Raw genomic sequence first — 71,235 nt, 5'->3', positions numbered from 1 at the left:
AGCCGCAGACAACTGCTAATCGGTCTCTACAGCTGGGATTTTTTGGACATCTCATATAAGCAGAATCATAGAGCAGGCATCTTTTGCACCTGGCTTCTTTCACTTAATGCTTTTCAGGGTCATCCGTCTTGCACCATGTATCACTACTTTGTTCCTTTTGTGTTAAAAATAGCATTCCATTGCATTGTGTGGATACATCAGATCGTGTTTATCCACTCTTCAGTTGAGGGACATTTGAATTGTTTCCACTTTTTGGCTATTGTACATAGTGCTGCTATTTGGCTATTGTACACTGTGTACACAGTGACACATATGCATGTGTCTTATGTGGACGTATGTTTTTATGTCTCTTCAATTCCTAGGGGTAGAATTACTGAGTCTCATAGTACATATATGTTTCACTTAAAAACAAACAAACAAACAAAAAAACCCAAAAAAACTGCCAACCTGTTTTCCAAAGTGGTTGCACCATTTAACATTCCTATCAGCCACGTCTGAGGATTCCAGTTTCTCCATATCCTCACCAACACTCGTTATATTCCTTATAGCCATCCTAGAGGGGGCAAGGTGGTATTTCCGTCTGCATTTACATTGCATTTCCCTATGAAGAGTCATAGCTTTTATTTTCAATAGCTAGAAGGCACCCTGCAATTTAAGTAATCATTCTTTCATTGTCCTGCAGCTGGGTCCTTTTAGAATAGAACCACATTTTAGGAATTTTAGTCCACTTTCTCTCCACTTTGTGGCACCGCCTGGGTTGATATAGTGGCAAGAGCCTGCACAAGAGGTGAGGCAAAACTGTTTGTCATGGAGTTATCAGGGGAGCTGCAGCCCGAGAACGTGGGGCACCCCATCTTCATTGTGGGTGCCATGGGGATTCCGGCTCCTGGGGTACACATGAATATAGTGTTATCCTTTGATCTTAGAACAACTACCACGTTGATGAAGGCCCGGGAAGTGGAAAACTGAAGATGCTGAACATTATTTGCTAGGCTGTTTTGAATATCATGCCTCTAGAACTACTCACTGGAGTCTTTGCTGTTCTGTTTTGTGATGCTTTTGTTATTTGTTGAGCTTGGCCAGAAACCTTTGCACAAAATGAAGCACTTTGTTCCTTATAGGACTCAGCTTGGTTTGTAACCCTCTGGGATTTCCTAACCACCCACAGTTGCACTGCATTCACTGGGACGAAGCTTTAGGAAATTCCTCACCATTTTTTGGCCGCCCTTCTTGTATTTTCATTCCAATGGAGACACAGCTGCTTGTTGAGATTTCCCTCCAGTGCAAAGGGAGAGACAGGAGGAGTCCTACTGATGCTTGATGCTACTCCTTCTCGCCTTCACCCCCCCACACACGGCACTGTCTTCATGCAAGCGCATGAAGATTCCTGTCAAGCCCATTCTATTCATGCAAAAGCACAACACAGGGGAAAACATATCGTGCTGTTTGACTTTGGAACTCTCACACCAGGGTCCTTAGGAAAAAGTGACATCCTAGGATTTGTCATTTCCCTTTCAACAAATAACATGCAACTCTTGCAGAGAGCAGTGCTCCAATGTTAAGCACATCTGAAGGAGCCTGTAGCCTAACCTGCTCACCTGACACGAAATCAGGACCGATTGGGTGGGTTCTTCTCAGCAACAGATGGAAGGAGAAGGCTTTTTACTCTTTGGTGGGTCCAGGATGTTCACATCAGAAAAGCCATGGCTGCTTTGCCGAATAAATCTCCTAAAGATTCGGATGGCTCTGAAATTAGATTCCCCTTACCAAAGGATCAGGTGGCTGCTAAAGGTCAGCATATGAGAAGCAACAGTGTCACATCAGCACCATCTCCCTTGCCCCCTTTAATCTCAGCTCTCCAGATGCTGGTGTACGACGGCACTGGCTTCATCAGTGGAGACTCCATTATTACATAGGAGAGTTAGTGGCAGCTGACCCCACTCTCCAAAAAGGGCCTCATAGCCTTTCTACTCTGAGACAGCTTTTGCTCAAACCCAGTACTCCTGGGAGCCCTTACATCCACCAATGGCATCACAATCTACCTAGCAACCTCCTCATACAGAAAGCCAGGAAAATCCTTGGTTCCACTCCTCTCACACCCAACACCAGATTTTTTAAAATAGAGTATTTTAAAAGCAGTTTTAGACTCACAACAAAATTAAGAAGAAGGTACAGAGATTTTCTATATACTCCTGCCCCCCGACATGCACAGCCTCCCCATCATCAACATCTCCCACCAGAGTGGTACATTTGCTACCATCAATAAACTTACACTGTCACGTCATTATCACCTGAAGTTCATAGTTTACATTAGGGTTCACTCTTGGTGCTCTGCATGCTATGGGTTTGGATAAACATATGACATGGACCCACCATTGTAAATACCAGGCAAACATAAACATATAGAAACAGTTACAGAGGGAGTTACAGATACAGATACAATGACAGTTACAGATACAGATTAGTTATAGATACAGATACATTCAGAGATACAGTCACAGTTGATACAGACACAGATATAATTAGAGTTACAGATACACATACACATATAGTTACAGATACAGATACAGTTATAATTATACAAACAGTTACAGATAGAGTTACAGTTGATACAGATACAGTTACCAGTACAGACACAAATCGACACAGTTACAGTTATAGACACAGATGCAGATACAAACATAGATCCAGTTACAGTTACAGATACAGTTTTTCTTGTGTGTGGGGGGGGGTTTGTTTGTTTGTTTGTTTTCTGTTTTTTGTTTTTTTACTCTTGTTGCCCAGGCTGGAGTGCAATGGCACGATCTCTCCTCACTGCAACTTCCGCCTGCCAGGTTCAAGCGATTCTCCTGCCTCAGCCTCCTGAGTAGCTGGGATTACAGGTGTGCACCACCACGCCCAGCAAATTTTTGTATTTTTAGTAGACACTGGGTTTCTGTGTTGGTCAGGCTGGTCTAGAACTCCTGACCTCAGGTGATCCACCTGCCTCGGACTCCCAAAGTGCTGGGATTATACCTGTGAGCCACTGCACCTGACCTAGATACAGTTTTAAATACAGATACAGTTTCAGATACAGACACAAATACAGGTACACATACAGTTATAGATACAGTTACTGATACAGATACAGTAATAGTCACAGATACAGTTTCAGATACAGATACAGTTTTAAATACAGATACAGTTACCATTACAGTTGCAGATACACATACAGATACAGTGACAGTTACAGTTGATACAGATACAGATATAGATACAAAGCAGTTTCATGGTCCTACAATTCCTCTACATGTCACCTTACTCATCTTACCCTCCTCACTAACTCCTGGCAACCACTGATCTTTTTCATAGAGAATCATATAGCATGTATCCTCTTCAGATTGGCTTCTTTCATTTAACAATAATCATTTAAGCTTCATTTATGTCTTTCATGGCTTGATAACTCATTTATTTCATCACCGAATAATATTTGGTTTTCTGCTTGTACTACAGCTTATTTATCCATTCACCTACTAAAGGACTTCTTGGTTGCTTTTAGATTTTGGCAGTTATTAATGCTATAAATATATGTATGCAGGTTTTTTGTGTGGATTTAAGTTTGCAGCTCATTTAGGTAAATACCCAGGAGCGTGATTGCTAGATCAGGTGGTAAGAGTATGTTTAGTTTTCTAAGAAACTGACAAACTGTCTGTCAAAGTAGTTGGACCATTTTGCATTCCCACCAGCAATGAATGAAAGTTCCTGTTGCTCCATATCCTCACCGGCATCTGGTGGTGTCAGTGTTCTGGATTTTGGTCATTCTGATAGATGTGTAGTAGTATCTCATTGTTTCAATTTACAGTTTCCTGATGACACATGATGTTAAATGAATTTTAAATGGGCATTGTAAGACACACTTACAATGTTGAAGGCACAAGGATGGCACAAAAAACTCAAAATAATTTTTAAAAATAGAATAATTATATTAAATATTAATTATTAAATTACATATGTTAAATAATTAAAAAATAATTTGATTTTGGATAATTCATGAAAGCCAATGAAATAATCATCATGGGAAGCTAAATTTGATATACTCCCTTGCAGCTGACTTGTGGTGGAGAATTATTTTTATGTTGATTTAGTTTTGCGGGATCACTGCCATCATTCAGCACTTTAGGACACAAAAGAAAGATCTTCACTGGCCTCTCAGGCCTGGTACCCAGTGTGCAAGTCCTGTCTAGACCACCATGACAACATTTCTTCCTCTCCGCAAAGGCTGCCATTTGCTCAACTCCCGTGTCATCTCTATAGACCTGGACTGCAGACTCTAGGCTGACCTCTTCTAATCCTGCCTCTGTCAAGCTATGAGCTATTTTCTTGGAAAAGGAAGCCGACCAACCAGGGTCCTTTGATTGCTCTGTGAACTGCTCCCAGCCGGTGCCATTCCCGCCCTTTCCTGCACAAGCCCTCCAGTCCCCATGGTCTCAGTCTGCTCCTCGATATTTGTCACCGGAAGTCTTGATCCTCCCTCGTTCCTGGGCCCCCGCTCATCCTTCAAGACCACCTCCAAGACCACCTCCTGTGGGCTCACCTGACTCCTCCCTCCCCCAGCACCTTCTAATACTTCCTCATGTGTCTGACTGTGTCTGTGTTTGTATGCACGTCCGTGTGTGTGCACATCTGTGTGTGTGTTACAGACCTGGTCCTCCCACTAATGGGGGACTTCGCATTCCTCCTGGACTCAGCATCCCGCCCGCTGCACAGGGTTGGTCCTCAGATGACAGTGAAGAGGGTCCCACCTGCTCTTCTCATTCATCAACTTTGAGTTTCAGAATCAACAGGGAGGCCTTCCACCGGGCGCGGTGGCTCACGCCTGTAATCCCAGCACTTTGGGAGGCCGAGGCGGGCGGATCACAAGGTCAGGAGATCGAGACCATGGTGAAACCCCGTCTCTACTAAAAAATAGAAAAAAATTAGCCGGGCGCAGTGGCGGGCGCCTGTAGTCCCGGCTACTCGGGAGGCTGAGGCAGGAGAATGGCGTGAACCCGGGAGGCGGAGCTTGCAGTGAGCCGAGATTGCGCCACTGCACTCCAGCCTGGGTGACAGAGCGAGACTCCGTCTCAAAAAAAAACAAAAAACAAAAAACAAAAAAAGAAACAGGAAGGCCTTCCAAAGAATGCTTTCCCTGCAGATAGCAAATCTGTGAAAGACAACGACCCAAAAGATGATAATGGGAAATAAAAGTCGCTTCAGGAGAAGTTGGTAAATGAATTTACAATTCCATTGGTTCCATAGTGTTTCCATGGACACCTCTGCTACAGACATAACCCAGACCCAAGACACTTTTTCATTTCCCTTAAGCCTACTGCTCATATCCTACCACTAATTGCAACTTTTACCTCACTAAATAGTACTTCATAAAAGGAGGAAACACGGTCATGATTTCCTGAGTCAGTATGCACTTTGTTAATTTTCTAGATAATTTTGGCACTAAAGGAGTAAAGGAGAGAAAAGTCAGTAAAGGATAAACCATGAAAGCAGCTCATAAATAGATTAATGATATTATATATTTTTCTTTGTTGATATTAATTTTTAATGATAAAACAAGTGACTGCAAGATACATAATTCCCCATTATAAAATATGATTATTTATTATGGTAAAATATATATAGCATAAAATTTGCCATTTTATTGTTTTTGAGTGTACAGACATTAATTAAGTGCATTCACATTATCGTATGAGCATCACCACCATCCATCTCCAGAATATTCTATTTTCTCAGACTGAAAATCTGTACCCGTTAAACACTAACTCCCCTTTCTCTCCTCCCCACAGCTTCTGGCACCCACCATTCCACTTTCTGTCTCTATGAATTTGGCAATTCTAGGGACCTCGTATAAGTGGAATTATGTAGTATTTGTCCTTTAGGTGATGCTTATGTTATTTATAATTGTCTTCCTAAGGCTGAATCATCTTCCATTGTCTGTATATATGTTTTGCTTAGTCATTCCTTGGTCAGTGGAGATTTTAGTTGCACCCACCTTTTGGCTACTGTGAATGGTGCTGCTATAAACATTGGTATACAAACGTTTGTTTGATTCCCTGCTATTAAAAAAACTTGTTTTTTAATAAATGAAAATATCAAGCAGTAAAGAAAGTCTTCTGATAAAGCATGATTGCCTCTGTGAAATTAAAACAAACTGATTCTCCATAAAGCACGGATTATGGCTTTTCTGCTTGCAACTAAGATATGATAACCATGTTTTTTTTCAGTTTAAAAACTATATTTTACAGGCTTGCCAAGGTACAGTATTACTCAGGAAGAAAATCTCATACAACAAATGCCACTCAATGCAAGTAATCAGATAACTCTAGCCAAAAAAAAAAAAAAAAAAGTTGACTTTCATCTGCACAGATCAATTATCTCAATACCTTGATCATCTAATTCCCTACAGGCCTTCCTCCAGCATGCCCTGTGTCTCCCTTTCCAGCCTTACTGCCAAGTTTCGTTCCTTCTACCATGTCATTTTCCCCTTGTTCACTCGTGCCTTCTGCCAAACGCACTTACCCTTTTGCTTTAATGGGTTCCAGTTTTAATAGGAAGGTCTCGTTTAGTTGTCCACAAGGCTTAATAGGAAGGTCTCGTTTAGCTGTCCACAGGGCTTAATAGGAAGGTCTCGTTTAGCTGTCCACAAGGCTTAATAGGAAGGTCTCGTTTAGCTGTCCACAGGGCTTACATGCCCCTTCACATCAATGCTGTCTTAGATTGTAAATTCCAAGAAGGCAGGGTAGGTATTGGTTTTGTTTACTTTGAGTTGGGCAGTTGCCTGTGTTTCCTGCTCTTCCTTTTGGAGGAGATGGAGGCAACCTGGGCAGGGAAGTCGCAGAGCAGGTCCAGGCCTCCCTTCCGTGGTTCTTTCTTGCTTTTATTGTATCAGGGGGTGAACATCTCATCAGCATACTTAATTAGCTTGTCTTATTATGGTGCAATCAGAAAGCAGACCTTTTTGTTCACAGCATCTAGTGTTTTTAATGCTCTTGGCTCCTGACGTTTTTGGCAGCTCTCATAGATTAGTCACTTTCACTGCTAAACAATAGCCTCTCTTTTAGGTAGTAAAGCGTCTAGTCCTGTTTAACATTAGAACTCCAGAATTCATTACAAATTCTCTCCTCTCTTGGCTCAGGTCAGCCTCAGACCAGAACATCTGCACTGAAGAAGGAGGGGTATGATCGGTGTCCTCTCTATTTCTTGGTCTCCCTCCTCCCCTACTTATAAATAATGATGTTTTTATTTCCTTCTTCCAATCCTTATGTCTTCAATTATTTTTGGACCTCCAGTGCAATGTTGTTTAGAAGTAGTAGTCGTAGCAGGCCGGGCGCGGTGGCTCATGCCTGTAATCCCAGCACTTTGGGAGGTCGAGGCGGGAGGTTCACGAGGTCATGAGATCGATACCATCCTGGCTAACACAGTGAAACCCCGTCTCTACTAAAAATACAAAAAAATTAGCCGGGCGTGATGGCGGGCGCCTGTGGTCCCAGTTACTTGGGAGACTGAGGCAGGAGAATGGCATGAATCCGCGAGGTGGAGCTTGCAGTGAGCCGAGATCGCGCCACTGCACTCCAGCCTGGGCGACAGAGCGAGACTCCATATCAAAACAAAAAAAAAAAAGAAGAAGAAGAAGAAGAAGTAATCGTAGCAGTAGTAGTAGTGGTAGGTATCCCTATCTTGTTCCTACTTTTTTTCCTGTAATTAAATCAAATATTTTATTTGCATAACTGAAGAAAGCGTACAGCTGGTAGTAGGAGCTTTAAGGAGATCTTCTTTAAAGAAGGTCTTGCAGATAGCTATCACTTAAGATACATAATCATCTGTACAAATTCTGATATTGGCTTCTACAGTTCTATTTTTAATTAGCATAACAGAATCAGCCTTTGTGTGAAAATGTGTACTGTTCTATGAATTATAACACATGTATAGATTTGTGTAACCGCCACCACAATCAGGATATAAAATAGTTCTGACACCCGAAAAAACTCCCTCATGCTACTGTTTTATAGTCACCCTTCCCCTCACCCCTAACTCTTGCTTAAGCTGCATCCCATAATTTTTGGCATGTTGTACATTTGATTTAATTTGTTTCAAAGTATTTTCTAAATATCCTTGTGATTCTTTATATTTGTTTATTGATCATCAAGAAGTATGTTATTTAATTGCCAAATACTTGTAAATGTTCCAAATTTCCTTCATTCATTGATTTCGAATTTTATGCCACTGTGGTCAGAGAACATACTTTGTATAATTTCAGTCATTTTAAACTTGCTAAAGTTTGTTTTGTGACATGACATACCATGTGATGTAGCTTGGAGAATATACTTGAGAAAAAATGTGTACTCTGTTGTTGTTGGAGAAAGTGTTCATTCATGTCTTTAGGTCTCATTGGTTTTTATGATGTTCAGGTCTTCTATTTTCTCGCTGATCTTCTGTCTAGTTGGTCTATCCATTATTGAAAGTGTGTTAGAAGTCTTACTCTTGAACTCTCTGTATCTCACTTCAGTTCTGTCCATTTTTGCTTCATGCATTTTGGGGCTCTGTTGGTAGGCAGGTGTATGTTTACAGTTGTTACGTCTTTCTGATGATTTACTCTCTTAGCCTGATAACATGTCATTCTTTGTATCTAGTAAAAAGTCATAAAACTTATTTTGTCTCATATCAGTATAGCAAGTCCATCTTTCTTTTGGGTACTGTTTGCGTGGTATAATTTTTTCTGCCCTTTTACTTTTTACCTCTTTGTGTCTTTGAATCTAAAGTTTATCTCTCACAGACCATATAGAGTTGGATCATATTTATTTACCTATTCTGCCAACCTCTGCCTTTTAATGGAGTGGTTAGTTTATTTACATTTAATATAATTACTGATAAGGTAGGCTTTACATCTGCCATTTCACCACTTGTTTTCCGTATGTATTAGTTTTTTGTTCCCCTATTTATTCCTGCCGTCTTTTGTGTTAGATATTTTTGTAGGATAATATTTGCATTTCCCTGCTCTTTCTTTCTCTCTCCTCTTCCCCTCAACATGTATGTGTGCGTGCATTTTTTGAAGTTATTGTCCTAGTGGATTCCATAGAGATTACAATAACATCTTAAGACAATAAAGTTTGAATTAATACCAACTTAATTTCAGTCACATATAAAATCTTTAATATAGCTCCATTCTCTCTTCTTCTTTGTGCTATTATCACATAAATTACATGTTTATACATTATAAACTTATCAACATGGTTTTATAATTATTGATTTATACACTTGTTTTTTAAATCATATACGAAAAAGGAAGAGTCACAAATCAAAAATACAGTGCTACTGGCTTTTATATTTATATATAAGTATATATTAATAAACATATAAATGGTACTTACTTTTACCATTCTTCTTTCTTTCTTCATATGCTTTTGAGTTACTGTCTCATGTCCTTTCATTTCAGCCTGGAGGACTTCCTTTAGCATTTCTTGTAGAGCAAGTCTACTTGTTATAAACTTCCTTATTGTTTATCTGGGTATGTCTTGTTTTCCCCCTTCACTTTTGAAGGGTAGTTTTGCCAGATGTAGAACTATTGATTTATAGTGTTTTCCTTTCAGAATTGTAAATCTGTCATTCCACTGCCTTCTGGCATTCCTGGTTTCTGAAAAGAAACTATTAATCTTTTTGAGGATGACTTACATATGACACATTGCTTCTGTCTTGCTGCTTTCAAGATCCTGTCTTTGTCTTTCAACAATTTGACTAGGATGTGTCTAGTTGTCTCTTCGAGTTTATCCAATTTGGGATTTGCTCAGCTTCTTGGATGTGTAGATTAGTATCTTCAACAAATTTGAGAAGTGTTCAGCCATTATTTCTTCAAATATTCTCCCTGTCTCTTGCTCTTTCTCCTCTCCTTTTGGCACTCTCATCATGCATATATTGGTGTGCTCAAGTGTGTTCTACATGTCCCAGAAGAGCTTTTCATTTTCCTTAATGCATATTTTCTTCTGTTCCTCAGACTGGATGATCCCAGTGTCCTATATTCAAGTTCAGTGATTCCTTCTTCTGCCATTTCAAATCTATTGCTGAGCCTCTGTAGTAAAATTTTAATTTCCGTTATTGAACTTTTCAGCTCCGGAATTTTCCTTTTGTTCGTTGTTACAATTTTGATCACTTTGTTTGTATTATCTGCTTGCAGAGCTATCATTCTCATACTCTCCTTTAATCCTTTAGACATGGTTTCCTTAAGTTCTTGGAGTATATTTATAGTAGTTGGTTTAAAGTCTTTGTCTAGTAAATTCAACATTTGGGTATCCTCAGATATTTCTATTGATTGCTTTCCCCACCCCCCACCCCCCACCCCCCACTCTGTGTATGGGCTATACTTTCATGCCTCTTTACATGTTTTGCATTTTTTGTTGAAAGCTCTACCTTTAAAATAATATAGTGTGTCATATCTGGAATTAAGATTCTTCTTTTATTCCCAAGTGTTGTTGTTCTGTCTGTTTGTTGTTGTTGTTGTTGTTGCTATTTGTGAGAGACAGGACTAGCTGGATTTCCTAGGCCGACTAAGAATCCCTGAGCCTAGCTGGGAAGGTGACCGTTTCCACCTTTAAACCCGGGGCTTGCAACTTAGCTCACACCCGACCAATCAGGTAGTAAAGAGAGTTCACTAAAATGCTAATTAGGCAAAAACAGGAGGTAAAGAAATAACCAATCATCTATGGCCTAAGAGCACAGTAGGAGGGACAATGATTGGGATATAAACCCAGGCATTGGAGCCGGCAACAGCTACCCTCTTTGGGTCCCCTCCCTTTGTATGGGAGCTCTGTTTTCACTCTATTAAATCTTGCAACTGCACTACCTTTTGGTCTGTGTTTGTTTCCGCTGGAGCTGAGCTTTCGCTCGCCATCCATCATTGCTGTTCGTTCCCATCACAGACCCACCGCTGACTTCCATCCCTCTAGATCCAGCAGGGTGTCCACTGTGCTCCTGATCCAGGGAGGTGCCCGTTGCCACTGCCGATGGGGCTCAATGTTCCTGCATGGCTGAGTGCTGGGGTTCATCCTAATAAAGCTGAACACTAGTCACTGGGTTCCATGGTTCTCTTCTGTGACCCACAGCTTCTAATAGAGCTATAACACTCACAGCATGGCCCAAGAATCCATTCCTTGGAATACATGAGGCCAAGAACCGCAGGTCAGAGAACACGAGGCTTGCCACCATTTTGGAAGTGGCCACCACCATTTTGGGAGCTCTGGGAGCAAGGACCCCTGGTAACATTTGTTTGTTCAATGAGTTTCTTGGACTAATTATATGAAGTCTGTACGCTTCACTGTGTGCAACCACTGTTGGAGCACATCTCTTCTCGGGCAACTCCCGACTCTGTCTTAGTCTTTACTTGCTGCTTGTTCAGAACCTCAAGATCAGCCAGAGATGAGACATTCGAGCTTTCTGAGGGCTTCTCTGGGCATGCACACAGCCTTGCATTTGTGTGTGGCTTTCTCAATTCCCAGAAATACGTTGGAGTTTTTCGAAGTCCCCTGTAGTCATCTGACTCATTAGTTTCTTCTTTAAGGTTTTTGTTGTCAGCCTCTTGTAGGTCCTGTTATCACCACCTCAGGAGGATACAATGTGAAACAATTGCTACTGACTGTTTTCGAGGAATTCTCTGGAGATACGGCTGTTTACAGCGTGAACTCTGAGTCAGGTCAAACTAAGACAAATAGCGTGAAATAGAGACAAAATGAAGCTTTTCCAGAAAGCTTCCAGACAGGTCAAATAGTGACAGTTCTCTGGGGGTGGGACTTTTTGCATAGCTTCAAACCTGTTTTGCTCTCTCCAGTGGCTGCCAGACTGAGCTGCTTTTTAGGCTACTGAAGAGCTGGGGAAAGGGAATATGAGAATGGGTCAAGTTCAAATGGCACAAAGCTCATCATTCATGCAAGCATGCTGTTCACACTGTTAAAAAAAAAAGAAAGAAAGAAAGAAAAAAAAGCAACAAAAACTCTTTGCCTCCATCTTCTGCCTAATCTCTCTCCTTCTATGTACAACAAAAACCCTTGAGAAAATCATCTATTCTCTGTCAACATTATCTTTCGAACCCATTCCAGTCATGATTTTGCCCTTACTACTCTGATGATCCACCAATGCTCCTCCTCTCCAAGTCACCGATTACCTCTACCTTGCTATATTCAACGGCGATTTCTTCGCTGACATTTAATTTGAGTGAGCACCAACATTTGACCACATTCATCAGTCTCTCTTCCTAAATGTTCTTATTCCTTTGCCTTCCAGGACACAATCTAACCCGGTTTTCCTCCTTTTTTCTGCTTCATTCTACTTACTGGTTTGTTCTCAACTCCTCAGCCTCTAAATGTTGCAGTGCCCAGGGCCTCAAACCTTGGACTTTTCCTTTCTACTTACACACACTCCCTGCTGATTTCATCCATTCTCAAGGCTTTAAGTACCTTCTGTGTGCTCATGACTTACCACAATTGTATCTCCAGCTCTGTCCTGTGACCTGGACTCCTGACCTGTTTAATGGGTCTCCAACAGGATAATGAATATGCATCTTAAACCTAACCTTTCTGAAATGGAGGTCCTGCTCCTCCTTCCTTAACTAACTCCCTCTGCATTCTTCCCCAACTCAGTAAACAGCAACTTCCTTCTTGCCATTGCTCAGGCAAAAGCCCTTGGCATCTCCTTGCCTTCTGTCTTTCTCTTACCCCCAAACCCCATCCATCATCAAATCCTGTTGGCTCTGCTCAGCATCTATTCAGATTCAGTCACTCGTCACCACACACTGCCACTCATTCACATCTCTACTCACAGTAAGCTAACCGTTCAGCCAACCTCTACCCTTGTCCTCCTGCAGCTCATACTCAAGAACAGATATTCCTCTGCTCAGACCCTCTCAAGACTTTCCATCTCCCATAAGCAAAGCCAAGGCCTCATCACTTTCTACAGGTTCTGCCCTTGGTGACTTCTCAGACCCCACCTCCTGGCTTTCTTTTTCCCACTGTGTCCATGAAAGCTTCACAGGCTCCTTTGTTGTTCTTTAGCAACACTGGGCACGTGGCTGCCTAATGGCCTTTGAACTTACTGCGCCCACCAGGAATGCTCTTCCCACAGAAGTCCTGATGGCTCACTCCCTCACTTCCTTCTGGCCTGGACCCAAAAATCACCTTCACTACCTCTCCCTGTTTAATATTTTTCTCTCTAGAACTCATTATTATGTTACATACTACATATTTTACTTCTGTTATTTAATGTTGTGTCCTCTCAAGAATATAGATCCATGAGTGCAACTATATTTCCAGGGCCCAGATTAGAGAGAATTTGGTAAATAGCTATTGAGTAAATGAATGCCTGAATCAGCTCATCCCTCAGCAAGGCTTTGGTGCTGCCCTGGTTCCACTCCCACAGACACCTCCATTGTTGGTCTTGGGCAATGATTATCCCTATGCACTGATGGGGGACGCAAAAGGAGAACTTAAATTGCTTTGCTCTCAATTAACTTACCCCCTCACAGCCATCCCAGCTATCTCTTCCCCCCCCACCTCTCCCACACCAACAAAAGCAGCCTTCAACCTCCCCCTCTCCCCAGGGGCTTCTTTAGTTGCCTGTTTGTGGTTTTCTTGATTCCAGGTTTTTCTCTTTTATCCAAGGCTGATTTGTGGAAAGACAGCCAGAGCCTATGCTAAGTCCGCATTTTAGCAGAAACTGGATGCCCCTCCCCTCTCTTGGCTGATGTTTCAGGCCCCTACAATTGTGGAGTAGGGGACAGAAGAGAGGTGAGAAACCATGCTGTCCTGCGTGATGGTGCAGGTTGCACACTGCAAAACTCCAGGGACTGATTTCACATGCATATGGCAGCCTTGGGCAGGAAAGGTCTCACTTGAGGAGGACAGTTGTAATTTGACATGAAGCCCTCAAGGTATAGTGTAGTTCAAATGCTGGGGGATTTTCCCTTAAGGGAAGCTTTACAGGCTCTTCAGAGACGACACTCCAAAAGCTGAGTGTCTCTCTACCATTTCCTTGACAGCTCCTCTGGCTGCTTGTACCTGTGTCCTCTACCGCTGCCCCTTCCAGGTGGTTCCTGTGAGTGGTGCATAGTCTGAATGTTTGTGTACCCCTCCCTGCATTCACACATTGAAGCCCTAACTCCCAATGTGATGGTATTGGGAGGTGAGGCCTTTGGGAGGTTATTAGGATCATTAGAAAAGAAAAAAGGAAGCAAAAACTGCAATTACTTTTGCAACAACCTAATACAAGGTCATGAAGGTGGAGACCCTGTGGTAGAGGTAATTAGTGTCCTTATAAAAGGAAGAGAACAGAGCGTGTGCTCTCTCTCTCTCTGTCTCTCCCCCAACCCCCAAATCCCTTCATGAAAGGACACAGCAAGAAGGCAGCCAGCCACAAGCCAGGAAAAGGGTCCCCACCAAGAACCAAATCTCCTAGCATGTTGATCTTGAACTCTACCCTCCAGAACTATGAGAAATAAACTCCCATTCTTTAAGCCACCCAGCCTATGGTGCTTTGTCATGGCCACCCAAACTGGCTGATTCAGTCGAGGCCCTGGCCCATGGGAAACTCTGCAAACAGACCAGTCCCATCCCAGCCACTTCCTCTCTGCTTTCCTAGGGCAGCCAGCAGCCATAGACATTCATCTGCAGGCTTTTCCAGCATCAATCAAACTCACGTCAGTAGACGCAGGCCAAGCACCTCCTCTCCTTCCCAGTGGGGAGAGGAAAGCAAATGCTAGCACCCCAACAGCTCACCCCAAAGAGATTCGCTTCACCTGCCTCCAACCTCTGCCATGGGCTGAAGGTTTGTGTCTCTCAAATATGTGTATGTTGAAACCTAATCCTCAATGAGGTGGGAACAGGAGGTAGGGCCTTTGGGAGGTGATTAGGGAATGAGGGCAGAGCCTTCATGAATGGGATTAGTGCCCTGATAACTGTCCCCAAGGGAGCTTGTTGTCCCGTTCAGCCGTGTGAGGATGCAGTGAGAAGGCACCACCCATGAACCACATCTGCCAACACCTTCATCGTGGACTTCTCAGCCTCCAGAACTGTCAGCACTACATTTATATTGTTTATAAGGCACCCAGTTTGTGGTATTTTTGTTACAGCAACCCAAATGGACTAAGACAACCTCTCTAAATAGTCTTAGCTTTGCTGGTAACCAGGGGCCTGGGGACAGGTGAAGGGCTAACCCTGGTAGGACCCAACTTAGGCAACTCCTTTGCAAGTCTTGCTGACTGGTCTAGCCCCTCATGCTGAGATAGCAGAGTACTTGGACCTATTCTATTCTGGTCTTAGAACTTTCTGTCGAAACTCCAAGGCTACAGGAAGTCTCACATAACATCTTGTCACACACATAAAACAAGGTGGTTACTAACAAGAGAGAGGAAGGAGGGAGGAATGGGAAAGAGAGAAGGAAGGTTTTCTGTTCATGTGAGCCAAGTCAAAACGAATCGCCCGTCCAAGCAAAAACCCGCTGTGTGGGAGCAAGAGACCCCCAGTGGTCCTTTGGGATACTGCAGGATGGGTCTGAAGACTGTGCATTTTCCAGACTTCTCCACTAATATCTCACAGTGTGGGGGTCTGAATAGTGGCCCTCTCCTCCTCGAAGATGCTTATGTCCTAATCTCTGGAACCTGTGAATATGTGACCTCGTGTCGCAAAGAAATCTTAGCAGAAGTGATTCAGTGAAGGATCTTGAGATGGGAGACTATCCTGGATCATCTGGGTGGACCCAATACTGAAATCACAAGACCCCTTAGAATAGAGGGAGGCCAAAGGGTCAAAGTCAGAAAAACTGGGTGTGAGGTTGGAGCCAGAGGTTGGGTGATGCACTTTGAAGATGGAAGGAGGGGCCGCAGGTCCAGGAATTTCAGTGGCCTTCAGAAGCCGGAAGAAGCAAGGAAGTGGATCCTCCCCATGAAGCCTCAGGAAAAGAACCAGCCCTGCCAACACCTTGATTTTAGACTTCTGACCTCAAGATCTGTAAGCGAATGAATTCCTCCTGTTTTCAGTCACTAGGTTTATGTTAGTTTGTTACAGTAGCTACAGGAAGCTAATACTGTACACACAGCTTTTATTTGCCTTTTATTTGCCCAAAGGAAGGAAAGTTCTCCAGGTACTTTCAACATCTAGAGAGCATAATAATATACAGTTATGAGACAAACGCAGGTGCTAAATGCAAATGGGTTTTCCACTGTCTCCTACGGATTTTCAGCACCCTTAAAGGGGAAACTGGAACACATCCAACATTCAGCTGAATCCCATGGTGGGCTAATTTAAGGATGAGTTCCTCATGTCCATAAAGCCAAGCTCTGATTCATTTGTTTTGCTTTTGAGAAGCACAATGAAGAGTGACACCTGACTTGCGTGTGACAACAACTGTTCACAGTTTGAAACTTTGAATAATAATCCATGACCAGGTTACCTGCCTGAATTCATGACTTAATTTATCTGGCCTATGTTCATCCAATAGGAAACATGTGTTTTAAAGAGAAATAAACTTTATTCAGGGTTCCCAGCAGCATTTAACAACTGAGTCCATCTGTTCAATAAAATCTTTAACTAGGAACTTGTCTTCAGTTGTATTGAGGGAATTTTTAAGCCACCCAACTGAAAGGTAAGTTTATGTTAATATTTCTGTCTTAGTTCAGGCTGCTCTAAAAGAATGCCACCAACTGGGTGGCTTAAACAACAAACATTAATTTCTCAAAGTTCTGGGGACTGAAAGTCTGAGATCAGGGTGCCAGCGTGGCCTGGCTCTGGTGCGGACTCTTTTCGTGTTTTATGGATGGCCACCTTCTTGTTATATCTTCACCTGGTGAAGAGAGAGCGCTCTGATCTCTCCATCCCCTTATAGGGACACTAATTCCCTTCATAAGAGCTCCACCTTCACAGCCTAAGTAGCTCCCATAGATTCCACCTCCAAATACCATCACATTGGGGATTTAGGCTTCACCATATGAATTTTGGGAGGATACATACGTTCAGACTCTAGCAGTCACCCATATGTTTCCAGTCTTAGCCAACCGTGACTAAGAAGTAAGGACACAGCTCCTCTCTATGCCCATGTTCTAGTCACACAGCACTCCTGTCAGCTTGACGTTGTACATTTGCTCATCTCATATGTCGCCCATAGTTCTCAGTGTCTGCAATGAGGTGGCTCAGGGCCTCACACTGACCCCAGGTCTCCTGGCCCTCCTGTCAGCTCCAGCACCTGAGGGCACCACCATCCCCTCTAGGCTGAGCTGGGTGCTCCCTACGCTCACAGCCCTGCAGCATCAGCTGGCCTGGGATGACATCAGCAAGCAGGAGACTGGCTGCCTCCCCAGCCTGGGGTCACGCTGCATCCCAGAGCAGTGCCCTTGTGGTCAAGCGAATTCGGCCTGGGCCTGGTCCTCACGCCCCTAGCCACAGGCCCCAGGCCCTGCCAGCAGCCTCAGCCCTTCCTGCTCCTGCTCCCACCTGCTCCTGCCCCCACCCACTTCTGCCTGCACCCACTTCTGCCCCTGCCTGCTCCTCCCCCACTACCCAACTCCCAACTCCAAGGCCTCACTGGACCCGCAGTTCCAAAAAAAGGAAAACCTTCCCTACACATCTCATAAACACACCCCGAAGGAGGACTGATGGGAAGAAGAAACCCCACCGCCCATGCCCCAGCTGCCTCCCTGACTCCTTCGTGGGCCCAGAACCCCGTGACCCATCACCTTGAGTGTGCAGAAAGTTCCGTAGCTTACAGCCTCCTGAGTAGCTGGGACTACAGGTGTGTGCCACCACCCTGGCTAATTTTTATATTTTTAGTAGAGGCGGGGTTTCACCATATTGGTCAGTTTGGCCTCAAACTCGTGACCTCAGGTGATCCACCCACCTAGGCCTGCCAAAGTGCTGGGATTACAGGCACGAGCCACCGCGCCTGGACTGAACGGTACTTTTTAAAGGGCATTTCTGCATTTTTCTTAGATTTAATGACTGCAAGAGACCTCAAGGGAAGTTACCACAATTTAGTTTCAGATACAATCTAAAGATTCAAGTATACCTGAAAACGTAGAACCATGTGAAGGCTATTTAAACAGCGATCACACCCAGCTGGTAATTGGTCCAGCATCTCAAAACCTGTACATGAATCAAGGAAGGGGTTTTCTTTCCTTATGTCCAAGGACTATACATATGGCAGAAATTTTGGACTGTGTTGCAATTTTGTTGGGGTCAGGGATTATACTTATTTTTTGCCTTGGATAGAATTAGATTGCCTATAGGCACTTATAACCTGCAAAAGTAGTTTTATGCATTTATTCAGATGTGCAGTCTCAGATTATAAGTAACTATAATCTTGAGTCTCAAGCCTTTTCAGCCTATATAAATATATATAAATATACATATATGTACATACACACATATACAATACCTATATACGTTTTTTTGAAATGGAGTTTCACTCTTGTCGCTCAGGCTTGAGTGCAACGCCATGATCTCAGCTCACTGCAACCTCCACCTTCCGGATTCAAGTGATTCTCCTGCCTCAGCCTCCTGAGTAGCTGGGATTACAGGCATGTACCACCACACTCAGCTAGTTTTGTATTTTTACCACAGACGGGTTTCTCCCTGTTGGTCAGGCTGGTCTTGAACTCCCGACCTCAGGTGATCTGCCCGCCTCGACCTCCCAAAGTGCTGGGATTACAGGTGTGAGCCACCGCACCCGGCCAATACATATTTTATATATGTAATCTCACTGTATATATATATAATTCTGCTTGCCAGTGCGGGAAGAGTTGGGGGGAGAGAAAGCATTGTAACTTTCCTGCAGCTATAAACCTACTTGAGAGGAAGAGCTGAAGCAGAGAAGGAAAGAAGCAAAGAAAGAATAGCTTCATCCACCCATTCATTTGTTCACTTACTCTTCAAATTCATATGGAGCCGGGCACATGGCTAGTTCAGTATTTGAGGTCAAAGTTCAGTGTCAGTTGGCGCTTTGTGCTGGCATGACACACAGTGATGTTTCAGAACAGTCTTTCCAAAAATGTCATATTGTGAACATCTATGTGCCACTCTAACACATCAACAGTAATGCATCTCTAAAAGACAAACGTTAAAAAAGAAAAATGCAGCGTTAAGCTGATCACAAGACTCCTATTCAGACACATGGCAGCCAAACCCTATCTCTAGTAAAAAAATAAATGTATGGCTAAAAATAACTGCAGTAAAACAGAGAACATACTGTCCGGAAGGCACAGACATGACAACACAAGACAAAAAGCCGGAATGACAGATCTAACCGCTAACCACAGCCGCAATGAGATTTACTCTCATTCCGTGATGTTTTTGTTGACCTTTGCAAAAAGCCTGTAAATATTAGTGGAAAAAAGCGACGCCTTATGTTTTGAAGCTCTTTTGAGCTTTTTGAATGTGAAAATCTGTGGCGTAGTCCAGGAAGGTTTCACTGAATTGGAGGAGATTGCAGCCAATTTTTTGAATTCATTAAATTAACTTTCTTTAACATACTTAGAGTTAAGGTATTATATAATTGTTCTGAACCAGAGAGCAAGAAGTTCCCATAAAAAATGTTTAGACTGGATTCTGCTGCTGCTGCTGCTGCTGTTTTGGGTGGAGGGTAGTCATGGGAATAATTGGAGTTCCTTCAAAGTAGTGATTTACAGACTTTAAGGGCTTAATTCTGTATGCTTGTTTGCATCTTCTTAACTGCCTACTTGAACTTCTCTGCCCAGGTTGGCCCCTCTAGAGTCTTGGATAAAAATGCTGCCTGGGGACCATGAAATCGAGAAGCATGCACTGAGTCCAGTGGCAGCTTTTAACTTGAGGATAAAAATAGTTCTGTTTTTACAATGCAGGGAGAGAGTCCCAACCTGATCCCAAAACTGTGGAGAAAGAGGGCACAGGAACCTTCTGCCTCCTGCTGCTTGCTTCTTTCCAGCACTTTCCCTAGTGAGCCAGTGAAAATGGTCAAAAGGCCTTTCCTGCTAAATGTCCAGTGAGCTGGGCTGTCCCACAGGCCCTGTGGGGGTGTGCCAGCTGTGCAGCCCCTGTCCTGGGAGAAGTCCCAGAGGGTCCTCCATGCCCACACTGCTCTAGGGGGTCCCCAAGCACAGATGGCCGCACTGTGTGCTGTGTGGTTCTGCTAGGTGCGCACCAGACCCAAAGGCAGCCATCAGTATGTGGGATTGGGCCAGTGGTCCTGGTGTCCTGGAGAAAGCCTGGAGCAAACATCCTGCCCAGCTGGGGAAGTTTAGTTCTAATGATAACTTGCTAAATGAATCACACACTCTCTTTTGAGAAATTTCAACCTGAGATGTAGAAAACGAAGGATCCAAGTAGAAACTGGAAGCAGAATGACAGACACCTGGGAACAAAGGCCTGGGTGGTGTGGGCGCCTCGGCAGCTGCAGGTCATCAGAGGGCGGCTGACCATCCCGTGCAGCGTGCTCTCCCAGCTCACCATAAGAAGCTCTTCCCTGGTAAGCCCCAGTAGGCTTAGCAACCTGTGTGTTACTGTGTTCCTGGTTGCTTGAAAGTCTAACCCAGGGAGGTTCAGGAAATATGTTAGGCCTGGTCCCAACCCTAAAGGAGACTCTCCTGCAGTAAAGGCTGGGTGGGTGGGTGGCGTGGGGGACAAAACTAAGGATCAACAGAGAGCAAGAAGAAGCTGCCTTACCCTCCCCAACCTGCCTTCAATCTCATTCTCAGAGCATCTTCCTGGGCTAGGAATTGGAAAACACACGGTTATTTGTTAGGTACAAAAGTTACTACCTGCGGGGTGTTACACTGTCCCACATGTACAAGCCATTATTCTACAGAAACAGATTCTGGGCAGAGAGCACATTCCCACTTTCTGTGCTCATAAATGCTGTCTGCAGGGACACACGACTTACCAGGCAGGGACTGTGGCAGGATGAAGTGAAGCAGGAATCCAGGGGTCACTTGGTCCCCGCAGTCCTTCGTCTATCCTGTTGCTGTCACTTAGGCCAGAACTCGTACCCCCTGTGGCTGGGGACACGCAAACTGAAAAGACACCAACTGTCCATAGACAGCAGCGCTGCCATCAGCCATGAGCTTCACATCAACCTGGAGGAGAGGGGAAAGCAGGAGGCGAGGGGAGGGACATGAATTCTAACTACGACTAAGGTCCCACAGGAACTAAGAAAATTCACTGGAGTGAGTGCCTCTATCTGGAAAGGATTCTATTAGTCTCTACCTCAGATAGACCTGGGTCTTTGAGATCACAATCAAGTATAGTTACAAAAAAAATTAAATCGTGCTTTTGCAGATAAAGTGTTGGGGCTTTAATTCTCTAATACACATGAGGCGCTTCGCAGCACCCCGCATACAGCGGGTGCACAGCCAGGCAAGCGGGGATTCTGTCTCCCATCCATACAGTAGGATGGACCGGTGGTGAGTGACGAGAGGGACACACTGGACTAGCACATTGGATGCTGCAGCTGAGACACGAGGAGAGAAAGGCCCAGAGGATGGCAGCTGTGCAAATGAGAGAAGTGTTTGCATGTGGAAGCCATTTCAGATGAAAATCATATAAGTTGTATTTAAATAAGTATAGATCTGTCCTGGGTCGAATAGTGTCTCCACAAAAGTCATGCCCACCTGGAATATATGAATGTGGCTTACTTGGAAATAGGGTCTTCGCAGATGCCATCCAGTTAAGAGGAGGTCAGGCCAGGCGTGGTGGCTCATGCCTGCAGTCCTGGCACTTTAGGAAGCTGAGGTGGGAGGATCACTTGAGCCCAGGAGTTTTTGACCAGCCTGGGCGACATAGGCAGACCCTGTCTCTACAAAAAAAAAAAAAAAAAAATTAAGTTATTAAAAAAAGTTAAAAGGGGCTAGGCGTGGTGACTCATGCCTATAATCCCAGCACTTTGGGAGGCTGAGGTGGGCAGATCACTTGAGGTCAGGAGTTCCAGACCAGCCTGGGCAACATGCTGAAACCCCGTCTCTACTAAAAAAATCAGCCAGGCATGGTGGTGGTTGCCTGTAGTCCCAGCTACTCAGAAGGCCAAGGCAGGGGAATCACTTGAACCCGCGAGACAGAGGTTGCAGTGAGCTGAGATCATACCATTGCACTCCAGCCTGGGTGATGGAGCAAGACTCCATCTCAAAAAAGAAAAAAAAAGTAAAAGGAGGTCCCCTGGATTAAGATGGGCCCTATCCAATGACTGGTGTCCTTCTTACTAGGCCATAGACACAGACATACACAGAGGGAAGATAGCTGATATGGTTTGAGTCTGTGTCCCCACCCAAATCTCATCGGGAACTGCAATCCGAATGTATCAGGGGAGGGGCCTGGTGTGAGGTGATTGGATCCTGGGGGTGGGCATCCCTGTTGCTGTTCTGGTGAGTGGAGTGTGTTCTCACGAGATGTGGTGGTGTGAGGTGATTGGATCCTGGGGGCGGACATCCCTGTTGCTGTCCTGGTGAGTGGAGTGTGTTCTCACGAGATGTGGTGGTGTGAAAGTGTGTGGCACTCCCCTTTTCTGTCTCTCTCCTGCTCCACCATGGTAAGACGTGCTTGCTTCCCCTGCGCCTTCCACCATGGTTGTAAGTTTCCTGAGGCCTCCAGTGTGAGAGCAGATTCACACAATGGCCATGTCCAGATGGAGGCAGAGACTGGACTGGAGTGAGGCCGCTACAAGCCAGCAGACACCAGGGATTGCTAGCACAGCCCCGAAAGGAGAGACAACAATGAAACGGCCCTCCCTCAGAGCCCTCCAGCCCCAGAAGGAGCCAACTCTGAGGACAGACACCTTGATTCTCGACTTCCAGCCTCCTGAACTGAGAAGATAAGTGTCTGTCGTTTGGAGCCACCTGATTTATAGCACCTTGTACAGCAGCCCTAAGGAAACGAGCAGAATCCACAATGAGAAAGCCGACCGTTCCTCAGGTGACATGAGTTCTGGGTCAGACCTGTTAACTTCGAAAAGAAGTGATGTCCTGAAAGCCCATGGGCCTGGGTAACTGAAGGACCTCAAAGGTGGAGGGGAGGAAGTAAATGCTGTCCTCTCAGAGGAGGGCCAGGGACCCTTCGGAGAAATTAGATGGACCAGAATTAGATCCACTGGGTGAAAGTGGCAAAGCACAGGAAGACGTTGTGGAGGTTTGGGAGTTTGCTCTTTAACAGCTGGGCACATTCAGAATTGACAAATCCATTGGAGAACTGGAGACAGGAGAGGGTCTGGAGGAAATGCAAAGACAATCAGTTCGTCTGCGATATCTGCCCTCCCAGGAATGTTGGCTCTTCCTAGAATAATCTATATGTTCTTGAAGAATATATGAGAATCCAAACATATAGCCTTCAAATTCTTATTTGGAACTTTGCCAAATCAAAAACCCATCTGATCTATGAGGTGTTCAGAGGACGTTCCTGACTGCTTTATCTTAGACTAGACAACTGCAACTTCCGGTCATCCTTTGATATTTAAGGGTTAATATGAGAACTAAGTGTTTAGCCAAGAAGCTGAAATTATAAATTGAGGTGTTTTTGTCAGCCTAGGCTGCTATAACCGAACACCACAGCCATGGAGGGCTTAAACCCCAGGCACTTTTTTCTCACAGTTCTGGAATCTGGGAAGTCCAATATCAAGGTGCCAACAAATTTGATGTCTGATGAGGGTCCGCCTCTGGTTAACATATGGCTGTCTTCTTACTGTGTCGTTAGAGGGGAGAGAGAGATAGGGAGGGAGGGAGGGAACAAGGGAGGAGGGTGGAGAGAGAGAAAGAGGGAGGAAGGGATGTAGGGAGGCAGGGAGGGAGGGAGAGAAAGGTCTCTTCCTCTTCTTATAAGAACACTAATCCCGTCCTGGGGACTCCACTCTGGTGAACTCATCTAAACCTAACTACTTCCCAAAGTCCCCACCTCCAAATACCATCAGATAGGATATTAGGGGTTCAACATACGACTTTTAGGGAGACACAAACATTTAGTCCACGGCATGAAGCAATAAAATTTACTAAGAAAGTTAGTTCCGGAGGCATAGTGGGGACTAAGATTTATTGGCCTGGTAGCTTTTTTAAAAATCAGCTTGTTAATTAAAAAAAAAAAAAAAAGAACTCAGAAAATACACACACATAACCTTCTAGACCAGAGACCAAACCATTACATGTCCTGTACTTTTATAAATGCATACAATGACATAATATCTTTCCCTGAAAATATCACTACTAAAAAGAAACATATTAAATAATCCATGCTACTTTTAAAAGAGGAAATGTTCTTCTTCTTTACTAATAAAACCAAAGCTTTCTTTTTTTTCTTTTTTTTTCTTTTTTTTTTCGAGATGGAGTCTCGCTCTGTCACCCAGGCTGGAGTGCAATGGTGCGATCTCAGCTCACTGCAACCTCCGCCCCCCCGGGTTCAAGCGATTCTCCTGCCTCAGCCTCCTGAGTAGCTGGGATTGCATGCCAAATCTAATTTTCACATCGTGATTTGTGAGCTGATTAACCTGTATAGTTGGAACTCTTATGTTTTGTGTATGAATTGTAATATGCAGACAGCAAACTCTTAAAGAAACAATAACCACCATATAGCTAGTCTTACAATTTAGAAACGTTTTCCCACATGTGAGTCTGTCATCAGAAAGAACACCAGGGACTATCACTGCACATACTCTGTGCCACTGTAACAGAAAATGCAAAAAATGCATAAAAGATGGCCAGGCATGGAGGCTTATGCCTGTAATCCCAGCACTTTGGGAGGCCGAGGTGGGTGGATCACCTGAGCTCAGGAGTTTGAGATCAGCCTGACCAACATGGTGAAACCCTGTCTCTATTGAAAACACAAAACTTAGCTGGGTGTGGTGACATGTGTCTATAATCCCAGCTACTCAGGAGGCCGAGGCAGGAGAATCGCTTGAACTTGGGAGGCAGAGGCTGCAGTGAGCTGAGATCATACTGCACTCTACCCTGGGTGAGACAGAGTGAGACTCCGTCTCAAAATAATAATAATAATAATAAATATGCACTGATATAAGACTTACAGTGGGTAACAGTCTACTTTCTTGATCTTCTGAATGAGATAACCTTAAAAATTACAAGTTTTACTAGCCTCAGAACCATGTTAAAGGTTATAGAGCAGAGATTTCCAATGCTTGAATTTCTCAATTACAAAAATTCTGAACTCAATATGTTTAAGGTGAGATATGTTTATTATAAGAATTATAGCAAGTTTGACCACATGGGTGGTACTTGGATGAGAAAGGATATTTAAAATGTGAAATACATTGAGATTGACTCATGATTCCCTTAGGTACTGACTTTTACAATGTTTGCATTCCCTAAATTCTAAGAACAGTCACAGCCTTTCTCTTTCTGAAGTACTTAACCTGTGGTCACTCATCCACATACTTCTTTCTTTGTTTTCTCTCATAATGTCCCTGTTGTCCTCAAACTCAGCAGAGAGGAACAGGAACACATTTATGTAGCTCTTTAAGCTCAGATTTGTTGCCACCGAGCCACCTGCAATGCACCCTTTAAGAAGCAATGGACTTGCGGGGCCACCTGCTGGAAAGTCAGAACTGAACACACAGGCTCCACCACCAGCTGCTTGCATTAGCAGCTGTGTAAGGCGGTGGTCTTGAGACAGACGACTGAGGGCGCAAGGAGACTTAAGGACTCAGAGAGTTCTAAAGGGCATCAACCTCTAGCTGCTCAAATTTTCCAGAGGCTGTCTCCTAGAGCATGTGGGTGGCGCAGCTGACCTGCTGACCTCAGCCAGGGTCTCCTCTTCCTAGGAGTCCTGGTCCCTGCACAACGATGAGTAATTAACACTCATGAGGCACGTTCTCAGTGCCAGGATAGTGCCAGGCATTATTCCTGATGCTGTATGTCATCAACTCTTGAAAGCTGGCATGCTCTAGACAAAGGGACAATTTGAAATGCCACATGGTATCACTGCAGGACGACTCCTTACTCAAGGACACTGATCAGGTACTGACTTAACATTGTTGCTGGGGAATAATTAACCTATTTCCAAGTAACAGAGTTCTATATTAAGGGTAAATTTTGTGTTATGTATTTTCTTAACATTTATTCAGAGTCATAGGAGAAACATGTTCACCAACTTCCGTTAACACTGAGTATTGCAAATGCATTTTCATGTTTTCACTTGGACTCAAGCATCTGATTGCTCTTAACAAGTTCTCAACTACTTCTTTGCTCATTATTTATTCTTACCTTGAGCCTATTAAATTTTGGTAACAGTAGTGTGTTATGGCTTCTACTCTAAATCACTTCTTTTTGCTCTCTCTCTCTCTCTATATATATATATATGGTGGTGGTTTTTTTGTTTGTTTGTTTTACCAAACCCTGACTCTCTTCAGCAATCATCTCATTTACGGATACCTGAAGGAATTTATTTAAAAGCCCAGTAGATATGACTAAAGAATGTATTTTCCACCACTGTTTACTTTTTGCAATGTTTGCAAAATGTGTAATAAAGTTTTTTCTTTTTATCATTTATGCACTAATTGTTACGAGAATTTAATCCTGAAGAACAAATTTTAATACTTAAAGCTTTTTGGTTATAGCGAAGTGTCTACAGCCATACCACCCTGAACATGCCTAATCGCATCTGGTTATAGCAAAGTAAACATTAATTCAAATTTTTATCATATTCTGTTGTAGAGAAATATGATTAGGGTATGAGTAAGACATTAAGTATAAAAATGTTACATTTAACAAAATCCTATGAGGGATGTGGAATGGAAATAAAAGATAAAAGAGGAGGCCGGGCTGGGTGGCTTATGCCTGTAATCCCAGCACTTTGGGAGGCTGAGGCGGGTGGATCAGTAGGTCAAGAAATCCAGACCATACTGGCCAACATGGTGAAACCCCGTCTCTACTAAAAATACCAAAATTAGCTGGGAGTGGTAGCGCGCGCCTGTAGTCCCAGCTATTCGGGAGGCTGAGGCAGGAGAATCGCTTGAACCCGGGAAGCGGAGGTTGCAGTGAGCAGAGATTGGGCTACTGCACTCCCGCCTGGTGACAGAGAGAGACTCTGTCTCAAAGTAAATAAATAAATAAAAAGAGGAAACAAACCATGTAAATTTTAAGGGGGGAGGCAATTTCATTTTAACATTTTACGTTATGTGGGAACGTACACATCTCTTACAACTATTAAATTCATTTTTTAAAAATAATAACCCCCGAGCCATCACTCCTTAAAGAATGTGGTAGTGGCACAAGTTTTAAATTCTTTTGAGAATACTCTATCGGAAAAGTGAGCAGGCCAGGGAATAACAATTTTACCCCCAAGAATTGTTGCAAAGATTAAAAAGGAAAGCGCTGTCACAGATGCTCATAAACGGTGCTGGCTCTGCTTCCTTCATCAGTTCCTAGGGTCATGGGACACAAATACTAAAATATTTCCACTATCGGTAACGGTGCTGACGAACAATTTGCTAATCTAGTCCAGACCGACCTCCCATTGGAGCTTGTGTGACCCGCACGAGTCCGTGCCCCGACTCCGCACCCGGAAGCGCAGTGCTGGACGCGGGAGGGAACGGGAGTGTCCTGGGGCCTCCAGACCCTAGGAGGTTAGAGGGTGGAGTCAGGGCCCCCCAGTTTTGGACTCCATTGCAGCACTGCAGGCGACTTCTCGGACCCCACCGTTGAAGCACCAGGCCCTCCCGCCCACCCGGGAGCGACCGAGAAGCACAGCACAAGCCCACAGCTCGGACACGCGCTCCTGCGAGTCCTGCCTCCCCTGAATCCCAACCCACGAAATCTCCAGCCCTCGCCACGCCCACATCCCCGTCCACCGTCGGGGAGGGGCGGAGTGACGTAAGCCCTGTAGACCAGGCCGGGATTGGTTGGCGAGGCGGAAATGGAGCTGGGAGAGATGACCTCAGCCTTCCGCACCGGGCGCAGGACGGAAATGGGGCGGGGAGTGGGTGACACCACCCCTCTGCCTCTGGCCGGATTGGTGGGCGTGGCGGGGGCGTGGCGGGGGCGTGGAGGGGCGTGGCGATGTCTGCCCTCCGGACAAGGCGGGGTTGGTGGCCTGGGCGACAGCGGGGCGGGCCCGCGCCGGGGGTCGTGGCCGGGGCACGTGGTGCGGAACCGGCGCCGCGCTTTCTGCTGGTAAGAGGGCCTTGCCTAGTGGGCCTCCCTTCCCTGGAGGGTCTTCCTGATGGACGTTCCTTCCCGAGTGGGCGCCCTGAGCGGGGAACGGGGTGGGCGGGGAGAACCCCGGGCAGCGGCGAGAGTCACGCCTCATTCGTGGGGAAGCGTGGGGCGCCCGGCCGCAGCCACGCGGAAACAATGGTGTCCGGGCTGTTCCCTAGCGCGCGGTCGGGGGCGGAGGCCCGTGACAGCCATGGCCCCGGGGCCTCTCGCACCTCCGGAGGCCCGGAGCCCCGCTCACCCGGGCCACTCATGTCCCAGCAGCGCCGAGCGCGTCCCCGGTCCGCAGGGACAAGCTGGGCGGCGCACTTGGCCTGAGCCTGCGTGGCCCTCCCTGGTGGAGTCGAGTGGAACGACCCTGGTTGCAGATGGGGTTGCGGGGAGCCGGGCGCTGGTCAGTCCACTCCCCTCCCCAGGGGCCTGCTGAGAACTCCAGCCTTCCTCCAAGGGGTCCCTTTCCCAGAGACCTGGGGTGGGGGGTGTGGCGGGACAGACGCGCCCCAGGTTCAAAGGGCCCTGGATAGGGTCCCTAGCTCCCACCAGCATTTAGGCTGCGTTTAAGGCTATAGGAGGAAGCATCTGAGGGGAGACAAAATTCCCATGCCAGCTTGATGATCTGGGGCAGGTGTCTCATTCAGTTGGCTTCAGTTTCCTCATCTGTGAAATAGAGACAATATTTGGTCCGCCTGGACCAATGTCCTTGAGACCTTCGTCCTCACAGACAGGGCCACAAAACTACCCCTCCCCACCGCCTGCCAAGGTCAGATTCCGTAGATCATCCAAGTGTAGACTGCATAAAGAGGCGGAGAACCCGGGGCCTGCTACCGATGCCTTCCTTGTCCCTAACGTTTGCAGGCAGGAGTGGAGAAAGAGAATTCACATTGTGTTTAGGGATCAAGTTCTAGCTTGGGCAGACTGGAGATTTTTTTATTGATTCTTATACAGACATGAAGATGTGATTCAATTATTTGTGTTATATATGCCTTCAATTATCAAGGAACAGGGACTGAGATTCTCAGAACTAGAAGACTCATTTGTGTGTATTGCTGATGGTTCCAGGTGCCACAGCAATTTCTCCTTCCCTCCACCAGTCTCAACATTCAAATCATGTTACTCCCTTGCCAGGCACGGTGGCTCATGTCTGTAACCTCGGCACTTTGGGAGACCGAGGCGGACAGATCGCTTGAGCCCAGGAGTTCGAGACCAGCCTGAGTAACATGAGGAAACCCCGTCTCTACAAAAAGTACAAAAATTAGCTGTGTGTGATGGTGCGCGCCTGTAGTCCCAGCTACTTGGGAAGCTGAGGCAGGAGGATCATTTGAGCCTGGGAGACGGAGATTGCAATGAGCCAAGATTACACCAATGCACTCCAGCCTGGGTAACAGAATGACACCCTGTCTCGATAAATAAAGTTACTCCTTATGAACGTTAGATTTTTAGAGGGGAGTGAGGTGTCATTTAAAAGGATAATGCTTGCTTTTGCTCGATCCAGCATATTGCTTTTACCTTAATTAGTGGTGTTCTCCAGAGCATACAAAAATGGTTCCATTTAATGGCTTTGTAATGGGGGGAGGTGAAACGGGTAACCCAGAAGTGTGAGTGGGAGGAAAAACTGGAACCTGGCCTAACCTGGTTTGACTGGATGAGTGATTAGCAGGAGTTGCTTTTCAGCCCATCTCTGATGGTGGAACAATCTGATCTTTGTTTCCTCACTTTTAGTGAAAGTTGTAACTTAGATAATTACAGTCATGTGTTGCTTAAGGATGGGGATACATTCCGAGAAAGTGCATTGTTAGGCGATTCGTTGTTGTATGCACATCCTGAGCTGCACTCACACAAACTTGGACGGTACAGCCTTCTACATACCTAGGCTATGTGGTGTAGCCTATTGTTCCTAGGCTGCAAACCCATACCTGTTCCTTTACTGGATACTGTAAGCAGTTGTAACACAGTGGTAGGTATTTGTGTATCTAAACATACCTAGACAGAAAATGAATTTTTAAGCTCCATTATAATCTTTTGGGACCACCACTGTTGTTGATGGATATGTTATGTGGCACGTGAATACATTTTTGAGTGACATTAGCTATAATGCCATTGGTTAATTTGACTACAAGAGCATAATATTAATGAGAATGTACCACAGTGAGCTTGGGATTTGTGGCATTTAATAACCAGGAACTCATGAAAATCACCACATGTAGCATATTGTCCTGCTAAATAGGATTTCTTTTAATGTGAACAGGTAGCTTCCCTGCGTACATTTTTGGCAACAGGTGGACGACAATTTGGTGTATTAACACTGATAAACGCCTCTCCGGCGTGCTCATGGGCTCCGTCTTACTTGAGGCTCCTCCAAATGAGTGCCTCAGCGGAGAGATCTGAGCTGGCTGGGAGGTATGTAGCTCTTCCGTGCTCTGTGGCTGGTGTTTGAAGAGGAGGAAGAGAGCACTTGAGAAGGCAGCGGGTGGATCTCCCACCCATCTAGAAATCACATTTGCAACTTGCAGTGCCCTGCGATTTCACCCTGCACAGCAACAGTCACTTGTGAACAGTTGCCACACTTGGTGTCACGGTGGATAAAGTGACCTCTCTGCCGAGAAATCACTTTGAAATCCTATACCAAGAAAACAATGCTCTTTACCTGAAGCACGTCAATGCACAGGCATTTGTCTGGCATGTGGACACGGGGCTGTAGTAGGGTCCTGTCACTCCGCAGCTGTGATTCCAAGGCACTTCATGGCCCCGCAGTCTTGAATTTGCTCAGTACAGCCTGGTGCTTTCTGCTGCAGAAAGCCAATTATAAAAGTCCCAATACCAGAATCATTTTTATATTCATTCCAACTTCTAAAAAGATTCCGATGACGTGTTTTCACCTGTATCTGTAAGTGGGGCGGAAGTTGCTGGGCGTCACACATGGAAGGGGGGTGAGAGCAGGTGTCCTGGAGCCTGTGTGGTCTCCTGGTCAGGTGCTTGTGGAGGTTTAGCTGTTACCCTTTGGCTGTTTCTGGACTAAGATCATCAACTTTCTTAAACTGAATTTGGTTTTCCTTGGGCTCTGTCGTCTGTGTTGTGGGTTTGTGGTGGTGGACACAGGATGTGACATTCTTGCTGAGATCCCTGAAGTGACTATATCCTCTGGGATAACAGAAAGTGGAACTTACTTTTGGGCTTTAAGAGTGTAAAAATTTTTATTAAAGTACCGGTAAAACGAAAAGTGCCTACTTTTAGTTTTCACCGTATTTTCTTCAACTCAGGCCCTCCCTCTGTTACCTGTCATCTGACATGGAATTTTGTGTAACTTTCCTTCCAAGTAAAGGAGGGAAGATTAGCCCCAGCCTCTAACTGGTTCCCAGAGCTTTTGTCTCTGAAGCCGCAGTCACTTCCTGGAGCGTTTCTGGCTGAGGGTGTTGCAGTGCTGGCTGGGAGGGTGGGGCAACACTTTACAATTCTGAACAAGTGCTTTCTGGGCAGGTTGCGGGTCAGTGCCTACTAGAGACAGGACTGACCAGTTGCTCTTCCTTTCAAGAACCTTCAAGATCTGCGGTTTGGGCTTTGGTTGAAAGATGGCGGCCCTCACGACCCTGTTTAAGTACATTGATGAAAATCAGGATCGCTACATTAAGGTAAGGGAATATTCATTAAAATCTGATATTCACTAAAATCCCTATTCATTAAAATCTGATTTAATCCCATGGGGCCCAGAGAAACTGTCAAGAGCTAATATGAATTATGCCATTTAAATCCAGGGTTAGAAGATCTGCCTAGAGATCTGTTCCATTAGCTTCTTCCTACAGTATAGGTTACACTTTTGGTTTTTGATAAAGTGTTAATATATGTTTCTAAGAATAGCAAATCTAATTGAAATTTTTGTTTCATCTCCGTCAACAATTTCTTGTGATAATTACAGATTAAATAGATTGCATTAAGTATATTCTAAGTAATTCAATAATGTTATATATAAATCTGTTTCTTGATGTTAACTTAGAGCATTATGCTGTAAACGTATTCTTCGTAGACACATTACAGATGAAATCTTTAGAATTCTCATTCTGAAAATTATACTTTAGAAAATTTGGCCATTGTCAAGATGATAAATAAGCTAATTTGGACTGTGGCAACATTGGGTATTTTCTGTATCTTTCAGTTGTAATTTAGTTAGATTCAGATAGAAACTTATTTGTGGAACCTGGTACATTTTACATTTACTTCCTCCTTAATCGTTAAAAATAAACCATCTGACATTTTTCTTTTGTACTCTAGTTCTTGGTACAGGGTTAGAACAAACAGTTTTTAAAATCTTAAACCCAAAGCACATGTGACGGGTCTGTCCTATTTCCAGTCAGCCTATTCAAATGCAGCAGCCACGGAGAGTCAGGCAACCACGTGTGCCTAGAACATGGCAACATTGTGGAAACCTTTTCTCCCTCAAGGACACCTTTTCAGAATCCTTTGTTGCTTGTTGTCCACAAACAGAAACTCGCAAAATGGGTAGCTATCCAGAGTGTGTCCGCGTGGCCCGAGAAGAGAGGCGAAATCAGGAGGATGATGGAGGTTGCTGCCGCAGATGTTAAGCAGTTGGGCGGCTCTGTGGAACTGGTGGATATCGGAAAACAAAAGGTAGGAGGCAGCATTCTTTGCATTGCAAGACCACGAACAGATTCTGCCTGAGGGGTTGACAAGACTCCACAAGTTCTTAAAAGGTCTTTCGCTTCAAATACTCCAGACATCTTTAAAACAAAAAAGGAAGGGCCCGATTTGGATGGTAAGTCCTGTACGTGACTGCTTCGGTTGTACTGGGGCAAAGGTCTTGTGGCACTCAGCATTTTTCTCCAGGAAGGAGAACTGCTGACAGTTACTCAAGACTAACTTAATGTAATAGTCCTTCTTAGAGAATGGCTGAGAGTCCCGTCCCAGTGATCCGTAGCTTTCAAACTAGGAAGTTACACTTTATTCATGTCCATTTAAAAATTATAAAGACTCAGGCCGGTCGCGGTGGCTCAAGCCTGTAATCCCAGCACTTTGGGAGGCCGAGACGGGCAGATCACAAGGTCAGGAGATCGAGACCATCCTGGCTAACACGGTGAAACCCCGTCTCTACTAAAAATACAAAAAATTAGCCGGGCGAGGTGGCGGCGCCTGTAGTCCCAGCTACTCGGGAGGCTGAGGCAGGAGAATGGCGGGAACCCGGGAGGCGGAGCTTGCAGTGAGCCGAGATCGCGCCACCGCACTCCAGCCTGGGTGACAGAGCAAAGACTCCGTCTCAAAAAAAAAAAAAAAAATTATAAAGACTCCTCCCAACTCCCAGCTCCCCCCCACACACAGTGCTGCATCCCTGAGCCTTTTTTTTTTTTTGAGACAGAGTCTCCCTTTGTCGCCCAGGCTGGAGTGCAGTGGTGTGATCTCGGCTCACTGCAACCTCCGCCTCCCAGGTTCAAGCGATTCTCCTGCTTCAGCCTCCTGAGTAGCTGGGATTACAGGCGTGCGCCACCACACCCAGCTAATTTTTATATTTTTTTATAGAGACGGGGTTTTGCCACTTTGGCCAGGCTGGTCTCAAACTCCTGACCTCAGGTGATCCGCCTGCCTCGGCCTCCCAAAATGCTGGGATGCCAGGTGTGAGCCGCTTTTTCATAAGAGGTATTTTGTGTGGGGGTCGGTTGCTTTTCGTTGCAGGATTCTGACAGGTGAGAATGGTTTGTTCTCTTCCTAAATGAACAGTCTCACTTTGTGGTACAGTAAGTACTCACGTCATCCACAGGTTCTTAGAAACTGCAGCTTTAAGCAAGGCAGCATACAACAACGGGTCCTTGAATAAGGTAGTTTTGTTCACTTAAAGTCACAGTTTCTAAAAGCCTATCCATGAAGTTGAGTGAGGACTTACTAGGTGTGTGTATGTGTGTGTTTATATATATATATATATTTTTTTTTTATTGGGACGGGGGTTTCCAGGCTGGTCTCAAACTTCTAGTCTCAAGTGATTTACCTGCCTTGGCATCCCAGATTGTCACGCCACCATGCCTGGCCTCTTACTGTATATTATTTCACTAGTTTGTTTCAAATGATTTCAGCCTTATGTTAATTGCATGTTTCATGCCATATATTTTCAATGTTGGTAATATTCTTTTATATTCTTTGATCTAATTACAAGCTTAGGCTTATCTGGGTTCTTTGGCCTGATGATTGGGTGTCAAGCTGAAATCTCAGCCCTAGAAGCTTGGGTGTGGTCGTTCAGTTCAGCATGTTTGTTTCATCAGAGGGAGAGAGTGGAGGCCAGGCAGCTGTGTCCATGGGAGCCCACAGGAGGCTCATGCAGAGCAGGTGCACGCCCAGGCCTCCCGATTCCCCAGGCAGGGCTGTTCATATGAGGTTTTCTTCTGAAAACAAATTTAAGAATTGACTGAAGGTATATTATAACTTCCCACCAATTTCCCCCCGTCTTTGGGAGAATAAACCAAGTTTCTTCATGTTGTTTCTTTTGAGGGTCAGACTCACCTTGCTCCCTTTCCTTTCTTTTTTCCTAATATATTGAAAAATCTAGGTGAGGTAAATCATTTTTAGGAGTTGTTTCATTACAATAGTTATATTTACTTCATTGATCACTGACATTGCTGTACAATTCTTAAGAAAGGGCCTTTCATAAAAAGCTAAATTACTGTTATACTATTTTGAATTACATAACACTGAGTTTTATCAAGGAATTGAAAGATTTCATCACCGGTGGAAATCTTCTGCAGAGATGCTTGTGGCTGTGGGGTGACCACACATCTTCTCTTCTCTTCCTGCATGTCCAGGTGGCAGTGATGTTCTGTTTTTCAGAGTGATGATGACTTGATGCAGGGGTGAAGGTGGAGGTGGGTGTTCTCCTGTGTCAGTGCAGAAGTCGGAGTATTTTCAGGCTGATGAAGGAAAGGTGATGTTTGGCATTTCAGAACAATGTTACCTATGGGCCCAAGCAGTTTCTCAGAAAATGCTTAAGTATTTCAGAGGAGCCCTACTGAGCAGGAATTTATTTAGAGAAAATCTGTGGTCTTTTGAAAATCATTTTTCTGCTCAGGCAAGCTGAGGGCCAGCTGGGACTGCCAAGGCCATGGGTCCCCTGGGATCAGAGCAGGGAGATTTCAGCAACAGTTCTTTGTCCTTGGTGGCTACAGGCTGTCCTGGTGAGAACTGAAGCACAGACACAGCCACAGTGCCACTGGGACAAATGATGGGCATCAGACCATACACTGCACACGCAGCCACAGTGCCGCTGGGACAAATTTCCCAGCCACAGTGCTGCTGGGACAAATGAGGGGCGTCAGGCCACACGCCACACACGTAGCCACAGTGCCGCTGGGACAAATGAGGGGTGTCAGGCCACATGCCGCACACGCAGCCACAGTGCCGCTGGGACAAATTTCACAGCCACGGTGCCGCTGGGACAAATGACGGGCTTCAGGCTACGTGCTGCACGCTGGCAGCCATCAGGTTACAGGAGTTACTTAAATTACTGGGAACACAAATCCTGGATCCCACAAGAATCCCAGCCACCTGCCCAGTTCCCTAAAGAGCTTGCACACTTAGAGGGGGTGCCCTGCAGTTTGGAGGGGACACTTTTCTCAGCCCATCACCAGCACTGTCCTGATCCAGTTGTCATTTCCGTGACGGCTCATTTTACCGCTTAATTGCAAACTGTTAGTTTAACTTCAGTATCACTTTAGTTTGTGTGTTGTGTCTGTTAATACCTATTTTCATGAACAGTATTTTCTGGTAACTAGACTGATACATATGGATGTCATGTTTTAGTATGAACAGTCTCTTCCTCCTACAGCTAAAACCATCCCCTGCCACTTGCTTGTGGCCCTCTGTGATGAGCGTGGGGTGTTTTCCTGCTGGAATATAGGCACTGGTAGAGGAGCTGCGTGGCCACAGGAGTTTTGCTCAGCCTTAGTAGGTCTAAAGTAAAAGATGGAGACCACTGACCTGATGTGAAAATTGGAAAAGACCTAAGATTGCTTTGCCTCCATTTAGATGCAGGGGCGGGCTGGGATGCCTGCCCATCCTCCATTCCTATGGGATTGTGGAACACTGGTAGTGCCTTTGGGACAAAGCTCAGAAGGCGTACCAGCTACCACTAACGTTTTAGAATGGCTAAACGTGAATTTAGATATAGTTTTTTGTTCTTTTTTTTCTTTATATCTTGGTTTATGGCCTTTTCCATGCGTAATTGTAATCTATGCACAGAATTTCAAAAATATCTCTTCTGATTTTAGATTATAGTTGATTTTAACCATCATTTCAGAAAATAATAAACTAAGTTGCATCCCGAACTCAGCCTGCGTGTTTTGTTATGTAAAAGTCAAAGAAACATCAGCCTTTAAGAATTTACCAAATCCAGCCGGGTGCAGTGGCTCATGCTTGTAATTCTAGCACTTTGGGAAGCCGAGATGGGTGGTTTGGCTGAGCTCAGGAATTCGAGACCACCGTGGGGGCAACATAGTGAAACCCTGTCTCTACTAAAATACAAAAAATTAGCCAGGCCTGGTGGCCGGCACCTGTAATCCCAGCTACTTGGGCAGCTGTGACCCTAAGAATCGCTTGAGCCTGAGAGGCAGATGTTGCGGTGAGCTGGGATCACGCCACTGCACTCCAACCTGGGTGACAGAGCAAGATTCTGTCTCAAAAAAAAAAAAAAAAAAATTTACCGAACTGCCTGCAGTTGGCAAACATGATTCTGTGCATGTGCTCTGGAGTACAAGAAAGTCAGGAAGTAAATCTGAATTAGTGCCTGCATTGAATAGCGTGCTTTAAACTGTACAACAGAGGTTGATTGATAAGGACAGATAAGGAAGCGCAAAGTCTTTTAATAATCTCCACCTTAAGTACTACATTTCTTAAACAAAGGCTGTTCTTGGTTCCTTTCCTCTCCATGCTCAGCTCCCTGATGGCTCGGAGATCCCGCTCCCTCCTATTCTGCTCGGCAAGCTGGGCTCCGACCCACAGAAGAAGACTGTGTGCATTTACGGGCACCTGGACGTGCAGCCTGCAGCCCTGGAGGACGGCTGGGACAGTGAGCCCTTCACCCTGGTGGAGCGAGACGGTGAGCCCACGCGTGCCCAGAGGAAAAGCACTGGCTTTCGGAAAGTTACTGCTAGTCCGTTTTTCTGTTTCCAGTACAGACTGTTTTTATTTTATTTTATTTATTTTATTACTTTTTTAAATGTTTTTTTTGAGACAGAGTCTCACTCTGTAGCTCAGGCTGGAGTGCAATGGCGAGATCTCAATTCACTGCAAGCTCCGCCTCCCCGGGGTTCAAGCGATTCTCCTGCCTCAGCCTCCCCAGTAGCTGGGATTACAGGTGCCCACCACCACACCCGGCTAATTTTTTAATTTTTAGTAGAGACGGGGTTTCACCATGCTGGCCAGGCTGGTCTCGAACTCCTGACCTCAAGTGATCCCCTCACCTCAGCCTCCCAGAGTGCTGGGATTTACAGGCGTGAGCCACCACGCCAGGCACAGACTGTTTTTAATATAAGCTAGAAATGGAGGTTTCTCACATGTGCCTCTGTCGCTGAACTTCCAGAAGGCCTACCTTTTCGTGTGCAAACGAGCACCCCATGGCTGGGGTCTGCCAGGCTTCCTCTACTGCTGACACTTTTTCTCAGAATGCACATTTGGAATCAAGGCAGAGCCGTCCTGAAAAGCCTGTCCCCTTGTCCCCCTCCCCTGCCCTTACCGACAGCTGCTTCTACAGTATATGTTAGTGGCCTCCTTCACCCCGGCTGCCTCGGTAGGGGTGGCGATGTCCCTGTTATTCACTGAGTGCTTCCGTGTGCCGGGCACCTGCAGGCCTTTTGAGGCCCGTGCTGTGAGGGACCCCGCAGACCGGCCTCTTTTCTTCCTGCTTCTTCTGGTGTAAAGGCCTTCTGCTTTCATTTCTGAATTTCCACATGTGCCTGCATGGGAGTCTTTGACCAGATGAGGAATCCTCCCACCCTGGTGCTAGGCCCCTCTGGGCTAAATTCTAGGCTCTTCTCTTCGAAGCCCTTCATTGCATCTGTGTTCAAATCTTTCCTGGCCCAGTGTCAGTTGTGTTCATTACTGTGCAAAATTGAAAATGACTTTACTTAAAGCAACATTCCATGTCATTGTCCTTGTCATGGTGGAATTACTAACTTGCGGTGGATTGTAGGATTAACCCTCTCTGTGCACTTGGGTGCCCCTTGAGCATCAGACCCACATGTCTGCTTGACTATGCCCTCACTCCTGGAACTCGCTCTCTCTGAACAGAAGTCCTTGTCTTTGCTCCTTGTCTGCCGTGTTACAGTCTCCATGAATGGCACCATCTCTCTGCCACCTGCACTGGGAGCTGGGTCCCCATCCCTACCAGACTGTCCTTCGGGACCACTGCCCTTCCCACATTGAAAGCTCCCTGTCTTCCTCACCCACTCCACGGCTGGGGCCTGCTCTCCACTTCTGGGCCTTCACGGTGCCACTCCCTTTCTGGGCTGCTCCCAGAGCGACCTCAACATGCCACTTCTCTTCTTGACTCCTCCTGGGGGACTCAGGATGGCACAGAGGGTCCCTCCCCTCGCCTGCCTTCTGCTGGCCCCTTCTCCCACCTGTGCCCAGCCACACGGGACCACTTGCAGCCCCCAGGAGCGTGTGCTGCTCAAAACTGCCCCTGGCCACCTGTGCGGGCGTCAGCCCCGTCACCACTGCCTGGTGCTCTGTGAGGCCTGCCTTCGACTATCCTCTTAGCCCTCCCTGTCCCAGCCTCAGTAGGCTCCTGACTGTCAAGGAACCTGGAAGAGCACCTGTACTGTGGTAAAGCTTCACTGCCAGCCGCCCGGCCTCCCTCTCCTTGTCGGGGAGCCTTGGAGGGTGGGGGCAGGTCACATTTGTCTGCAGCTCTGAGCCAGCACCGTGCCAGCCACTGCAGTTGTTCAGTGTTTGTCGTAGGGAAGAGGACTTTTTTTAGAAAAGCTTATATTTGAGTTTCAGTTTTTGTGAAAAGTTGGGTTTCATTGGTCAAAGGAAATTCCCCAGGTGGTGATGACTTTCAGCCTCATACTGCTGTGGGCTGGGTCATGCTGAGACAGAGGGACCTGGGAAGCAGGCTGAGCCCCAGGAGGTCAGAAGACCAGTTGGGCAGACCCAGGCCCATGAGAAGGCCGCGCCTTGAGGACGGCTCCCTCCTCTGTCTGGTTCCATGAGGCTGGGACGGCGTGGCAGAGGATGGAGGAGGGGTGGGGCCTCGTCTTCAAGTTCTCGCTCACGTTGTCAGCTTCCCCAGAAGCAGGTGTGGTGAGGGGCCACTGTGACTGATGACGCTGATTAGAAGCAGTGTCTTGTCTTTTCAGAGTGTAGTTTTCAGAGTGATAACTACAGGAAGAAAGAAGCAGGCGTTAACTGATAAACATGTTAGTTCTCTGTTTTTTAATCAAATTAGGTGTTACAATTGGGTGGGGGTGACATTATGGTTCTTCTTTGACAACGGTGCCTTGAGGTTCCTCAGTGACTGGGCTTCCTGTCCCCATTGCTCCCCGCTAAGTGACTGGGCCTCCTGTCCACATTGCTCCCAGCTAAGTGACTGGGCCTCCTGTCCCCATTGCTCCCCACTAAGTGACTGGGCCTCCTGTCCCCATTGCTCCCCGCTGCTTTTGGTAAATGGGTTTTAATGAACTAAGCAGCTGGCTGCGACTTCCTGGAGTCAGATTGGAGGTCTCCACCCTGACCCAGTGGGAAGTCGTGCCCCCAGCTGACCACCGTGACCACGGTGGGAGAGGGAAGGGGGGGACTTGGGAGCACACATGGCTTATCTCTTTGGTGATGGCGAATTATCTGACAAATTTAACAATGGTGTTGGGTGGAGACTGGGGGCTCCTGATCTCGGAAGGGGAAGCCTTGCTTGGCTAAGGGGTTATCAGATGTGCACCTGAGACACGCTGCTTCTGGGGTCATTGTAATCATCACTTCATGATTTTGTGGATTGCTGTTCTAGGCAAGCTGTATGGGAGAGGTTCAACTGATGATAAGGGCCCCGTGGCCGGCTGGCTAAACGCCCTGGAAGCGTATCAGAAAACAGACCAGGTATGCCCCCCACGCTGACTTCTGCCTGAGTCCTGGGTTCCATCTGAGCCATACAAAATTAGGCTCTCTGTTCACACAGTGGCTTGTAAAGCTCACAGGAAAAGAGAAGACAAGTGTCCCCCAGCCCTCATCAGCACAAATGATGTTTCCGGCTTTTCGGAAACATTCAGAGTTTAATTGTTTTACAGCTGCTTTAAGGTCACAACATTGGCAACTCAGCATGGTTTTTGCCACCGCATGAAATGTGACTTTTCCGCGTCTGACTTCAGTCTGTGCGTGTGGTCCCTTGCTGGAATGTGGTGCAGGCTTTGTGACATCACACAGGCCCCTCGCTCTCCCTTGCCAGAATGTGGTGCAGGCCTTGTGACATCACACAGGCCCCTCCCTCTCCCTGTGTGGTTTACGTCCTCCTAAAACTGAATTCTGATTTTTAAAATGTATTCTCTGGCTGGGTGCGGTGGCTCACACCTGTATTCCTTTGGGAGGAATTACTTTGGGAGGCCGAGGTGGGTGGATCACTTGAGGTCAGGAGTTCAAGACCAGCCTGGCCAACATGGTGACATCCCGTCTCTACTCAAAATACAAAATTAGCCGGGCATGGTGGTGGGCACCTGTAATCCCAGCTCCCTGGAGGCTGAGGCAAGAAAATCGCTTGAACCAGGGAGGCAGAGGTTGCAGTGAGCCAAGATCGTGCCACTGCACTCCAGCCTGGGTGACAGAGCGAGACTCTGTCTCAAAAAAGAAAAAAAGCGTTCTCCTACCTGTGAAATACCGGCTCATTGTTCAAAGTTTGCTAAAAAACAGACAAGGAAAGAAAAATACTTGCCTAGAATCCAAAGACAATTAATATTTTGAAATTTACCAAGATTTTCTGTTGCTTTTTGCCTAGTTGTGATCATGCTGTATAGACATCTTTGCATCTTGCTTTTCTCTTGTATCATGAGGAAATAAGAATAAGATAAGCATTTTTGTCAAAGCATGGAATGTTAGGTCTGAAAAGGGTCTCAGCCCTGCTGGTCCAGGGGATTACTTTACATGGTGGGGAAGTGACACCCAGAACCACCTGGCCTGGTGCGGCCAAGCCCGCATGCTGGGCGGGAACTAGGAATCCTCTCCAGCCTCTGGCCCCGTGGAGCCCTCAGCCTCAGCTGCAGTGCTGGCACCTCGGGCACTGGGGCAACCCAGGGTGACAGGTGGCTGTGCACGGGCAGAGGTCCTGTGGAAGATTTCACGAGGAGGGCAGAAGAGGAAGAGGCGGCAGGGGAGGAAGTGCATCCATGAACAGGGCTGTCTGGGGGCAGCCTGGGCGGTCTTGAACTAGGACTCAGTAGCTTTGAGTCCTCATTTAGGACCTGCCGTTCTTTAGCCTGCCTGGCCTTTGGCAAATCACCAGCTTCGTGCACAACCTCATTTTTCACCTTTGGGTTTTGGGGTCAGAGTCGGGAGAGCACCTGTGAAGCCACAATGATCCAGATACACGGCAAGGTGCGCACGTTCCCATCGGCCTCCTCAGGGAGAGCAGCGCTTCTCTGCCTGGGAGCAGCGAAGGTCGCACAGGAGGACCCACCCCTCCTTGTGTCGGTGGCTCCGCTGGTATGATCAGGACTCGTGTGCTGTTCTTCGTGTCGTGGCCCTTATTGCAGAGGGAGCGGCACGGGCTTTCCTGGAAGCTCCCCTCGGTCCTGTGGGGTGGCTCCAGAGAGCCCCACCTTGCGAGACTGGACAGGTCCAAGTGGCCCGGAGCCACAGTGGCCTGGCAGTGCCTGGGGAGGGGATGACGACAGGTGCGCACAGAGGCCCATGTGGTCAGTCTGGAGAATGCCGGAGATGTGAAATATGTAATCCTGAGTGTGGTTTCTAGAAGGAAGGTTCGCAAAGCTGAATATCCATTCGTGCTGTTCCCTTCTCACAGGAGATTCCTGTCAACGTCCGATTCTGCCTTGAAGGCATGGAGGAGTCAGGCTCTGAGGGCCTAGACGAGCTGATTTTCGCCCAGAAAGATACATTCTTTAAGGATGTGGACTATGTCTGCATTTCTGACAATTACTGGCTGGGAAAGAAGAAACCCTGCATCACCTATGGCCTCAGGGGCATTTGCTACTTTTTCATTGAGGTACAGTGCCAAGCTGTACGGCTTCACTTTTCTCTAACCCCTGAGTCTCCTGGTTCTTCCAAGCCCAAAGTAGGCAAGGACCCAGAAGTCAGGTGCGCAGGAAGGAGAAGCACAGGGCTCACTTAGTGCCCCAATTCCCAGCTTCCATAAACCACGGTCATACAGCAGGGTGCACAGCAACACTTCAGTGATCAGAAGCTAACACACAGCAGCGTCAAGCTAGGACAATGTGATTTGTAATGTCGCCTTGGAGCAGCTGAGAGGAGATTAAATGCTAGTTCATTTCAGGAGAGGCACACACACACAAAGCATTTTAGAAATACTTCCTTTTGAAGGTTGAAATAGCACTTAGGCTCCTTATCCTGTGACTAAGTGACTGACTGCACGGCATAAGGAGAAACCGAGGCCAGGTGCAGTGGCTCACGCCTATAATCCCAGCACTTTGGGAGGCCGAGCCAGGCGGATCACTTGAGGTCAGGAGTTCGAAACCAGCCTGGCCAACATGGTGAAACCCCATCTCTACTAAAAATACAAAAAGTTAGCCGGGTGTGGTGGTGGGTGCCTGTAATCCCAGCTACTTAGGAGGCTGAGGGAGGAGAATCGCTTGAATCCGGAAAGCGTAGGTTGCAGTGAGTGGAGATTGCGCCATTGCACTCCAGCCTGAGGTACAGAGCGAGACACCATGTCAAAAAAAAAAAAAAGACAAAAAAGAGAAACCAAGGCAGCACCGAGTGTGGGAAGGGCCAGGCCTGGCTGGATTCTGCCACTTACTGGCTGGTGGTCATCTCCCAATACCCCACAGGATGACTGTGGTGATTAAATTAGATCCTGTTTGCAGACGTTGTTTGTAACCTGAACAGTGCTAGAAATCACTGCAGTTGCTGCCCTGAGCCCTCACTCTGAGCAAGGCACTGTTCTGGTTCTAAAAGTGGCCCCTTGTCACCCCCGGTGCTGGGAGGGACACTGCGCCTCTTCCCACTTGCAGGCCAGGAGGCCGGGCACTTTGCAGGCAGCTGCCCCTACGCTGGGTGTGCGGCTACTCAGTGCAAGGGCGAGGTCCGATCCCAGGTCTCGGGCTCCAGGCCCGTGCTGGGTCTCATTCACGTTGGGCCGCCTCTCAGCAGAGGTGCAGGGTCTTTGTGAAACTTCTAGCGAAGGCTTTGAGTGGGATGCAGATTGCCCTGTGGAATGCTTGTACCTGTGGCTAGTGTTACCGTCTTATCTGTGGTTGGCATATGCCACAGATAAGCTGGTATTTTTTTTGTTCCTGCCTAAGTTTTTAATTTGGGAAATGCTTTGCTTTGCTCCCTGAGGGAGCAAATTTTGATTTGGAAAATTGTCAGGCCTTGTAAATGCTCTTTGTTGAATTCACTGTCACATGATAAAAATAAGCTGCCACTAGGCAGCCAGATAGAGTAGCCTTTGTTCCCGTGCAGGTGGAGTGCAGCAACAAAGACCTCCATTCCGGGGTGTACGGGGGCTCGGTGCACGAGGCCATGACTGATCTCATTTTGCTGATGGGTAAGTGTGGGATGGGCGTTCCGTCCGCAGTTAGGGGGAAAGTGGACGCACATGACTTCCGGGCTGTCTGTCATCAGCACTGGGTGCATTTCAGCACTGGGTGCATTTCAGCATTCCACGTGAACCAACTTCCGTCTCGGTTCCAACTGTGCCGCTCCCTCCTTCCACTCACTTGTGCCTCTGAGAGGGCCCCTTGTTTTATTTTTGCCCCTGAAGCCCTCCTGTGCCTGTCGCCACCTGGTGAAACCTTACCCTTCCTCCAGCACCCAACTCAGTCGCCCCCAGGTCCTGTCTGGCCAAGCCCCTCGTGGCAGATGGTGCTGTCCTTCCTTTGGACGTGGTCATTTGACGTCTCTTGCAGGGCGTGTGTTTGGGCCCGTCTTATGTGATAACTGGCCCCGTCCAGGTCCCCCCGCCTGATCAGCTCTTTGAGAGCAGGCGTCTCGTCATGCTGTCCCTGGCGTCCTCCTGCTCTGAGGCCAAGCACAGCCCTCACTTCCCGCAGCATCCACAAGCTCTCCATTCCTCCCCGCCAATGCCAGCTGCCCGCGTGGCACCCACTCTGTGATGCCCACAGTTTACCCTCAGCTCAGGAGCAGCATGTTTCTTGTGGAGTGCGTGTTCAAAAGGCACGTGGGGCAGTGCGGTGGTGGTTAGAGTGGGGCTGTGTGAAGCCAGTCTGCTGATTTGTGTCATGGTCCATGACCAAGGACCATTTCCTTTCCCCACGTGTTCCTCAGTCTCCTTACCTGAGACATGGGAATGCCTAGGCTGCTCCCTCATTGGCTGTTCGGCTGATTCCATCACTGGCTGTTCGGCTGATTACATCACTGGCTGTTCGGCTGATTCCATCACTGGCTGAGCCTGAGGCCCTGGACGGTGCCTGACAGGCGACACGTGCCTGGGACGCGTCCACGAGCATCATTCTGTGGACCGTTGTGGCTACTCTTGGCCCCTCCCTCAGCCGCGTGGCTGTGGGGCCTGAGCCGCATCTCTCCTGAGCCCGGCTCCCTGGGGTCAGTGCAGGAAAGAGCAGCTCGCCTTGGCACGGCCTCCCCTGAGTGCTGTAACCCTCTCCCGCTTCCCTCAGGCTCTTTGGTGGACAAGAGGGGGAACATCCTGATCCCCGGCATTAACGAGGCCGTGGCCGCCGTCACGGAAGAGGAGCACAAGCTGTACGACGACATCGACTTTGACATAGAGGAGTTTGCCAAGGACGTGGGGGCGCAGATCCTCCTGCACAACAACAAGGTGCTGATTCAGGCCTCGACCCTGCCACCTGCCTGGGCCACGCTGTGACACAGGTGTCCCCCAGGCCCTGTCACCTTCCCTGGCTCCAGGGGGTCTCCGAGGGAAGGAGCTGGAGTGTCCAGTGCACATGAGTCAGCAAACAGTGGAGAGACTCAGAAAGCAGGCTGTGACCAGGTTGCTGGTTGATGGAATTTTTTAGTATCAAAATCTACTTTTAATTCCATCAGACCTGGAGAAGCATGCAGAGGGGACATGGGCTGGCTCCTGCTGGCAGCGGCTCTGCCATGTTTGTGTTTATAGAGTAACCTCCTTACCACTGGACCCAGGGATCATGTAAGCCACACCAGAGCCGAGTGCTAGGTGGAAACTGCCGAATGTTTACCTCACTGTTAGGGGAAAAGTGGGTCATGACTTTTCTCTAGGCTGTAGGTTTATGCGGTATAGATGGAAGTTCTTCAGGCTATAGGTTTATGCGGTATGGAAGTAAGTTCTGCAGGCTGTGGGTTATGTGGTATAGATGGAAGTTCTTCAGGCTATAGGTTTATGTGGTATGGATGGAAGTTCTGCAGGCTATAGGTTTATGTGGTATAGATGGAAGTCCTGCAGGCTATAGGTTTATGTGGTATAGATGGAAGTTCTCCAGGCTATAGGTTTATGCGGTACGGATGTAAGTTCTCCAGGCTATAGGTTTATGCGGTATGGATGGAAGTTCTCCAGGCTATAGGTTTATGTGGTATAGATGGAAGTTCTTCAGGCTATAGGTTTATGCGGTATGGATGGAAGTTCTCCAGGCTATAGGTTTATGTGGTATAGATGGAAGTTCTTCAGGCTATAGGTTTATGTGGTATGGATGGAAGTTCTCCAGGCTATAGGTTTATGCGGTATAGATGGAAGTTCTCCAGGCTATAGGTTTATGCGGTACGGATGTAAGTTCTCCAGGCTATAGGTTTATGCGGTATGGATGGAAGTTCTCCAGGCTATAGGTTTATGTGGTATAGATGGAAGTTCTTCAGGCTATAGGTTTATGCGGTATGGATGGAAGTTCTCCAGGCTATAGGTTTATGTGGTATAGATGGAAGTTCTTCAGGCTATAGGTTTATGTGGTATGGATGTAAGTTCTCCAGGCTATAGGTTTATGTGGTATAGATGGAAGTTCTCCAGGCTATAGGTTTATGTGGTATGGATGGAAGTTCTTCAGGCTATAGGTTTATGAGGTATAGATGTAAGTTCTGCAGGCTGTGGGTTGTGTGGTATGGATGGAAGTTCTGCAGGCTGTGGGCTTATGCAGTATAGATGTAAGTTCTGTGCCATTGATTCAGCCAGCATCAGTTGAATCAAGCAACTCAGCCCCTGGGACACAAGGGAAATAAGGCCCAGCTGGGCTCTTGAGTTTTGTCTCCCAGAGACAGACGGGCAAGAGCTCTGGAAAGATGTGCTAAGGCCCACACTGGGCAGTCCCAAAGGCTGTGCGCCTGCACGAGGGGAGAGTCATGGTGCTAGGAGCGGCTGAGGCTCATCAGAGGGTCCTGTCGGCCAGCAGAGGTGCAGGGCAAGGCTGGCGTGCCCGGTGAGCAGGAGCATGGACATATTGGCTGCTTGGGGACAGACGGGCAGTGGAGTGAGGCCTGGGACCAAGACTGACATGCTGGCCTGATGGCCTGGGCACGGCCGTGGAACTCTGGGTCTTCCTAGGAGGCGGTGAGCCCTGCCAGGCTTTGAGTTCATCGGTTCTTGCGTTGGGAAGGATCATGGGTTGGGGTGTCGGAGCTGAGTCGGTGGAGCTGGGAGACCCGTGAGGCTGTTGCAGGCGCGGGAGCCTTGGCTGGCATCAGGGAGGAGCCTCTGGAATAGGAACAGAAGGTTCCCACTGGCAATGCCTGGACAGTGATGTCATGGACCCAGGGGTTGGGTGCGGGGAGGAGCGGGCCTGGGAGAAGGTGGGTCTGTTTCTCCTGCCCTGTGCCTCAGGCTCGTATTTGCTTCTGTGTATGGTGTTTTAGGGCCTCGTCTGTACCTCCCAGATAACATTGAGCTGTTTGGTTCACAAACAGAAATCTACATATTCAGTGGCTAAGTCACTGAGGAACTTTCTGGAATCCCCTTTAGGGGCACACCTACTCTCTTGACCCACCTTCTGCTGCAGGGATGTGGGGGGCGGGGGCAGGCAGGAAGGTCACGGTGTTGATGACACACTTGGGAAACAGGAGAGGAAGTCTCTGCTGGTCTGAGGAGATGGCATCATCGGTATTCACGGGCCTGTACCAGATTTGCTGGTCAGCCTGGCTGTCCTCTCTCAGTAGGAATGGGCTGCACGCCTATGTCCTGTGGGCCTGGGAGAGGCCTGCACACAGCCTGGGCTACATCCCCCCTTCCTCCTCCGGGGAGAGGCCTGCACACAGCCCGGGCTGCATCCCCTCTTCCTCTTGGTGCCTCTGGCTCATCAAGAGCTCCAATGTCTGTGGGACCTCGACACCCCCAGTTCTACAGGTGCTCAGTGGCCAGCGTGGCTCTCCTAGTTCTGCCGGGTGGACCTGAGCCACCCACACTGCAGCGAGAAGCAGTAAAATGCCTCACCTGAGGGTGTGCAGCCTGTCAGGGGCCTGCTTTGTGCTGAGTCACTCGCCGCAGCTGCAGAGTGCACCGGGGCAGGGTGCCTGCACCTGGACCGCCTGCCTGTGGTTGTCGGGGTCCTGGGCCAGGGCCTGTCTCACACCGCTGATTTCCCAGACAACATTCCCAGCTCCTCAGTGAGCAGACAGGGCTGGCACCGAGTGCCTGAGGTGTCCCTGAGCCTCTGATTTTTCTGCAGAAAGACATCCTCATGCACCGATGGCGGTACCCGTCTCTCTCCCTCCACGGCATCGAAGGCGCCTTCTCTGGGTCGGGGGCCAAGACCGTGATTCCCAGGAAGGTGGTTGGCAAGTTCTCCATCAGGCTCGTGCCGAACATGACTCCTGAAGTCGTCAGCGAGCAGGCATGTGGGGCTGGGACACAGGGCGGGGGCCAAGAGCTGCTGTGTCCGGGCAGAGACTTGGGTAACAAAGGCTCTTACTAGGCAGACACCCAGGCCACGCATGCGCCCTCTTCCTGGCTCTGGCAAAATCAGTAATCATAACGGCAGTCGTGATTCAGAAGCTAATCTAAGATAATGCATCACATGTAAGTGACCTTTGTTACTGATCTGGCCTTTGTTACTAAAATCTGGCCTTTGACCTTACCTCAAGGCTCCAGGACAAACACCAACGTTGGGCCAGGTGTGTTCTGGTCAGAGTCCCGGAGCCACCCCTTACCATGGTACTGTGTGGAGGGGACTCTGGTGGCTGGAGGTCAGCCCAGCTTCTGACTGCCCTGCTCAGCTGGGATTCATGGGGAAATAGAGTCGGAGTCTTTCCACTGGGAACGGGAGCCTGGGGCTCGCCCTTCGTGCTCAACACTGAGGTCTTGTCACTAGGAGGAGTCCCTGGGCCAGCGCCTGGCTCTATCCTGGGTCTGGATGCAATGTAGCCTGTAGTCATTTATTTTATGAAGTGCTTTCGGTCTGCTCAGGCTGCCACAATAAAGACCACAGACCGGGTGGCTTACGTGGCAGAAACGGATTTCCCACTGTGTCGGAGGTGGGTGAGTCCAGGACCAAGGTGCCGGCAGCTGTGGCATCTGACGAGGGTTCCTCGCTTGTCCTCACATGGTGGAGGGCAGGCTCTCTGTATCTTCTTACTCAGGCTGCGTCCCACCCTTCTGGCCTCATTTAACCTTTGTCTAAATAAGGTTTAGAAAAAGAAAAAAAAAAAAAAACCTATTAAAGAAAAAAAGCCAGGCTTTTAATAATTCAAGTTAGTTTTATTCAGGCGTCTCACTGAGGACTGCGGACTGCGGCCTGGGGCCCGGGAGCAGCCTTCATGAGGTCTGGCCAGGCTGCTCCGAGACAGCGGCTCAGCCCGCAGCTCATCTGCAGGCGGGGGAGCTTCGGTGCGTGCAGAATCACATCGCACCTGCTCAGATGTTACATTCCAGCCAAGCCACACTGAGCCTCAGTGTAAGAGCGCGTGTGGCCGTAGGTCACAGAGGCACAACCACTAATGCGGTCAGACGCTATCTCACGTGTGGGAAAAGGTAAGGACAGGGTCATTTATCTCCTAAGGAATGCAGCGACTCGGGCAAGAGGCAGGGCGGTGCGTGCTCCCCCGTTTTGTCTTCAAAGCATCTTTCCCGAGAGCTGCAGGTAGTGGCAGGGTGAGCCTGTGAAATAGGCCGGCAAGCGGATCGGCGCACACGCAGTTTCTCACATTTGTGACTTTGTCTCACACCTTAGTTACTTCTGTTAAGTTCCCAAATGTAGTCACAATGGAGTTTAGGGCTTAAATATATGAATTCTGGGGGCACACGAACATTCTGTCCAGAATATAAAGCAGGTCAGGGAAGATTGTTTTTATACGTAATTTAAATAGTTTCATCATTTGGAAGATCTTTGGAAAGAGTGAATTGCTTGATACTAAAACTTTGTCTTTTACTTTGAAATAACTGGGTTTTATTTTTTGATAGGAAGTCCCCTCTTTCTGGCCGGGCGCGGTGGCTCACGCTTGTAATCCCAGCACTTTGGGAGGCCGAGGCAGGCGGATCATGAGGTCAGGAGATTGAGACCATGGTAAAACCCTGTCTCTACTAAAAATACAAAAAATTAGCCGGGCGAGGTGGCGGGCGCCTGTAGTCCCAGCTACTCGGGAGGCTGAGGCAGGAGAATGGCGTGAACCCGGGAGGCGGAGCTTGCAGTGAGCCCAGACCGTGCCACTGCACTCCAGCTTGGGCAACAGAGCGAGACTCCATCTCAAAAAAAAAAAAAAAAGAAGTCCCCTCTTTCCTTACTCTCGTTACATAGCTCAGTATTAAGCGACAGAAAATGAGACTCATCGTAGACTCAGCATAGACCCGTTGCAGACCTGTCAGAGGCCAATTGTAGTCTCGCTGTAGACCCATGATAGCAGACCCGTAGGTCACTAGCATTGGATCGAATGCCAAGCTTATAAAGCATTGTATGTCTGTCTTCTATTTGTGGTTTAGGTCACAAGCTACCTAACTAAGAAGTTTGCTGAACTGCACAGCCCCAACGAGTTCAAGGTGTACATGGGCCACGGTGGGAAGCCCTGGGTCACCGACTGCAGTCACCCTCATTACGTGGCTGGAAGAAGAGCCATGAAGACAGGTTGGACACTCCTTGTGGATGATGCTGGGCAGGGCCCTTCGCATGTCTGATGGGACTCTCATACCGCGTGGGCGCGTAGCTATGTCGGGGCACTGCTGTATGGTTGGGCATGTAGTTAAGTCAGCATGAGGACACCGGTGTGTGGGAGGAGCCTGGGCCCCTGGCAGACCTCGAGCATGGGTTTGCTGTCCCCAGGGCCTCGCACGGGGTCTGACTGAGTGCGACTGAATAGTGGTCTGAGACAGATCCCCAACCTTGGGGCCCCAAAGCTCACCGTTTATTTTATTCCATTTCCCCCAGTTTTTGGTGTTGAGGCAGACTTGACCAGGGAAGGCGGCAGTATTCCCGTGACCTTGACCTTTCAGGAGGCCACGGGCAAGAACATCATGCTGCTGCCTATGGGGTCGGCAGATGACGGAGCCCACTCCCAGAATGAAAAGCTCAACAGGTGAGAGTCCAGGGTGCGGCCCAGGTTGGCGTCTCCTGCACAGCGTCCCTCTCATCCCTTCCCCTTCCCACCGTGTGCAGCTGCCAAGAGAAGCAGGTGGGGGCGATGGCCCGTGACCTGCCTTTCTGTATTTGTGTGAAGCGGGAACTTCAGATGGGAGGCAGGACGAGGCCTTGCAGGAGCGGGTGCTAAAAACAAGGTTCATGCAGTGTTGATCTGTGCACTTCATCTACCCCCTCTCCATTTCCTTTTTGTCCTGTTCATTTTTCTGTGTCCTTTTTGAGGAACTGCAGTATCATTGCTAACTGCATGTGTTGCTGCTCTTCACATCCCTGACTTGGGCGGACATGATGGGGATTCTTCCCACAACAGAGCGGGTGCAGCCTCTGAGCCAGCCTTGGGAGCAGGAGGGGCCCAGCAGGCAGGGGTCTCGGGCAGTTCCGGGAGAGGCCTCTGGCCCCTAACATAGCTGAGGAGGGCAGAAGGCAAGAATGTATCCTGTGGTAACCAAGGCAGAGGATCAGGGGCTAAGACAGAGGCAGAGACCCTGCAGGAAGGAGGGAGGGGGAGACAGAGACCTGGCCGAGAGGACCGGAGGGGAGGCCTGGTCTTCAGAAACAAGTGGATAATGGGAGGAGCCTATGATCCAAGCTTGAGATTCACTAACCAGGCACTAGGGGATGAGGATTGGTCTCTGGGCTGGGCAGTCAGACTGAAGCTGCACTTGAGAACCGGGGTGCTGAATTCTGAAGGCAAGCAGTGCTCGGGGCCCCCAGGCTGAGCTGGGGGATGCTCCCCAGGAAGAAGGCAGACTGTCTGGGCTCAAGAGGAGTCGCCTCGCGCCTGGGTGTCGGCTCACACCACCAGCTGACACGACGATGTGTTCCTCTTTACTAGGCATAACTACATAGAGGGAACCAAGATGCTGGCCGCGTACCTCTATGAGGTCTCCCAGCTGAAGGACTAGGCCCGGCCTCCTGCGTGTCACCTCCGACGAGAAGGAATCCTGCCCTCACCTCACCCTTTTCCGACATGCCCAGGGAAGTGGAGGTTCCCTCTTTCCTTTCCCTCTTGTCAGGTCATCTACGACTTCAGAGAACAGACACAAGTGTATCCAGCTGTCCATGGGTAGAGCTACCCGATGGGCTTATGAGTGACCTAGAGTGACAGCTGAGTCACCCTGGGTAAGTTCTCGGAGTGGTCAGGATGGCTTGACCTGCAGAAAATACCCAAGGTCCAAAAGCACAAGGTCTGCAGAAAGTTCTGGTTGTTGACTGGGTACCACAGTTCACACTTACAATCCCAGCACTTTAGGAGGCCAAGGCAGGAGGATCACTTGAGGCCAGGAGTCTGAGACCAGCCTAGGCAACAAAACAAGACTCTGTCTCTACAAAAAGTTTAAGAAATGAACCAGACATGATGGTGTATGCCTGTAGTCCCAGACACTCAGAAGGCCGAGGCAGGAGGATCACTCGAGACCAAGAGTTTGAGCTTGCAGTGAGCTATGATTGCACCACTGCACTCAAGTCTGGGCAATGTAGCGAGACCCTGTCTACAAGAAGTTTTTTAAAAAATGAGCCAGGTGTGGTGGTGCACGCCTGTAGTCCCAGCTACTCAGGACACTGACGTAGGAGGGTTGCTTGAGACTGAGAGTTGGAGGCTGCAATGAGCCGTGACTGCCCCACTGCACTCCAGCCTGGGCGACAGAACAAGACCCCATCTCAAAAAAAAAAAATTCTGGTTGTCATTGAATTGGGATAAACAGAGAGTTTGATGCCTCTGCCTTCTGTCTCAGGTGATGCATTGCACATTTGGGATATTTGGAAAGGAAATGAGGAGAGAAGTCAGGGCCTCCTCTGATCTCTCGCTATCTGTGGGTCCTGTCCTTTTCTCAAGACCTTCACCATTACTGGCGTTTTCCTGTCTTCTCTTTAGTATGATCCCTCAAAACCTCACCTAACTGGAAGGATGATTTTGTCTCAGTTTGTACTCCTAAATAAAAAGTAAACATGACACCTCTAAAAGAATCGCTCCATCTGAGTTGCTCGCGGCGTGCACAACATGCTTATTAAGTGAGGTCTGGTTGATGGTGTCAGCTCAGGGCAGGGGACAGCAGGCAGGACCCAGAAAACAGAACCCAGGTCTTCCCAGGTGAGCACTCCCTCCCCATCCACACAAGTGGAGGCTCACTCATGGCCCCCTGCATGGTCCAAGAAGTATCCCTGTCCCTGTCCCTGCTCCTTACGGCTGTGGGGCCACAGGAAGTCCACCTGGCTTAAACAAAGAATTGATTGGCCCAGTTCACGTAAAAGAACAGAGTAAACTCAATAAAAGGAAAAGGCTCCTTGAAGTGGTTGGTTCCAGGGCTGGAGAGGGGAAATGCAAGATGAGTCCGGACCCTCTCACGTCAGAACGTAAGGATGTGCCCTGAGGGCATGGGGCTGTATCCAAGGACACAGGAGCCAGCCTGGAAGAGCTCGCAGGGGCCCAGGGGAGCAACTGGAGTGAGAAAATAGCAGTAGTGTTGGATTTTTACTACAGAATAAATAACAATCTGTGAGTTTATACTAATATAAATAAATAAAGCGACAAAGTGGGTGAGAAGGAGCAGTGCTCCTTGATGAAGAATCTCCGCTCGTGTAGGAGGGAAGTGGGAGATCCAAGCTGGAGCAGCTGCTGCTGCAGGTGAGACCCCTGACACACTCATAAATTGGTAGGCGAAGGTTTAAGGAATGGGATATTTGCATAGCTTGAAAGCACCTCCCAAGGGAAAAACAGGAACTTCACAGTGGAGAGACCTGGCAGGTGCCCCTCTCAGATCAAAATGAACTTGAGCAGTAATGACACATCCACACCAGGCACTCCTGACACCACTGGACCTAATGGGTCTGACGAACTGCTGGTTCTGTGAACTTGAGCCTCCGCGTCCTCCTGTGTCAGAAGAGCACAAACCACTTTTGCGGAGAGGTTATGAAGACAGAAATGACCCTGTGACCCCCTTTGCAAAAAATGAAGAACTGTTCCCACTCATGCATGAAGCTGGATCTTCTCAAGTGGGAAACAGGCATGGTAAATAGATACTGTTTCAGCCTGTGTAATCTGGGACCAGTTTTTTTTAAAGCAAGTCTAAAGTTTTTTTTCAGACTACTGCAATATGGTACATGATAGGAATATTGAAATTTATTAAAAACAAAAGACTTTCTCTAAGTGTCACTTCTAAGTTTTATTCAAAAAGCAGATACATCTTAGGTCCTTTAGAGAAAGGTGTTTCATACATCAAGAGGCATTGAAAACTGCAGCCACTTGGCCCTCTAAACATTACATTACTAAACTATTTTATTGACTGAAAAGACAAAATGCCTTGAAAAGTGTCCATGAATCCGACGGTGGTCTGCAGATTCACAAATGAATTATTTGAATATTTCTAGAAGAGCAACCATAGATCTATGTCCATACTATCTACTGGCCTAACAGTTGCAAGAAATTGTATTAAATGGAAAAATGTGAGAAAGTAAATATCTACTGCCTGATATTGGAGGGGAAAATTGCTACTATGTCACCCAAGTAAGGAGCTGCCAATTTTAGGGATCATTTCCCTTTAAAAAATGATTGACAGTACCTTTAGGGGGAGTTAGAGTTCCTCCCAAAGGATTCATTCATTACTATTTATATAATTCATGTTACAAAGGGCTTTAAAGATGTTTGTCTAATGTTTCATTGCATCCCAGTGAAATAGGAGGCTTCGTCCCTGTGCTATAGAGGGGAAAGGCCTGAGAGCCGTGTGGTGGCCTGCCATCACTCGGCTCCTGGGAGGCAGCCTTGGGACCCAGGCCTCCCCCCTTCCCCTCCCCTTGCTGGGGGACATTCATGGCCTCCCCCCGTGGCAGGAGGCCAGTTGCTCCTGGTGTGCACTTGGCCTCCCGCCTTTCCCACTGAGGTCTCAGTATTTCTCCTTCTGGTTTCCCGCATGGTGATTTCTTGTTGACAGCTTTGGTAAAGGTGCAATTCATAGACCAAACAATCCACCTGTTTAGTGTGAACAATTCAGTGGCTTCTCGTATAGTCACAGAGTTGCACAACCATCTCCAGTTGATTTCAAAACATTTTCATTGCCTCCAAAAGAAACCCAGTACCTATAACCTATCACCTCCCCCACACAATCGCCCTGTCTCCCTCAGGCCCAAGCATCCACTCATCTACTTTCTGTCTCTATGGACTTCCTTTTTTCTTTTCTTTTCTTGTTTTTTTGAGATGGAATCTGGGTCTGTCACCCAGGATGGCATGCAACAGCGTGATCTTGGCTCACTGCAACCTCTGCCTCCTGGGTTCAAACGATTATCCTGCCTCAGCCTCCTGAGTAGCTGGGATAATAGGCATGCGCCACCATGTCCGGCTAATTTTTGTATTTTTTAGTAGAGACGAGGTTTCACCATGTTGGTCACGCTGGTCTCGAACTCCCGACGTCAGGTGATCTGCCCACCTCTGCCTCCCAAAGTGCTGGGATTACAAGCATAAGCCACTGCACCTGGCCTGGACTTTCATATACATGGAATTATGTAATATATGGCCTTTAGTTTTTGTTTGTTTGTTTTTAAGACACAATATCTTGCTCTGTCACCCAGCTGGAGTGCAGTGGCACCATCTTGGCTCACTGCAGCCTCAACCTCCTGGGTTCAAGTGATCCTCCAGCCTCAGCCTTTCAAGGAGCTAGGACTACAGGGTGCGTGACTGTGCCCAGCTAATTTTTAAATTTTTTGTAGAGACGGGGTCTTGCTATATGACCCAGGCTGGTCTCAAACTCCTGGCCTCAAGCAATTCTCCCACCTCCGCCTCCCAAAGGCATGAAGCCGCCATGCCTGGCCTAATATGTGGTCTTTGTGTCTGACTTCCTTCACTCAGAAGAACGTTTTCAAGGTTCATCCATGGTGTCCCATGCGTTAGTACTTCATTCCTTCTGATAGCTGAGTAGTGTTGATTTTAAGTATAGACCACATTTTGCTTATCCATCCATAAGTTGGTGGACATTTGGATTGTCTCCACTCTGGCTATTATGAATAATGCTGCTGTGAACATTCATGTCCCAGTTTTTGTGTGGACACATCTCCTCATTTCTCTTGGGTATATGCCTAGGAGGGGAATTGCTGGGCAATACAGGAATTCCAATTGTAGCTGTCTGGGGAGCTAGACTGTTGTCCAAAGTGGCTGCACCATTTGACATTCCCGCCAGCAGTGTACCAGGATTCTGATTTCTCCACACCCTCAACAACACCTGTAATCTTTCTGATCGTGCCATTCTAGTGGGTGTGACATGGTATCTCAGCATTTCTCCCTGGACCCAATCAATACAAAAATGATCTTGCTTCCAGATCCTGAAGGTTAGAGATAAGACTGATAGTCAAACACCTGTAGAATCCAAGAGTTGGAAGGGCAAACGTAGGGAGCAGCCAAGACTCCTGGGACAGAGAGCCCGAGGAAGAGCTACTCCTCAGGGCTAAGTCCAGACCTTGTTGGAGATAGCGTGGCCCTGGCCCAGTGCCCGGCAGAGAAGTCCCTGTGGAGAACTTGCTGGAATATGCCTCCCAGGGGTTCCAGGGAAGTTGTGCACAGGGAGATGTCTTGCTGAAGGCACTGCATGATGAGACTTCCCCAGGAGGGCTTCAAGGGAACCGCTGGCTTCCGGATGCTGCTGGCCACCATGCTTCCACGAGCACAGGCCGGCTGCAGGAAGCTGTCCATGAGGGGGCGCTCTGCTTTGTCCCTCCAGGGCTGCAGTGGGAGGCTGCCTCATTCTGGGAATCAGCATAGGATTACCTACACATAAATCCGTGCTTTAAAATATCAGCTTAATTAATTACAGTCCACTTTGCTGACTATTTTGACTCATAGGTCGGAACTTGGATGGGGAAAAGAGCTTCAATTGCTCAGACCTCTCATGCCCAGCACTTACTAGAAAGGAGGGAAGAAATTGGAATACTTCTGCTCCCCAGATGCCTGCCCTGGGGTCAGCAGTAGATGTTCTCCTGTTCCTGCTCCCACCCCTGAAGTCCTCCCTAAGCCCTGCAACTAGTCCTCTCAGGGAGGCTTAGCCTAAAAAAATCAATTTGATAGCAATCATTTCACATGCTTGTGTAACCCAGATCTCCCTCAGGGGTCTTTGCATTCATCAACAAACAGTTCCAGGAGATGCTGCTTTGGGAGCCTTTTCCCTATGGCCAAAAGCAAAAGCCTGTCCTGTATCAAGTTCAGGCCACAGCAGGAAGTTGGCCAGTGGGAAAAACACCGTAACCTTGTCTGATGTAGAAAAAGACAGAACTTGTTGTGCCACATTCTTAACCTGGAAGAGGGTCAGCTGAGTGAGCCCTTCTGACCTGAAGAACAGTTAACTCCTCCAAGTGACTTTAGAGAAAGTCAAGTTCATTCTTTTCTTGTTATTTTTTGGTGTCTGGGCCAGATAAGTCATGCTAGAAATGTTCAGGATCCTTAATCAACAGTGTATTAGTTAGTGAGGATAAGTCTGAGCTACTGTGACCAAAATGATCAAGGCTTCCATGGGGTGAAGGTTTACGCATTTGTTCTTCACACAGAAGTCTGAGCAGCAAGTTCAGGGCTGGTGTGGGGGCTCCTGTATCATTTGGGACCTGGATTCCTTCCATTATGAGCCTCTTCCTTTTAGTTTTATCTCACAGGCCAAGATCTCTGTACCAGCTCCTGCTGGAGCAGCCAGTGGGAAGGAGGAAAAGAGAGGGCAAGACATGATCCCTCCATGTAAAGGCACAAGCCACGATTGAACGTTTCGACCCCTTGCCTCTACTCTCCAGAAAACAGTCAGGTGGCCACATCCAAATGTATGAGAGGATGAAAATATGCCTACCTAAAAATTCTACGTAGGAGAGGGAGAACAGATGTTGGAAAACAATCATCAGTTTTCTGCACATTGGATGTCAACCTTTAAGTTCCTCTATTACATCAATTATACCATGACATCTGCCCCAAGGAAAACAAATAAAAAAAAAAAAAAGGAAGAAAGAAATAAAAGGCATCCAATTTGGAAACAGCAAAATTTTCTGTTTGCAAATGCCACGATCTTACATATAGAAAACCCCAAAAGAACTCCACCAAAATACTCTTAGAACTAATGAATAGTTCACTTACTAAATGAACTCAGTAAAGATTTTGAATACAAAATCAACACATAATAATTAGTTGCACTCCTATACACCAAAAATAAATTGCCCAGAAAGAAATTAAAATGATTTTATTTACAATAGCAACAAAAAGAATAAAATACTTAGGAATACATTTAACCAAGGAGATGAAAGATCTGTATACCAAAAACTGTAAGACATTGAGAAAAGGAAGATACAAATGTAAAGGTATCCCACGTTCATGGATTGAAAGAATTAATATTTTTACAGTATCCATAGTACCCGAGGTGATCTACAGATTCAGTGTAATTCCTATCAAAATACCAATGGCATTTTTCACAGATAGAAAAAAAATCCTAAAATTTATATAGAATCACAGAAGACCCCAAATAGCAAAAGCAACCTTGAAAAAGAGGAACAAAGCTGGTGGCATCATACAACCTGACTTCAAAATATACTATAAAACTATAGTAACCAAAATAGGGTACTGGCATAAAAACAGACATTAAGACCAATGGAACAGAATGGAAAGCCCAGAAATCAATTCACACACTTATAGCCAATTGACTTTCAACAAAGGTGCCAAGAACAAATGGGAAAGGACAGTCTCTTCAATAAATAACAATGGGAAAACTGGACATCCACATGCAGAAGAATGGAATTGGACCTTTATCTCACACCATACATAAAAATCAACTCAAAATGGACTGAAGACTTAAGTGTAAGATTCAAAACCATAAGACTCTTAGAACACAGAAAATAAGCTTCATGGCATTGGTCCTGGCAATGATTTTTTGCCTGTGACACCAAATGCATAGGCAACAAAAGAAAACAATAAACAATTGGGATTTCATTAAACTACAAATTTTCTGCTCAGCAAAAGAAACAACAAAATGAGAAGGCAACCTATGGAATGGGAGAAAATATTTGCAAACCACATATCTGATAAGGGGGTTAACCTGCAAAATATATAAGGAACTCATATAACTCAGTAGCAAAAAAAAAATAATAATAATAACCAGAAACAAACAAAAGTAACCCAACTTTGAAAATGAACAAAGGACCTGAATAGACATTTTTTCCAAAGAAGATATGCAAATGGCTAACAAGCATATAAAAAAATACTCAATATCACTAATCATCAGAGAAGTGCAAATCCAAACCACAATGAGGCATCACTTCACACTTATTACTATGGCAAAGACAAGAGATAATAAGTGTTGGAGGTGACACTGTTGCACACTGTTGCACACTGTTGGTGGGAATATAAATTAATGCAGCCATGATAAAGATTTCTCAAAACACTGAAACCAGAACTACCATATGATCCAGCCATGTCGCTTCTGTGTATTTATCCAAAAGAAATGAAATCAATATGTCAAAGAGATGTCTGCACCCTCATGTTCATTGCAGCATTAGTCACAATAGCTAAGATAGGGAAACAACTAAACGTCCATCGGCAGATGAATGGATAAAGAAAACGTAGTCTAGATACACAATGGACCACTATGCAGCCAGATAGAAACAAGGGAATCCTGTTGTTTGTGACAGCACAGATGATCTTGGAGACTTTAGGCTAAGTTAAATTAAGCCAGACACAAAAATACAATGCTGTTAAATCTTACTTCCATGCAGACTCGAAAGTCAAACTCATAGAAAAAGACTAGGATGGTGGTCGCCAGAGGCTGGAGGGTGTGGGAATGAGATGGTGAGCAGAGGGTACAGACTTTCAGTTACAAGATAAAGAAGTGCTGGGATTTACTGTACAGAAGCAGTAGTGATGGTGTGTTCATTCATTTGATTGGGATAATCATTACACAATGTATACATATATCAAATGATTACATTTGACACCTTGAATATATACAATCTTTATTTGACAACTAAATGTTTTAAAGTATGTATAACACATAGAGGAAAGACTCATGGAACACACTTTGTTATCAATTTTTCGAAGAAAACTCACCGTCCGCATCAGCCCTGAAGCTTTGGGAAGCAAGCAGCATGAGGGGAGAAGGCAGTCCTGGTAAATGGTGCCCACGCCCTCCTGTTCCTTTCACCACTGCACAATCAGGAGGCAACTGTGGACCCTCTTGGGCTCGCAGAGCCCCCTGGGCGGGTGGTTCGTCGTTGGTGACTCTTCAGTATCATAAGACACCTGTGTGTAGTAGAATCTGTTACTAGTCTACATGGTAAGAGAGAGGAGCTTTCACTCACTTATGCAGAATTCCATCAGTCTGAGTTTCCTCAAATGGCCTTTGACAGGAGGCTGGTTCAACAGACAGGTGCCAACGTAAAAGAAACAGTGGTTTAGTCACAGCAGAAGTTCCTCAGAACAACAGATCGTCATGACCAAACCCCACCCAAAAGGGCGCAGACTGGGCTTTCGCTGAGATGTTCGCATGAGATGGTCCTGTGGCCTGAACCCCTGGGGTCCAGGCGACAGCCGGGGTGAGGCTGCTGGAACCACACAGGAGGAGGTCAGGGCCTGGACTCCTACGGAGTGGAAAAGACCGGGAGATTTGAAGCCCCATCCAATCCTCGGATCTTGAATCTTGTTGTCTGCTAATGGGCACCCCTTCTGAGAAGACGGCTTTCCTGCTGCCCTTGTCGCAGCCCCATCCCCACCCGAAGGCCCCCACTTCCTCTGCCTATCCCTATTTCTCATCTGCCCATCCCAAATCAGATGATCTCTGGGAGTGGGCCTGGCCGCTGGCCTTTTTTAAGCTCCCGGGTAATTCTAGCATGCTGCCTGCTGGAGGGCCTGACCTCTCCAGTCCCACCTGCCCTCCAGGAAGGCTCACCTCCTCCAGCTCCATGCCTGCCCCAGCGTCTGCCCAAAGCATCCTCTTCCACGTTCAAACCCAGGACTTCTGTCCACGTGCGCCACTTAGCCATTAGCTGCAGCCGCTGGGCCATTTCATACATTTGTCCTGTCTCCTTGAAGGCAGGGCTTGGGCACTTGCTCAGCCATTGTTCCCAACGCAGATTAGCACCCAAGACACGCTTGTGAAATCTCCCTAGGTGGGCAAGGCCTGGGGGAGTCTGGGGTGAGCTGGAATCACGTCAGCTCCCGCTCATTGTGCACCCACTGTGTACGGTACTGTGTACTCAGCCCTGCGCTGAGTGTGATACACACTGTTGCCGCTGCCCGGACAGGAAACCCGTGCCCCCAGAGGGCAAGAAGGTCACAGGGTGCAGCCCACACCTGGGCTTCCTCTTCTGGGAAGGCTTCCAGAGAAAGGCAAAAGCTGGATTTCTGTGGGGTTAAAAAGAGTTGGAGGGACAGACAGGAGCGCGTGTGCGGAGATTTATTTTCCCAGAACTTGAATGGAAGCTGTTACTGTCAAATTCATCTCTAAAGCGCCCTCTTGGACATGTTCTAGTGTCCCAAGACGGGGCAAAAGGTCTGCTTTCATCTCTAATCATAACCATCACCAGCTCTGCCTCACTGAACCCGGAGAAGGTCGGTTCCTTCCTCCTCTTTCCAGGGAAGTAAATGGGAGACTTGGAGAGGTGACTCCACCAGCTCTGTTTAGAGTCCGGAGTCAGGGAGGACTCTTTGCGGACCAAAGCATGGCATTTCCAGTGCTGCGGGATTCAGAGTGATGGGCATCGTGGTGTGTCATTACCCAGATCCTTGGTGGCAGTAGCTTGGTGTGGATGGTTGAGGAAGAGGAGAAAGCGGAAGCTGGTGAACACCGCTGAGGGAGCAGATCTTTCTCTCCCTCCTGGGAGTACAGGCTCCCTGAGGCCCATTTCTCTCTCCACTGGGTGTGACTGGATGGCGCCACGTGCTTGTGCTACCCCAGATACAGAAAGATGCCACACTGCAGGGAAGAGGGCCCCAGGCATGCTCAGGAGGCCTTCATGAGCCCCAACGAGCTGGGATAAGGAGTTCCAACTCTGCCACCCCAGAGGTTTCTTCATTGGTAAAAAGTATGTATCCTTTCATTCAACAGTTACAGAGTAGCTTCCAGTGTGCCAATCCCTGCAACAGTTATCAAGAGAGAAGACGGCTTGTAAGTGAGTGCAGTGCCACCTGGGGAGTGATGATGCCTTATGAAGGGTATGGAAGGTGCCGGGGGATCTGGCTGAAGAATCATGATAGGATTTTGACCAAGCGAGGTCTGTAAATGGGGCATGTCATTGGCACAGAGCTTATTTACCAGGCACAGACCTAGGATGTATTTCTGTCTGCCGACGTGATGTACATCATATTCTGCCGACACACACAGGTGGTGGCCTCTGACCCAGCAAAGTTAGAGGAAATACTAGCGCCAGGCGTTGCCCCTCATACTCTCCGATGGAAACCTGGGGAGCTGAAAAGCACAGCCTAGCTTAGGTTCACATGTGTTAGGAGTAGGGAACCCAGAGAGGCTTCTTGGTCTCTCTCTCTCCCTCTCTGTCTTTTCCCCTCTCTCTCCACCACCATCTCTCTCTCCTCTCTCCCTTTCTCCCCTCTCTTCTCTCCACTGTCTCCCAGATTTAACTGGCACCGAGATGAAGATGTTTGAAGATGAAAGACTGAGAAGGCAAAATAATTGGAATTCTTGTAGGAGCACTTTCGCCTGGACTTGTGTTTGGCTTCTGGTCTTGCTAATATCCATTGGAATCTTTCCTTCCCTCCTTCCAAACTATATTAGTAATAGAATCAAATGTCTTCTATTGTAATCAGCTAGCAAACATTTTTAAAATTTTTATTTATTCATTTTTAATTTTTATAAAGATGGGGACTCACTCTGTTGCCTAGGTTTGTCTCCAACTCCTGGCAAGGAATCCTCCTGCCTCAGCCTCCCAAAGTGCTAGGATTCTAACAAAATATTTGAGCCAGCTCTGTTTTTTCCTCTATCCTGTTTTCTAGAAAAAAACTTATTGTGAGGAACACTCATATCTCACATATTTTCTGCAAGGAAAGAGTAAAGTGCATTTGACAGAGGCTGGGAAAGTGGAATTCTCTGATCTGAATTACGTGGACTTTTGAAGCCCTGGACTTGCCCCTGGGCTATGCTCTTGCCAAAGGTGACCTTGACCGGGCAGGGACAAGGTTTTGCACGGATGGCTGCAGGCAGCAGGGTCCCCACCCTCCTAGGGTCACAGTCCACACCTGGGCCCCGCCTCATCCTCTCCTTCCTTTCCAGCCCTTGGAATTCTGAGTATGATCCCAGCAACTTGGCCTTCGGGAGAAGGGCCAGGCCCACTTCCTGGGAGCCACTGTGCTGGGCCTGGAGCTCAAGGATCCCAGCCCAGCAAGTGTTGGGGAAAAGGTGCGAGGATGGGGAGGAGGTGCAGCTGGTGGAGATGCTGCACCTCTGCAAGGGAGAGGGGCCCAGCCCTGAGAGCCACACTAGCCTCAACTCGCTGAGGTAATGAGTTCCAGCTCTGCCTTTCCAGAGGCTTCTTTGTTGGCAAAAATTATTTGATTATTTGTCCTTTCATTCAGCAAAAAGTTACAGAGTAACTCTCCAGTGTGCCAATCCCTGCAAGAGTTATTAAGAGAGAAATGATGCAAAAGAATCCCAATCCCCCAGAAAAGTCCCCAGACCCCTCAACCCAGGGCTCTGGCCTGTGCCCTGGTGCCTCCTTTTCTCTACTGTCCCTTGACCTTCCCACCAAAATTTATATGTTGATGTCATAACCCCCAGGACCTCAGAATGTGACCTTCTATGGCGATAGGGTCATTGCAGATCGAATTACTTACCTTTAGGTAAGGTCACATGGGCATAGGGTGGACCCCCGATAACTGTGTCCTTATGGGAAGGGAAAATCTGGACACACACACGGAGAAAGTCACATGAAGATGAGGGCAGAGATCGGATGATGCTTCTACAAGACAAGGGATGCCAAGGACGGCCAGCAGCCACGCAGGTTGAGGCCTGGAACACACCCTTCCCACTCAGCCTCAGGAGAAACCTGCCCTGCCCACACCTTCATCTCTGACTTCCAGTCTCCAGAACTGAGACCAATTTCTGTCACTTAAGCCACCAGTGTAGGGTGCTTTTTAGAGCAGATAGTGGGGCTCAGAAGCCAACACCCCAAAATATGGTGCTTTGTGCCAATTGAACGGAAAAGGAGTTTCAAGGCCTCTCGCTCCCCCACCCCCACCGTCTCTCCCAGAGGTCCTGAAGTGTCCTTATCTCCTTCAAGTCTGACCCACCAAAGAAGAAAGGGGTCCCTTCCCTGAGTTTCCGTTAACTGAACCTGTATCTCAGGAAGGAAGGCTGACACCGAACACGCCGGACAGACTTGTCAAGACCACTGTCTGCTCTGGGGCCCAGCAGACTTGGCCGAAGACTGTGGTGTACTCATCAAACCCACCTAATCTTCCCTAGTGAGCACTGATTGTCCTCAGCTGAAGTCCTCTTTTCTCCTCCCGTCACCTGTTTCGCCAGCATCCAAGCCGCCACGCCTTGTGGAACCTCAGGAAGGTGTCTCAGCTTCCCAGCCCCATTGGGTATTGGTCCTTCATTCTGAAGTCTCCCATGTCACGTAAAACTAGGATCAAATCAATCTGTATGCCTTTTCTCCAATTCAACTGCCTTTTGCAAGATTTTTCAGCGAACCTTCAGAGAGCGGGGTAAACGCTCCCCTCGGCCCCTACACAGCCCTAGGAAGCTAATCCTCAGCCATAACATTCCATCACGAGGGCCCACAGCCATAGCGTGTGGGGGCCCGTCACGTGAGGGGGCTGTCACCTGAGGGGGCTGTGCCACTGGCTCGGCTCTGCCTGCTGGTCAGGGCCCACTCCGTCTCAGAGATGATACGCTCATACCCGCAAAGAAGAACCCGGGGAGTCGCAGGCTGAGCCAGGCTGCCGGCTTCCAGTGACATCACATGACTTTGGGGCCACTGCCTCATCCTGTATCTGTGCATATGAGATGCATTGTCTCTTCCTCTGCAGTTGAGCTGAATGAATACCTCCGAAGCCGCTTTGTTCTCCAGATGTGAATAGCTCCACTATACCAGCCTCGTCTTCCTTCCGGGGGACAACGTGGGTCAGGGCAGAGAGAGATATTTAATGTCACCCTCTGGGGGCTTTGATGGGACTAACTCTGCCCCATCTTTTGGAGGTTGGGAAAGTTGCTAGAGGCTTCAGAACTCCAGCCTAATGGATCCCAAACTCGGGAGAATGGTGAGTAGGACCTCCACCCTCAGAGTCTGTGCACTGGGCGCCAGACTTCTATTTGTGCCAGGAGCACGTGTGTTAAGCCCAGGTGGGTAGGTCGGGCACCCAGCGTGGCCCCAGATGCTGCTCCTCATGGTGTTCTCAGGTGCTGTCTTGGCTGAGGAACGTGGTATTTGGAATTATATTTTATCAGTAATGCTTTTGGATGGTTGTGTGTTCTTAACAATAATTAAATGGCATTATTATCAAGTAGTTCATATTCAAATTGTTCATGAACTCAATCTTCTTAAATCGATTTTTTTCTGTACTTTTTCTCTTTAAAAAAAATGAGTTTGCTCCTGGAAGAATTTGCCTAAATCATGGTAACAGTGTGCTGTTTGCCGCGTCCCAGTTTCCCGGCTTAAGGGCTAGCTCACGAGAGCTAAATCGCCGGGCTAAATCACCCCAGGCCTTTCTCGGGGAGGTTTCCACCGCTCAGGTGCAGACCTGAGTGTGGGTGTGGCAGCAAGGCTTCTCTCTAGGAAAACAAACAGGCAGGCTTCTTTGGCTGTGAGGTTTTGTGGGGTTGCGTCCCAGACTACTTGGAAAGATAAAATTCATGGACCCTTTTTATTTCCGTTGCAAACACACACATACACACACACAGAAATTTTCAGAATTTTGTGGAAGGTTGATACGTAGAAGACTCTGAAAAGACCCTCAGAAGACGTACTGAAACAAATACATGCAAATGCGAGGCTAGAGACGCAGTGAGAAGGCAAGCGGCGACCTGACCACAACCGGATTCTAGAAGTAGTCTTTGCCCACCTGCAAGACCGCGAGACTCCCAGACCACGCTGCAAAATCGCTGCTCTGAGAGAGAGAACCTCACCCTGTGGCCTGGCCATGCTTTCCATTGCTGACTTTTTTTTTTTTTTTTTTTTTTTAAAGAACCCATGACTGGCCAGGGCACTGGGGTGAGGGTTAGAAGAGGACATTTCACTGAATACTGTCTGTCTTTTAAAAAGTTTTAAACTGTGTCATGATAGTATCTATTCAAAACATGAACGTTAAAAGCAATATGAAAGAAAACAATTTCCCTGGCTGGGCGTGGTGGCTTGTGCCTGCAATCCCAACACTTCAGGAGGCCAAAGCAGGAGGGTCGCCTGAGCCCAGGAGTTCAAGACTGGCCTGGGCAACATAGTGAGACCCTGACTCTACAACTTTAAAAGTAGCCAGGCAGGGTGGAGTATGCCTGTGGTCTCAGCTACTCAGGAGACCAAGGCGGGAGGACGGCTTGAACCTGGGAGGTCGAGGCTGCAGTGAGCCATGATCACGCCACTGCATTCCAGCCTGGGAGGCAGAGTAAGACCCTGTCTCAAAAAAGAAAGGTTATTATTTATTTTGGACTCAATATAATACCCTTTGATATGAAAGAGAGGAAGAGATTGTAATATGTATTTTCCCCTTTGCTATTCTTTTACTTTTTTTAACTTTTGTTTTAGGTTTAGGGGCACATGTGCAGGTTTGTTGCAAAGGTAAATTTGTGTCATGGAAATTTGTTGTACAGATTATTTCATCACCCAGGTATTAAGCCTAGTACTCCTTAGTTATTTTTGCTGATCCTCTCCCTCCTCCCACCCTCCACCCTCCAATAGGCCCTCGTGTGTTGTTCTCCTCTATGCGTCCATGTGTTCTCATCATTTAGCTCCCGCTTACAAATGAGAACATGTGGTATCCGGTTTTCTGTTCCTATGTTAGTGTGCTAAGGATGATGGCCTCCAGCTCCATCCATGTTCCTGCAAAGGACATGATCTCATTCTTTTTTATGGCTGCATAGTATTCCCCATGGTGTAGATGTACCACATTTTCTTTATGCAGTCTGTCATTGATGGACATTTAGGTTGATTCCACGTCTTTGCTATTGTGAATAGTGCTGCAGTTAACATTCTCATGCATGTGTCTTTATAGTAGCATGATTTATATTCCTCTGAGTATATAACCTAGTAATGGGATTACTGGGTCAAATGGTTGTTTTGTTTTTAGCTGCTTGGGAATTGCCACACTGCTTTCCACAATAATTGAACTATTTTATACTCCCACCAACAATGTGTAAGTGTTCCCTTTTCTCTGCAACCTTGCCAGCATCTGTTATTTTTTGACTTTTTAATACACTTATTTGACTGATGTGAGATGGTATCTCATTGTGGTTTTGGTTTGCATTTCTCTAATGATCAGTGATATTGAGCTTTTTTTCATATGTTTGTTGGCCACATGTATGTCTTCTTTTGAAAACTGTCTCTTCATGTCCTTTGCCCACTTTTTAACGGGCTTGTTTGTTTTTTCTTGTAAATTTTTTGAAGTTCCTCGATGCTGGATATTAGAGCATTGTCAGATGCATAGTTTGCAAACATTTTCTCCCATTCTGTAGGTTGTCCATTTACTCTGTTGATAGTTTATTTTACTGTGCAGAAGCTCTTACGTTTAATTAGATTCTATTTGTCAATTTTTGCTTTTGTTGCAATTGCTTTTGGTGTCTTTGTCATGAAATCTTTGCCTGTTCCTATGTCCAGGATGGTATTGCCTAGGTTATTTTCCAGGGTTTTTAGGTCTGGGGTTTTACGTTTAAGTTCTTAATCCATCTTGAGTTGATTTTTGTATATGATGTAAGGAGGGGGTCCAGTTTCAATCTTCTGCATGTGGCTAGCCAGTTAACCGAGCATTATTTATTGAATAGGGAGTCCTTTCCCATTGCTTGTTTTTGTCGCTATTGCTGACTTATTACCATCACCTTTTTCTAATACTGAGAGAGAAAAGAAAGTCATCAATTCTGTTCTTGGGATCTTGAGCCCAAGATTGGGCAAACGCTTTCTTTTACTGTGGCACAGATCAAATGCCCACCCACAGCCAGGGTGGATCCCTGGTTGTGGCCCAGGGGACTGGATGAGGTTTGGGGAGCTAGACCACAAGATGCAGAGGGGGCTCTGTGCTGTGAGCACTCGCCCTTCGGATGGGGCACGTGCAATCAGCATGTGTGATGTGCCTCCTGTGTGCTCTAGTGCCCGGGCCCAGTCACTCTGGGCAAACAGTGGTACCAGGGATGTGGACTCTGGGACCAGGAAGCTTCTCTGGGGGGAATAAACGAGGTCATACATCACTACACTTTGTCCACACTCCTTGTTTCTTTCCACAAAAAGCAGCATTCTTGTTAAAACCATAGAGTACAACTTCTAACTGTTGATTACAAAAGGCAAAGTACAATTTAGACGAAGGTGAGAAGTTACCCATCCACGTACAATTTACTGCCTTTTTCACTAAATCCCAAACTTAAGGTTTTTTTTTTTTTCTCTCTCTCTCTCAAACTTTAGTGTGAGCAGTTTTAGGGCAGAGGCCCAGGAATCAGCACTTTAAAGAGCATCATCCAATGGCGTTTAGTACATTCACTAATGTGCGCAACCATCACCACAGTCCATTTCACAACACTGTCCTCACCTGACCTTCCCATTCCCCCTCCCTCCCCTTATCCCTAAACAACTACGAACCTGTTTTCTGTCTCTATAGACTTCCCTATTCTGGACTTTCACATGAATGGTATCATACAATATGTGGCCTTTTGTGACTGGCTTCTTTCACTTAATGTAATGTTTTCAAGGTCCATTCGTGTCATAGCATATATCAGGACTGCATTCGTTTTCGTGGCCAAATAATATTCCACTGTGTGAATATGCTACATTTTGTGCTTATCCATTTGTTTGTGGGTGGACATTTGGGTTGTTTCCACCATTTGGCTGTTATGAATAATGCTGCTATAAACATTTGTGTCCCAGTTTTTGTGTGGATATGTATTTTCATTTCTCCGGGGTGTGTACCTGGGAGTGGAATTGCTGGTGGATACGGTAGCTCCATGGATCAGTGTCTGAGGAGCTGCCAGACTGCTTTCCACCCTGGCTGCACCCTTTTGTATCCTCACGAGCCGTGTACGAGGGCTCCAATTTCTCCACATCCTCAAAACACTTGTTATCTGACTTTGTGATTGCCGGCATCCTTCTGGGTGGCAAGTGGTGTCTGGTTGTGGTTTGACCTGCATTTCCCAATGCCTAATGATACTGAACATTTTTTCCCTCACTTCTTGGCCAAAAGATCTACCATTTTAACAGTGACCCTCCACCTCACCCCAGTCAAGGGATTCTGACAGAGACGCTCCCCCTATCGCCTTTGAGAACATTTTCGACTTCAAGTATAAAGAGTCTCCCTAGATTTTTCTTGGCTTTTCCAGGGCGTATCTCTTGCTCCAAGGTTCTGAACCAAGCCCAGCTCTTATTTAATCTAGCGTTCAGCTGATTTCTAATTAATCAATTCTGCTGTTGATTTGCACAAGATAGGAACTGGCATTCTCTCTCAAGCAACCTGTTAAAGCTAAACAGGGAGAGATTATGGCCAGAAAATACCTGGACATTCGCTGCAAACACTGTCTTCCTACAACAAGCTTTCTCCCCCTTCAAAAAAAAAGAAAAAAGCCTTCCCTCTCCAGCAGGCATTGGACTAAGGAGATCTACACCTGTTTGTTCCCACCAGCTTTTAGTTCTTTACGTTAATAGACTCCCAACTCATGACGGAAGGATGCAGGCTTTTCCTAGAGGCTGGATTTCTGAGTAGGCGTGTGCTAATTTTCCACCACCCACCTCTCCTGCACACTGTCTCAGGAAGGGTCTGAGGATGCAGGACTGCCAGGTGAGCTCTTTTCCAGCTCCCAGAGGCTTCCTGACCTCTCATTCCCAGTGCCAGCAGATGCCGGAGGGAGCCATCCTGCGCACGAGGCATTCGATCCTTCCTTGGCCAGCTGCTCATCCGCAGCCAGGGAGTTTCCCCACCTGCAGGACTCCTCCGACCAAACGCCTTGTTAGCGTTGTTGGTGCAGATGGGGCCCCAAGCACAACCACCTGCTCCTGAGCAGCAACAGGTTCCTGGGATCAGTGGCGTGACCGCAGGCGCAGTGGCCATGAACTCAGGTTGGCCCAGGGCACTGCCTGCTTGCCGAGGCTCAGCCTGCCCCAACCCTGCTCTCTCGTTTTAATGGAAAGTTTCAAACAAGCACAAATATAGACAGATGAGGATAGTGAGTCCCTGTGTGTCTATCGGCCAGTTCCAACAATTACTAACACGTGGCCCATCTTGTTTCAGGAGCCCCTCCCAGGACCCTCACTCTCAGCATCCAGATAATCCTACAGTAAATTCCAGACATTGCATTGTTGCATCTGTAGGTTGTTCAGCACATATCCTGAAGGCAAGCACGTGTGTACATTAACAATACCATTAACACACTATAAACTAGCAATAATTCCTTTAGATTAACAAATATGCAACCTACAACCTGTGGTCAACTTTATCATGTTGTCCCCTAAAAATATTTTTACCATTGGTCTTTCAAATCAGAATCTAAATAGGATCTACACTTTACATTTGTTTGGTATAAATCTGTTTTTTTTGTTTTTTTTGTTTTGTTTTGTTTTTTTTTGCTTTTTGAGACAGAATCTCGCTCTCTTGCCCAGGCTAGAGTGCAATGGCGCAATCTCAGCTCGCTGCAACCTCTCCGCCTCCTGGGTTCAAGGGATTCTTCTGCCTCAGCCTCCCTTTTAGCTGGGATTACAGGCGCCCACCGCTGCACCTGACTAATTTTTGTATATTTTAGTAGAGGCAGGGGTTTCACCATGTTGGCCAGGCTGGTCTCGAACTCCTGACCTCAGGTGATCCACCTGCCTCAGCCTCCCAAAGTGTTGGGATTACAGGCGTGAGCCACTGCGACTGGCCTCTGTCCTGAATTTCTGATCTGACCTTGAGTGCCTGGAATGGGCACCCTGCCTCAGCCTGGCCCCTTGTACATAACATAAGAGGGAACAGCAGCAGCTCTCTTGGGGAACCTTGGTGAGGATTAGAGGGCAAGTCGAGAAAGGAGAGCCGTGTTGAGACACGTGGGGGTGTAACCTACTCATCCTGGCTGTGTGATCCCAGGCAGTCTCTTGACCCCTCTAGTGCTTAAGGTCACTTGTCTGTGAAATGGAGCCACAGTGGCTGTGCCTCACTGGATTTTCAGAGTGATTGATGATGTCGTGGCCGTGAAGTGCTCGGCTCCATGCATGTGAAGACACAATAAAAATGTAAATGTGACCTTACTGCAAATGGACACGACTTCTGTTAATCAACAAATCACA

The 71,235-nt window shown here is 47.3% G+C and overlaps 2 protein-coding genes across 4 annotated transcripts in view; both read left to right on the top strand.

Moving 5' to 3' along the window:
* Window positions 1-28,019: 28,019 nt before the first annotated feature.
* CNDP2 (carnosine dipeptidase 2) lies at window positions 28,020-52,800 on the top strand. Of its 3 annotated transcripts, none has more exons than XM_008013769.3 (12): window positions 28,020-28,129; window positions 31,701-31,797; window positions 32,648-32,791; window positions 37,091-37,253; window positions 40,158-40,246; window positions 42,159-42,359; window positions 43,796-43,880; window positions 44,971-45,131; window positions 47,941-48,105; window positions 50,187-50,328; window positions 50,629-50,776; window positions 51,674-52,800. In XM_008013769.3, exons 2-12 carry the CDS (start codon window positions 31,738-31,740, stop codon window positions 51,741-51,743), a joined length of 1,428 nt encoding a protein of 475 aa, XP_008011960.3. In that variant the 5' UTR covers window positions 28,020-28,129; window positions 31,701-31,737; the 3' UTR covers window positions 51,744-52,800. The 3 variants fall into 3 exon arrangements, with proteins under 3 accessions (XP_008011960.3, XP_008011962.3, XP_072862338.1); XM_008013771.3 differs by having other exon boundaries at window positions 28,036-28,129; window positions 31,646-31,797; XM_073006237.1 differs by lacking the exon at window positions 28,020-28,129 and adding an exon at window positions 29,457-29,549.
* An 11,463-nt stretch (window positions 52,801-64,263) lies between these two features.
* Window positions 64,264-71,235, top strand: part of CNDP1 (carnosine dipeptidase 1) — a 47,903-nt gene continuing 40,931 nt past the window's right edge. The window contains exon 1 of the mRNA XM_008013768.3: window positions 64,264-65,053. Within this exon, the coding sequence (XP_008011959.3) occupies window positions 65,030-65,053 (24 nt within the window). The 5' untranslated portion in view covers window positions 64,264-65,029. The remainder of the gene's footprint in view (window positions 65,054-71,235) is intronic.

Source organism: Chlorocebus sabaeus, chromosome 18, assembly GCF_047675955.1.
Source record: "Chlorocebus sabaeus isolate Y175 chromosome 18, mChlSab1.0.hap1, whole genome shotgun sequence".
Classification (NCBI taxonomy): Eukaryota; Metazoa; Chordata; class Mammalia; order Primates; family Cercopithecidae; genus Chlorocebus; species Chlorocebus sabaeus.
This window is presented reverse-complemented; position numbering and strand designations above follow the sequence as displayed.

Excerpts from the sequence above, each read along its gene's own strand:
- CNDP2 (XM_008013769.3), top strand. The coding sequence starts at position 31,738 with ATGGCGGCCCTCACGACCCTGTTTAAGTACATTGATGAAAATCAGGAT. Across the intron at positions 31,798-32,647 it reads ATCAGGATCGCTACATTAAG|AAACTCGCAAAATGGGTAGC; the intron begins GTAAGGGAATAT and ends GTCCACAAACAG. Across the intron at positions 48,106-50,186 it reads CTGAAGTCGTCAGCGAGCAG|GTCACAAGCTACCTAACTAA; the intron begins GCATGTGGGGCT and ends TTTGTGGTTTAG.